Genomic DNA, 71,780 nt, shown 5'->3' with positions numbered 1-71,780 from the left:
GCACCTGTGTCTCTAGCAGACTCCTGTCTCTCCCTGGCTGACAGAATCTCTGCCAATTTTCACAGCCAGATGTTATGTGGGTATCTCTTCCCAACCCTGGTGCTCTGGGAAGGGGAGCTTGGTATAGAGTTGAAACCCCTCATTTTTCAGGAGGATGTTTTGCAGCTGAGATATCTCTCTGGAATATCAGCCACCACCCCTGGGAGCAGAGGCAGCCTTTTTTGTGTCCACTTTTCCTACAGTTCTCAATGTGGCTTCTTCTGTAAATCCTTGGTCATAAGACTTCTCTTCAGTTAGTCTTCAGTTGGTTACTCAGCTTGATTGTTCTATATTTTAGTTGTAATTCCAGTTTGGTCCTAGGAGGAGTCGAGTGTAACATTCACCTACTCTGCTACCATTTTCTTAGTATCCACCCACATAGCCTTTTAAATAAATCATTCACTATAGAGCTTGGTATTCAGAATCAGCAGGTGAACATTTGTTAAGGTCAGAAGCCTCATTGTCTTCTCCTAGGCTCTGGAGACTAGCTCTCTTTGTGGATTAAGTGGACCAGAACACTAAACATTATAATAGAGAAATAAAAATAAAACTAATATATCATGGCCAGGTAACTTAGCTGATTAGAACATCATCTCAATACAGCAAGGTTGTGGGTTTAACCCTGGTCAAGGCACATGTAAGAATCAACCAATGAATGCATGAATAAGTGAAACAAGAAATTGATGTTTCTGTCTCTGTCACTCTCTCTAAAAAAAAAGTAAAAAATAAAAATTTAAGAAGTAGTTGCATATTGTTTAAAAAATAATAAGTGAGCCCTGGCTGGTGTGGCTTAGTGGACTGAGTGCCAACCTGTGGACTCGGGAGTCACTAGTTCAATTCCCAGTCAGGGAATGTGCCTGAGTTGTAGGCTAGGTCCCCAGTTGGGGACGTGCAAGAGGCAACTTGTTGATGTTTCTCATGCATATCGATGTTTCTTTCTCTCCTTTCCCTCTCTCTAAAAATAAAGAAAGAAAGAAACCAACAAAGTCAAGAGGGAACGGGAGGGCAGGCAAAAGGAAAGGAAAGGTCAAGTCAAGAGACATGTATAAAGGACACATGGACAAAGTCAAAGTGGGGAAGGATTGAGGGAGGGAAGTGAGAGAGGAGGGCAGGGGAAAGTGGTGGCAGGAAGGTGGAGACAAATGTGTTTGAACAAAAAATTAAAATTAAAAATAAATAAATTAATTAAATAAATATATTTTAAAATTTTAATAAATTAATAAATAAAAATAAAGCTAATATTAATGAGATTTGTAGTTGTCTTCAGAATCAGAAGTTTTCTATCTATACCTTCCTGTCCATACTTACTTTGGTCAAATTCAGAATGGGCGTTGGAAATAGGAAAAGATTAAATTTATCATGTTAGAATATTTATGTATTTCTTAGAATTAAGTTTTTTAAATTAATCAAGTTTACACTCATTAGAAAGAGAAAATTAAACATGACAGCATATGAAATAAAGTATTGACAAAGAATGTTGTGCAACTAGTGAACTTTATTTTTCAATTTAATCTTTATTTTATTTTTTCCATTACCATTTAGTTCCCTTATAACCCCCATCCACAGCAGTCACCACACTGTTGTCCATGTCCAGAAGCCTTTTTCCCTTTTTGCTCAATCCCTCCACCCCCTAAAGTCCCCACCATCTCAGCAGTCGTCCTGTTGATCTATGAGTCTGTCCCATTTTTTTCAACAAATGAACTTGAAATAACATGACAGTAGATGGCAGCATTGGCCAACTTTTTCTTTAAAAATAAAGTGCTTTTTAAGGTGCTAATTAAATTTTGTTGAGCAAGTTGGATATGTTTTTTAAATTTCTAAATAAGACTTGAATATGTTTTATTATGCTCTAAATTATAAAAAGAAGAAAAACCCAAGTGATAATGTAAACAAATAATTGAATGTAAATGAATGCTAAGGGATTTGTATGGACCTCTCAAAATTCATCTGTTGAAGCCCGTACCCACACTCTGACTGCATTGGTAGATAGGGCCTTTAGGGAGATAATTAAGATAAATAAGGTTGTAAAGGTGGGGCTGTAGTCCACTAGAAATGGTGTTCCTATAAGAGGAGAAAAAGACTTCAGAGAGCTCTCTCTGTCTCTGTGGGCACAAAGAGGAAAGGCCATGTGAGGACACAGCAAGAAGGTGAGAGTATACAAGCCCAGAGGAGAGTTTTCACCAGAAACCAATCATGATGGAACCTTGATCTTTGACTTCTAGCCTTCAGAAATGTGAGAAAATAAATTCCTGTTATTTAAGCCACCCAATCTGTGGTATTTTGTATGGCAGCTTGAGGCCACTGACACCCTGAGGTAGAAATTATTATACCTGTTCTACCAAGAGCACTTAAGATCAAAGGAATAAACTGCTTAACAGCATTCAGATTTTATGTAGTGAATTTGTCTAAAACTATAAGGCTCCATGATTACAATGTCCCTGCTGGTTCTACCAGACAATGACCTCTATGGGGCTACAGCCAAAGGTCTACTTCCTGTATTCATTGTGCTCAACCTATCAGTACCATTGGACACAGGTTTTTCACTCCCCCTTCTGGAAACCTGGCTTCCAGAGTCCATGCCCAATGGTTTTCTTTCTACCCCTTTGGCAGTTCCTCTCAGGGGGCTTTATTGGTATCCCTGCATCTCCTTGACTCTAAACCCCAGGGCTCAGTGTTGGGCCTCTTTCCCTGTTTATTGGCAAGCCCTCCCTGGTGATCTCAACCAGTCCCATGGTAATTGCTACAGCCTCCAAACTGGTTTTCCTTCCTCCATACTTGCGCCCCTACAATGACAGAGCAGCCAAGGCATCCCTGCCAAAATATGAGTCACTTCATGCCATTCTTTGGCTCAAACCCCTCCAAAGGCTCTCCTCTACTTCAAGGAAAAAGCTAATAGTTCACGAGGACCTGCTCTATGAACACCTCCAGCCCCCACACCCTATTATTTCTCTCTGGCCTGTTGTGCAACTTATTTTTTGCTCACTCACACCAACTTCCTAAGCCAGTCATGTTTTTGCCTCAGGGTGTTTGCACTTGCTGATTTCTCTGCCAGGAATATTTCCCTGGTGATGCAGAAGTTATCCTGTTCTTGAGGACAACCCTATATAAATTGCAAATCACATACTCCCAGTACCTCTTAACTCCTTTTCTTCATTTATATTTACCTTTTCCTCATGTCATAGTTATCTAACATTCTAAATATTTTACTTGTTTATCTCATTTATTGCCTGTTTCCTCCCCTCTAAAATATAAACTCCACAGGGGCAGTGACGGTTGTGTTTTATTTTCATGTTCTAGCCCCCAAATCTAGAACAGTGCATGGCACATGTAATATACTCAATAATTGAAAGACCTATACCATACTGCCCACCTAGAGAAAAGGACTAAGAATAGGGAAGGTTATTGTGGAAACTTCTGATGCTGGAAGAGACCATGGCGGCCAAGTAGGCAGAAGCCGAGACCACTTGCCCTTGCCCCCAACTTGGACACTCCTGATCTTCTGACAAATAAATTGAACATTCAATGAAACCTCAGCTGATATGAAGTTTAGAAGCCAAGGAATACAGCAGATGTTTCACAACGGCCAATAAGGAGACTTTATAGGGTGAGGGAGAAATACCCTGTGCATGGCACCTGCAGCTGAGAAGAGCCTAGTCAGAAACCACAGCGTTGTGGCTCCCTCCCTTCCAAGGCAGAGAATCCTCAGACCCAGGCTGGGAGTGACTTGAATACACAGAGTCAAAGAGATCCAGGCTACATACACACACACACACACACACACGCACACAGTGAGCAGCGCGCCCATAGCTGTGGTAGGAAATGCCAACCAGAGCAGCGCCAGAGAGAGAGAGGGATTCTATCTGCACCTGGGTCCGGTGGAGGCAGGCCGCAGCCAACTGCGACTGTGAGAGACTTTTGGCTTTTTGGAGAGGCGGTGTGTGTGGAAAACCAGACAGTGACTCAGTACTGCAATGGGTGTGCCCTGAAAGACTTATTATTTATTTTTATTTATTTTAATTTTTTTATATATATATTTGCATTCTTTAAAAGCTGTTACCAGAGAGTCTGGCGTCCAATCAGCTTGAGTGTAGGTGCTGACTGAGATCTTCCCCTTTAGGATACTAACTTGTCTTCTCTATTGAAAGCTATTAAAAATAATATAGGTTATTTGGACAATCACAAAAGTTTGAGGGAAAACCAAGAGCTAAGGCAGAGGAAAAACGAGATGATGTTCATCTTCTATATAAAGCCACTCCTACAAAACCGAGCAAGGTGTCTTTATCTAACATATACAAACCAACACAGGAAAGTCAAGCAAAATGAAGAAACAAAGGAATTTGTTCTATATGGAAAAAAAAATTAAACCTCAAGGAAAAAAAACTTTAATAAAATGTAGATAAGCAAAAAAATTACAGAAATAAAAACAATGTAACAGAAATGAAGAATATCTTTATGGGCTTATTTGTAGACTGGAACAGTTGAAGAAAAAGGTCTCTGAACTTAAGTAAATATCAATAAAAACTCTTCTTTTAATTAAATGTACACAAAAGGATATTTTTTTACTTTTTTTTATTGTTCAAATATATTTGTCTCCATTTTCCCGCCACCACTTTCCCCTGCCCCACCCACCCCCACCTCCCACCCTCAATCCTTCCCCACTTTGGCTTTGTCCATGGGTCCAGAAAGACTTCTTAAAAGGGGAGCTGATGTGTGCTGAACAGGGACCCCGTGCATAGTGCCCTACCAGCCAAGGGTAAAGATTGAAAGCACGGTTTGCTCCCACTGAATACAACTGCGCAGAGAGATCAGAAAGGTGCCCAGCAAAGGGATTTCTGGGGCCCAGCACAGCTAGCAGGCTAGAGGCTGTACGGAGTCGAGAGTTTGGGACTGTGTCTGCTGCGAGGGCAGTGGGCCGGGAACTGGACAGGTGAGAACTGAGCACCTAAGATTATTTAGAACCGGGCAGAACCCACTTCCCCCTACAGAGATCAAACCTCCAGGAAGGGAAGGGAGCACCCTACCCTAACCTCCTGGAGGATTGCAAGCACCACAGAATCACAGGGAAGCTCTGCAAAACAAGCAGGACAGGCTCAAGAACCCCCTGCAGGGTGCATAACTGCAAGAGAAAGAAACAGAAACACCTAAAGGACATATTTTGAATTTCTCCGGGGGAGACAAAATACACTGGTTCTTAGGGCCCTATTTCCCTGAAGCCAATAAAGCAAGGTAATCAGAAATGGTGCAGAAAGGGGGAATCAGAGCCCCTGCCCAGTCTTGGCTCACACACAGTGCTGCCATCAGCACCAAACAGAAGAAAGCTGACCTGGCCCCTCACTTGAAATGGACAGCTGGTTCATCAGAAACTACACATTATTGGAAATAAGGTGGGACAGACCAAGACAGGTGGAGCAGGGGCAGGGGGAAACACACCCAGATTTCCTAGGAGACTGAACAGTGCCTCTCAAGGGAGAGCCAGGGGTCCCACCCTCCTAATCACAATAGAAGACCCTTCTACAGGCAAGTGGTGCTGCCAGAAGTTGGATGACCCACCACTGGACCTTGAGCTGATAAAAAGCCAGAGGCAGATCCAGAAAAAGAAGACCAGAAGGCAAACACCAAAATCTGCTAAGATGAATTCTATCTTGTTCTTCTTCAGAATTTGTGTTATTTTTTTCTTTCACATAGCCTTTGAATATTTCTTATTTTGCTTCAATTATATTCCAATTAATTCACTATTCTTTTATTTTTAATTATTTTTATTTAGATTTTTATATTATTTTATTTTTATTTCAAATCTCACATTGTAGTCTTTCCTTGCCTTACTCCATTTTACCTTCTTCCTGCCCTTTCTTATTTTCTTGTAAATTTTATTTTCCCCCATGCTACCACTTGTTCTTGTTCCTTACTACTAGTATTTCTCTTCCCTCTATCCTCTCAAAATCATCCTTCATTTCTTTAGTCACTTCACATTCTTTTTCCCCTTCTTATAATATTCTTATTTTCTTTCCACCTTTATAAATTGTGGCTTTTTTGGTGTGGATATTATTGTTATTGCTGTTCTTCTTCAATTATATTCCTATTTGTTCACTATTTTTTTTTATTTCAAATTTCATAAGTTACTCTCTACATTTACTCCATTTTGCTTTCCTCCTGCCATTGCTTATTTGAGTTTGGGATTTTACTTTTTCCCTTTCTTAGCCTGGATTCTAGTCCTTACTCTTATTATTTCTCCTCCCTCTATCCTGTCAAAATCATTTTTTCTTTACTGTAGACATCTCATATTCCCTCTTCTCTTTTGTGTAATATTCTTATTCTCTTTCAACCTTTATTATTCTTTGCTCAGCTGTCATTGTCATATGCCCTGCTGTGGTTTTTCTACAATTTTGTTCCCTTTGGTTCAGTATTTTTAAAATTTTATTTCAAACCTCATATTTTGTACTTCCCTTTTCTTACTCCATTTTGCGATCACCCTTCTCAGTTTTACTTACATTTTAAATTTCCTTTTCTCCCTTTCTTTGTCATGTTTCTATTCCCTACTCTTATGATTTCTTCTTTCTCTTACCTCTCAAAACCATTTTTCTGTCCTTCATTCATCTCATATTCCCTATTTCCTACCTTATCATATTCTAAATCTCTTTCTACTTTTATTAATATTTGCTCAATTGCTGTTGATATTCTTGAGTTAGTAGGGGGGTATTTTTGCTAGCATGGGTTTGGTTTTCTGGGTCGCATTGCTTTGGTAACAATGCTATACAACAGCATGTATTGCAGGGGTTGTGACTCCATCGGTCAGTCAGAGGGGAGAAGGCATCAATGAATGAGCCATCAATAATCAAAGCCAAGCCCTTTCAGTACCCCCTCCCAAGAGAAACAGCCCATCTGCACTACCCTTAGGAAGCCCCCTTCCCAAATTGGAAGTTCAAGGTACTCCCATTTATTGCATTGTAATCCTCATGTCAAGAAAGGTTGTTTTACAGGGTGAGTACCAAGCAAGCCTCCAGCAGCCAGGCAGTGGCATTGTCCCCTCTCTGACCCCTCCCCACATGCAAAGCTACAAAGTAGTGGAGCAGGTTGTCCCACCCTGGAGTACCTAAGGTTCCTCCCATTACAACTTAACAGGTGCACTAAGACAGAAAGTCAAAGCAGCTTTACCTACCACACAGAAACAAACACAAGGAGGCTGCCAAATCAAGGAGACAAATAAACATGGCTCAAATGAAAGAATAGAACAAAACTCCAGGAAAAAACTAAGCAAAATGAAGATAGCCAACCTATCAGATGCAGAGTTCAAAACACTGGTGATAAGGATGCTTAAGAACTCATTGAGTATGGCAAAAGCATAAGAGAAGAAATGGAGGCTACACTAAATGATATAAAGAAAAATCCACAGGAAACTAACAGAGAAGGGAAAGAAGCTGGGGTTCAAATCATTGATTTGGAACATAAGGAAGAAATAAATAATCAACTAGAACAGAATGAAGAAACAAGAATTTTAAAAAAAGAGGAGAGAATAAGAAGATTCTGGGACATCTCCAAAAGTGCCACATTTGAATCATAGGGGTGTTAGAGGGAGAAGAGGAAGAACGAGATATTAAAAACTTATTTGAAAAAATAATGAAATAAAACTTCCCCAATGTTGTGAAGGAAATAAACATACAGGTCCAGGAAGCTCAGAGAATCCCAGAAAAGTTGGATGCAAAGAGGGCCACACCAAGATACATTATAATTAAACTACCAAAGTTTAAAGAAAAGAGAGAATCTTAAAAGCAGCAAGAGAAAAGCAGACAGTAACCTACAAAAGAGTTCCCATAAGACTGTCAGTGGGTTTCTCAAAAGAAACTTTGCAGACAAGAAGGGGCTAGCAAGAAGTATTCAAAGTGATGGAAAGCAAGGACTGACAACCAAAACTATATCCAGCAAAGCTATCGTTAAAATTGAAATGCAGATAAAGTACTTCCCAGATAAGGTAAAACTAAAGGAGTTCATCATCACTAAGCTATTACATGAAATGTTAAAGGGACTTATTTAAGAAAAAGAAGACCAAACTATGAACAGTAAAATGACAACACTCACAACTATCAACAACTGAGTCTAAGAAAACAAAAACAAACCAAACATACAGCTAGAACAGAAACGGAATCATAGATAAGGAGATAACTTGGAGGTTAATCAGCAGGAATAGGGAAGGAGGAGAAGGGGAAAAAGGTACAGGGATTAAGAAGCATAATTGGTAGGTACAAAATAGACAGGGGGATGTTAAGATAGTATAGGAAATGAAGAAGCCAAAGAACTTACATGCATGACCCATGGACATGAACTAAGAGGAGGATTGTTGGAGGGAAGGAGGGTACTGGGTGGAGGGACAAAAAGGGGAAAAAATGGGACAACTGTAATAGCATAATCAATAAAATATACTTAAAAATAATCAAAATCCAAGTACAATGAGAGCCCACATAAACTGAATAAAGGGCTACCTTAGAGCATCCAGAAAAGGAGATCAAAGTGATGGCACCACTGAGTCCCACAAAAGTCCATCCCATGAAGACAAGCAGGCCAAGGAGAGCAACTTGAGATGCAGAAACAAACAAAAAGAGTCACCTAAATTGGAGAGATAAAGAAATAACCCCCAATCAAAAAAAAAAGGAAGAATCCATAGAAAAAGAGCTAAATGAAATTGAGGTGAGCAATCTAGCATAGAATTCAAAATAATGGTTAAAAGTATATTCAAGGAACTCAGTGAGAACTACAAGGAAATTTATGGGAGCTACAAGGAACTTAGTAGAAACTACAGCAGCATGAAAATAGGTAGGCACTATGAATAAGAACCAGGAAAAAAATGAAGAAACAATATCTAAAATGAAAAATACAGTAGAAGAAATTAAAAGGAGGCTAGATTAAGCAGAGGATCAAATGAGTGAGCTGGAGGACAAGGTAGAAAGAAATGCACAGTCAGAATAACAAAACAAAAAGAAGACTCAATAAGAAGGGAACTAGTTTAAGGGAGCTTTAGGAGAACACGAAATGTAACATTTGCATCATAAGAACATCAGAAGGAGAAGAAAAAGAGCAAGAAATAGAAAATCTGTTTGAAACAATAATAACAGAAAACTTACTTAACTTGGTGAGGAAAAAAGTCTTACAAATTCAGGAAGCACAGACCGTTCCAATCAAAATGAACAGAAAGACACCTCCTCTAAGACTAATCATAATTAAAATGACAAATTTAAAGATAAAGAGAGAATCTTACAGGCAGCAAAGGGGGAAAAGCTAGTAACATACAAGGGAGCTCTGATAAGGCTACCAGCTGATTTCTCAGCAGAAACACTACAAGCTGGAAGGGATTGGCATGAATATTCCAGGTAATGAAAAAGCAAGTACCTACAACCAAGACTATTCTATCCACCAGGTCTCTCATTTAAAATGGAAAGCTAAATAAAGAGCTTCCCAGACAAAAGAAGGCTAAAAGTGTACTTCTCCACCAAGACAGCATGCAAGAGATGCTAAAGAGATGGCTATAAAAAGGAGAGGAAATAGAGAAAGGCAGAGGGAGGAGAGGAGAATGCAGGTATGGAAAAAATGGCAGTGAATAACTACCTATCGGTAATAATCAAAATACATAGGGTAACTGAATGGATAAGAAACTATGACTTGCATATATGCTGTCTACAAGACACCCACCTCAGAATAAAACATCTACACAGGCTGAAAGTGAAGAGATGGAAAAAATATTCCAAGCAAATGGACATAAAAAGAAAGCTGGGGTAGCAATACTTATATCAGAAAAAACAGACTTAAAAACAAAGGTCATAAAAAGGTACAAAGAAGGTCACTACATAATACTTAAAGGAGTACTCCAACAGGAGGATATGACCCTTGTAAACATATATGCACTCATATAGGAGACCTAAATATATAAAAAAACATGGTGGAAGACTTCAAGAAAGATATTAACAGCAACACAGTCATCATAGAGGATTATAACACCCCCCGGCAACAATGGATAGATTTTCCAAACACAGCATCAAGGATGTTGTGGCAATAAATGACACTTTAGATCAAATAGACTTAATCGATATATACAGAACCTTTCACTCCAAAAAAGCAAAATATACATTCTTTTCAAATGCACAAGGAACATTTTCAAAAATAGACCACATGGTAGGACACAAAACAAGCTTCAACAAATTCAAGAAAATTGAAATCATATCATTTCTTGGATCACTAGATTGAACTAGAAACCATCCTCAGGGAAAAAAACTCAGAAACATGCAAGTACGTGAAGACTGAATAACATGTTATTAAATAATTAATGGGTTAACAATGAGATCAAGGAAGAAATAAGAAAGTATCAGGAAACAAATGAAAATAAACACACAACAACCCAAAACCTATGGGACACAGCAGAGAAAGATGTCCATAGCAATATAAGCCCATCTAAAGAAGATAGAAAAATCTCAAATAAACAACCTAACCCTACATCTGCAAGTACTAGAGGAACAACAACAAACAAAGCCCAGAGTGAGTAGAAGGAAGGAAATAATCAAGATCAGAGCAGAACTAAATGACATAGAGACTAAAAGAACAACTCAAAGGATTAATGTATCCAGGAGCTGCTTCTTTGAAAAGATAACAAAATTAACAAACCTTTAACCAGACTCGTCCAAAAAAAAGAGAGTGGACCCAAAAAATAGAAACAAAGGAGAAGTAACAACTGATGTCACAGAAATACAATAGATTTTAAGAAATTACTATGAACAACTTCTATACCAAGAAATTGGGCAACTTGGATGAAATGGACAAGTTTCTAGAAACAATCTTCCAAAACTGAATCAAGAAGATGCAGAAAGACTGAATAGACCCATAACAACTAGTGAAATTGAAGCACTACTACTGGCAAACAAAAATCAAAAAACTCATGGCAAACAAAAGCCTTGGACTGGATGGCCTCATAGCGGGGTTTTACTAAGCATTTAAGGAAGATCTAATTCCAATCCTTCTCAAACTATTCCAAAATTTTCAAGAAGAAGGAAGACTCCCAACTCTTTTTATGAGACCAGTATCATCCTAATTCCAAAACCAAGGAAAGAAAGAAAAAAGAAGGAAGGAAGGAAGGAAGGAAGGAAGGAAGGAAGGAAGGAAGGAAGGAAGGAAGGAAGGAAGGAAGGAAGGAAGGAAAGGAAGGAAGGAAGGAAGGAAGAAGGAAAGGGAGAGGGAAAGGGGGAGGGAAAGGAAGAAAGGAAGAAAGGAAGGAAGAAAGAAAGAAAGAAAGAAAGAAAGAAAGAAAGAAAGAAAGAAAGAAAGAAAAAGAAAAGTATAAGCCAGTATCTCTGATGAACATAGATGCTTAAATCCTCAAAAAATATTGGTAATTCAGATTCAGCAATACATTAAAATACATTTAATACATTAAAAAATACACCATGATCAAGTGTGATTCATCCCAGGGATGCAAACAAAGGTGGTTCGATATTCACAAACCAATAAATGTAATATACCACATAAACAAAATGAAGGACAAAAATCACATGATCATATCAACAGATACTGAAAAAGCATTTGATAAGATACAGCACCCATTTATGATAAAGACACTCAGGAAAGAGGGAACAGAGAGTGCATTCCTCAACATAATAAAAGCCATATATGAGAAATCTACCACCAACATTATACTCATCAGGCAAAAACTGAAAGCTTTCTCCTGAATATCAGGAAAAAAATAAGGGCATCCCCTTTCACCTCTCTTATTCAACACAGTACTGGAAGTTCTAGCTACAGTGATCAGACAAGAAGAAGAAGCAAAAGGCATCCAAATTGGAAAGGAGGAAGTAAAACTGTAGTTACAGGTAATATGATAATGTACATAGAAAACCCTATAGTCTCCACTAAGAAGCTACTAGACCTAATAAGTGAATTTGGTAAAATAGCATGATACAAAGGCAATATTTAGAAAGTGACAGCATTTTTGTGCAACAATGGAAAATCAGAAAGAGAAACTAGGGAAAAAATCACATTTACTATAGCAACAAGAAAAATAAAATATGTAGGAATGACTCTAACCAAGGAGATAAAAAACCTGTACTCAGTAAACTATAGAACACTGAAGAAAGAAATTAAGGAAGACACAAAATAAATGGAAGTATATACTGCATTCATGGGTTAGAAGAATTAACATCATTAAAATGTCCATAATACTCAAAGTGATCTGTAGATTCAACACAATTCCTATTAAAATATCAAAGGTATATTTCACAGATCTAGAACAAATATTTTAAAAATGTATATGGACCCAAAAAGGCCCTGAATAGCCTCAGCAATCTTGAGAAGGAAGAACAAAGTATGAAGGATCACAATACCTGATATCGAACTATATTACAAGGCCACTGTAATCAAAACAGTGTGGGACTGGCATAAGAACAGACATATAGATCAATGGAACAGAATAGAAAACCCAGAAATAAACCCAAGTCTCTATAGTCAGTTAATATTTGACAAAGGGGGCATGAGCATACAATGGAGTAAAAATAGCCTCTTCAATAAATGGTATTGGGAGAACTGGACTGGTACATGCAAAAATATGAAACTAGACCACCAACTTACAACATACACCAGAATAAACTCAAAATGGATAAAAGACTTAAATATGTCATGACACCATAAAAGTCCTAGAAGAAAACATAGATATTTCAGATATTCCATGTAGCAATATTTTTGCCCATGTATCTCCTATGAAAAGGGAAATAAAGAAAAAAAATAAATAAATGAGACTACATCAAATTAAAAAGCTTCTGCACTGCTACAGAAACCATCATCAAAATGAAAAGGGAACTGACATTATGAGGGAATATATTTACCAATGATATATGGGACAAGGGATTGATCTCCAAAATACATAAAGAGCTCATATGACTCAACACCAGGAAGACAAGCTGATTGAAAAATAGGCAAAGGACCTGAATAGGCACTTCTCCGAGGAGGACATACAGAGGGTCCACAGACATATGAAAAGATACTCAACATCATTAGCCATCAGATGCAAATTAAAACTACAATGAGATATCACCTTACACTTGTCAGAATGGCCATCATTAATAAATCAACAAACAAGTACGAGCAAGGATGTGGAGAAAAAGGCACCCTAGTGCACTGTTAGTGGAAATGCAGACTGGTGCAGCCACTGTGGACAACAGTATGGAATTTCCTGAGAAAAATAAAAGTGGAACTGCCTTTTGACCCAGCTATTCCACTGCTGGGAATATACCCTAAGAATCTCAAATCACCAATTCAAAGAACTTATGCATTCCTATGTTCATAACAGTGTTTTTTACAATAGCCAAGTGCTGGAAGCAACCTAAGTGCCCATCAGCAAATGAGTGGACCAAAAAACTGTGGTATATTTACACAATGGAATACTACGCAGCAGAAAGAAAGAAGGAACTCCTACATTTTGCAACAGCATGGATGGGACTAAAGAATATTATGCTAAGTGAAATAAGCCAGGCGGTGAAAGAAAAATACCATATGATCTCACCTATAAGTGAATCTAATGAACAAAATAAACTAAAGAACAAAATAGAACCACAGGCATGGAAACATGGAGCACATTGACAGTGACCAGAAGGGAGGCAGGAGGGGAATCATGGTGGAAAGAAGGGGAAGGGACTAGAAGAAGAACATGTATGAATGGACCCATGGACATGGACAAGAGTGTGGGAACTGACTGTGGATGGGGTGCATGGGATGGGCAGAGCAAGGCAAAGGGGGAAAAAATGGGGCAACTATAATAGAATAACAATAAAAATAATTTAAAAAATTAAAAAAAATTAAAACAAGGTTATTGAGCAAAGAATTCCCAACAGCTCTCCACATCTCACACAGAGAAAACAAGAAAAATTAGATATAAACCACTACGTGAAAGATTAGGTTTAATAAAAAAAATTGTCAGATGTTAAGAATTCTTAAGTCTTGCAATAAGGTATAAAGAAAAATTATCAAATCTCTAGAGACATTGCAAAATAGGACAGTTTCTAAATTTGTTGGTGCTACTTTCCATCACTGTGTGTAAAGGCAAAAAGAAGGATTGGCTGGATTAGGTGGTCTTTCAGGCCCAGGTATCTACAGCTAAAATAAATGTATTCTTTATCTGACTTTTGTACATTTAAATATCCAAATGCAGTGTTGTTTTACATGCTAAGAGGATTTTGTAGACAACGAAGACTATTGTAAGACTGATCCTGTTTTTTTTTTTTAAATGCAACAGTCAACTTGCCTATAAAGGTTATTGTATATAATCCATTCATAGACTTGGATGAATCACTTTCCTTAAGGAAATATCATAATTTTTATGATATCCATGAATAGTATTGGCATGTGTTTATATAGCTCTTTTCAATAAAGCCAATAATGTGATTTACTGGCATATTATTTCCACATCAGGCAGAATTTATCTGGATTTTATAAGTTAGGGTATAGAGTGAAAATGCTTTGCCTAAAAACAATATATCTATAAGTAGGATTGAATCTCATATACACCAAATTTTTTACTTAAGTGCAACTGAAGTAAATTGTCTTCTAGTCTTATGACTTGTGGTTTTTTAGTTACATGTTTCATTTCTAGAATCATTGTTCTGAAAGCAATGTTGTTTTTGAATTCAGCAGATAGTTATATGAATCTGACTCAAGAGGCTTTCAGGGCTGGAAGGGGCCTCAGAGACCGGTAGGACCGACACTCCAGCTTTACAAGTCAGGAAGTGTGATCTGGGGACATGAAGCAACTTGCCCAATGACATACAGGTAGTTTGTGGCAAGGCTGACACTAGAATCCTATTTTCCAGTTCCAGCCTGGATCTCTTTCCTTTATCCCATGCTACTCATAAAGACCTATGAACCTTCAAAATACTGCAAATTGAGCATTGTCTTACCCATGATAGCAGCAGTTTTTAGAAACATATGCATTGTATTTAAGCAGATCATACGGTTTTAGGAAAGAATGGGCACAGCATGGGAGTGGGGACTGGCATTTGGGAGTCATTGTAGCACAAATGAAACTCTCGTGATAAAGAGTAGACTGCCATTCTTCTCGGCACTTCGCTCCTCCGCCAAACTGAACGGTGGCTCTGTCACTCTGCACCTGGCCCTAAGGACACATATCACATCTGTCGCTCTCACCGGATAGTTTTAACTGTAGATGGTAATAATGCTTATAAATTTCATTGGTTTCTTATACAAAGAAAAATGTCAAATAAAAGTGTCCTTTTTTAGATAAGGACACAAATATTTTCTATACCATAAGTCTGTTTTCTATTCAGTTATACAGTTATACAGCTGGTAGTGGAGAAAACGGTTTGAAAACCCACCTAAATTAATCTGAAATGTTGCATTTCCTGCCTTTGGGGTTCTAAATTTTTAAGTTTTATATTGTAATATAGATGGTGATCGGGTTAAAAGTAGTACTTCTCTTATACCTACGCATATGTTTCAGGGTACACATGCATACAATTCAAATAATAATACATGTGTTTTACTAACTTATAGGTATGCATAGAAAATAGAAAAATACCAGACTAGAATCCAGTTTCTCCAAGCAACAAATAGTATATTCACTTATTGCATTGTTTTGTCAAGCACAGTATCTAGCTTATGAAAATTCTAACACTAAGATATGATATTCAAAATAAGGTTCCTAAATCAGAGTATGACTTAGAATCCTGTGCATTAGGTGCCTAACTACTGAGTTAACGTTCCATGGGTGCCAAAAGTAACACACAAAAGAAAAGAGTTAAAAGGCTTCACAGTACATCAAGTGCTGATGCATACATTAATGATGAAAATGGTAACAAAAGCTAAAAGTAAAGAGGAATGTCTCAAAAACACCTCTTTAAAAGAATAATATATTTTGAGTGCAGGAGTTGTCAAACATTTCAGTCACTGAAGCTAAACAACAATTAAGATGTAAAGAAACAACCAGAAACGTTGTATAATGGTAAATTTTAATGGTTTACATACTCAAGGAAAGTGATAATAAAGTTTATGTCACTAGCCCTGGCTGGCGTAGCTTAGCGTATTGAACGTGGGCCTGTGAACCAAACGGTCGCCAGTTCAATTCCCAGTCAGGACACATGCCTGGGTTGCAGGTCACATCCCCAGTAGGGGGTGCACGAGAGGCAACCACATATGTTTTCTGCCTCTCTCTCTCCTTCCCTTCCCCTCTCTCTAAACATAAATAAATAAAATCTAAAAATAAGTTTATGTCACTAATAATTACACAAAAGATGATGGTAGTAAAAAACAGTAGTTGTACATATTATGACAGTTTAGGGATTAAGTTTGTATGAATTGTAAGGTTTCCTTTTTAGGTTAAACTTATTCAGGTCAAATAAGAAATTTTCTCTTGTAGGTTATCTCTGCTCCAGTCTTTGTTTTCTATTTGCAAATAAATGAGCTCCTTTATTTTAAAAACAGAAATGAAAGGAATAACATTATGAAATTATATCTTCATGCATTTTACTATGTAAACATGTACACATCCATACAAAATTTTACTTATAATACATCTCTATAGAATATTAGCAAAATCCTGTGGGATTCTAAGCATTCGATGGACACATTTTGAGGAACGCAATTTAAAACGTGCTTTTTTAGAATTGTAGGGTACCAGTTAGGATGATTTTGATTCCAGCTAAGTTAAATTATTCTTTTATTCACATTATTTATTATCCTGAGATAGAACAGCTACAGGGTCAGTTAATTCAGCAACTTAACAAGACCATCAAAGACATAGAATTCTTCTTTCTACTCTGCTGTACTTTGTGTGTGGGGGCTTCTTTCACCGTCACAGTGTGACTGCAGCAGTTCCAAACGTCACATCCCTCACATCTCCACTGGGTAACAACCAAAACCTAGAAGAGAAAATGAGGACACAGCCTTATCTTCTGTGGTTTCCTAAGAGTGAGGAAGACAATCCCAGATACCCCAACCCCAGTCAGATGCCCCTTATAAGGCCAAACACTGCATGATGTCCTCATTCCTAAACCACTCACCAGCGAGGGGAGTAGAATGATCATTGTTGGCTTAGGTAAGTGATGCTGAACCCAGGCTGCATGCTAACAACAGCTGGAAAATTTTTAAAAATCATCAAGCTGTAGACCAATTAACCACAATCTCCAGAGGTGGGCCTGGGCATCAGTATTTTTATAGCACTCCCAGAAGTTTCTGATAAACAGTGAAGGGTGATCACATATGTTAGAATGGCTGTTATCAAAAAGGCACGATAACAGGTGTTGGTGAGGATCTGTAGAAAAGGGAGCTTCCATGAACTGTTGGTGGGATTGTAAATTGATGCAGCCATGATGGAAAACTCTATGGAAGTTCCTCAAAAAATTAAAAGTAGAACTACTTTATGATCCAGCAATTCCACTTCTGGGTATTTGTTCAAAGAAAAAAAACTAACTTAAATAGGTATATGTACCCCTTGTTTATTATAGCATTATTTACAATAGCCAAGATATGGAAACAACTTAAATGTCCATCAAATCATGAATGTATAAAGTATGATATATAAATATATCCTCATATATACATATGTAAACACATACACACAATGGAATATTATTCAGCCTTAAAATAGAAGGAGCCCTGGCTCATGTGGCTCAGTGGATTGAGCACTGGTCTGTAAATCAAAAAGTTTCCAGTTCGATTCCTGGTCTGGGCATATGCCTGTGTTGCTGGCCAGGTCCCTCGTTGGGGGAGGGCAAGTGGCAACTGATGGATGTTTCCCTTTGTACATCGATGTCTCTCTCTCTTACTTTCTCCCTCCCCTTCCCATTCTCTGAAAATAAATAAATAAATTAAATCCTTTTTAAAAAATTAAAAATAAAAAATAAATGAAAAAGAAGGAAATTTTGCCACTTATGACAAATGGATGAACACTGAGGTCATTATGCTAGACATACCATATGATTCCACCTATATGTGGAACCTTAAAAAACAAAAACCAAGCTTATAGAACCCTGGCTGGGTGGCTCACTTGGTTGGGGACATTGCCCCATACACCAAAATGTTACAGGTTTGATCCCTGACCAGGGCACATACCTAGGTTGAGGGTTCATTCCCCATTGGGGCAAGTATGTGAGGCAACTGATAAATGTTTCTTTTTCTTTTTTTAATTTTTTAAAATGTTTTCAAATACATTTGTCTCTGCCTTCCCCCCACCACCTTCCCCTGCCCCCTCCCCGCTCCCTCCCTCAATCCTTCCCCTTTGGTTTTGTCCATGAGTCCTTGCTACACATTCCCCAACCCTCCCATTCCCTTCTTTTTCCCCGTCCCCCCCTCCCTCCATCCCTCTCCTCTCTGTTCGTTTCTTTTCCTTTCAGTGTTGCTGGGCTTATTTTCCTTGCATCTTTGTATTGTTGGTTAGGTTCTGCTTATAGGTGAGATCATATGGTATTTGTCTTTCACCCCCTGGCTTATTTTGCTTAGCATAATGCTCTCTAGTTCCATCCATGCTGTTGCGAAGTTTAGTAGTTCTTTTTTTCTTTCTGCTGAGTAGCATTCCATTGTGTAAAGGTACCATAGTTTTTTGATCCAGTCATCTACTGATGGGCATTTAGGTTGTTTCCAACACTTGGCTATTGTAAATTGTGCTGCTATGAACATTGGGGTGCATAGGTTGTTTTGAATTGGCGTTTTGGTGTTCTCAGGGTATAGTCCCAGCAGGGGAATCACTGGATCAAAAGGCAGTTCCATTTTCAGCTTTTTGAGGAAATTCCACACTGCTTTCCACAGTGGCTGCACCAGTCTGCATTCCCACCAACAGTGGACTGGAGTTCCCTTTTCTCCACAGCCTCGCCAGCACCTGTTGTTTGTTGATCTGTTTATGATGGCCATTCTGAATGGTGTGAGGTGGTACCTCATGGTGGTTTTGATCTGCATTTCTCTGATGGCTAGTGATGCTGAGCATCCTTTCAAATGTCTCTGGGCCCTCTGTATCTCCTCCTTGGAAAAGTGTCTGCAGATGTTTCTTTCTTACATCAATGCAGATTGGTGTTTGCCAGAAGCAGGGAATAGGGGAGTGAACGAAATGGGTGAAGGGAGGTCAAAAGATACAAAACTACAGTTATAAAATAAGTTGTGGGGATGCAATGAACAGCATGGCAACTAAAGTTAATAATACTGTATTGCATATTTGAAAGTTGCCAAGACAGTGGATCTTAAAAGTTCTCATCATAAGAAAAAATCTTTGTAACTATGTATGATGTTGAATGTTAACTACACTTATTGTGGTGATCATTTTGCATTATACAGAGTGGAGGAAAAGTAGGTTTCCAGTTGTGAGTACTTGAGACAGTTTATTTTAATATTATTTATTAGTTATTATATTGTTTTCCATGTAACTGTAAACCTACTTTTGCCCCACCTGCATACAAAAATTATTATGTTGTACACTTGAAACTAATATGTCAGTTATACCTCAATAATTTAAAAAACAATAATAACAATAAAACAAAAACTTTTGAATTAAAAAAAAAGTGAGGGTTGAGAACCACTCTAATTCTTGGATGAACTGAGCTTGATCCCCTTGGGTAAGAGAGAGACCCAGGTTTTCTTGAAACATGCGGTTGCCTGATAACTGAGCAAAAATGGGGTTCCATTATCAAGGAAATAAGGAGAGAATGATTTTGTTAGGTTCACCTTGACATTACAGAGAAAATTTAAGAACTAGTCAACTGTGAAAGTACCTATTATAGATATACACTAGACACTGAAGATGATTTTCATTTTTGAAGTCACAAGCAGTTTACTGTATAATTATTGGTTATTAAAGAAAATGAATTCCTGCCCTGGTCAGTGTGGCTCAATTGGTTGGAGCATCATCCTGTAACTGAAAGGTTGTGGGTTCGATTCCTGGTCATGGTGTGGGTGACTCCAAGTCTGGATGCCCCCCAGTCTGGATGCCCACGATTCCAGGTCCTGACTCCAGTACTGGTCCTGGTGGGTATGGGAGGCAACTAATCAACGCCTCTCTTTCACATCGATGTTTCTCTCTTTCCCTTCCTCTCTTTCTAAAAGTAATGGGAAAAAAATCTCCTTGGGTAAGGATTAAAGAAAGACAGAAAGAAAGAAAATGAATTCCTTCTTTCCACTTAGGCTCAGAGCTACTCCGGCATTGAGAGCAGGTTTGTTGAGATGACAGAGGACCGAGGCAACAGATTTCAATGATGAAACAGGAAATTCATTCATGAGCTTTTGGCATACCTCCAAATTTACTTAGCCAGAAATAGGACAACTAGATTTTCCTACTTATGCTTTATTATCCTCAATGAGGATGACCAAATATTAGACTAGATGGAACCATATATCAGATGGGACCTTAAAGACAATCTGGTTCCCACACTCTTCCCACCCCACCAACCGGCCACCCATTTTAATGTTTTAAGAGACTGAGGCACAGAGAAGTTATGTAATTTACTGGAGATTACATCAAGAATCTGTAGCAAAAGTAGGCCTTTTCTCCACCTTTCTTCCACCCTGTCCATGGAGCTTTTTTAATAATTAAAATGTTTCTCTGATTGCTATTCTGTGTATCTCAACTGTGAATGTTGTATAAGAGATGCTGAATAAACGATTTAGCTTTAACACTCAGTTTTCTAAAGGGACACATGGGGGCAGCAAAAGTTTAAGAAAAAAATTCCAGTGCTAGCTTGTGCAGGCTGTACACAGGGGTGGGCAAACGTAGGTTTACACTTGTGAGTACACCAGACTAAAAGTTTATTCTTGTATTATTATTTATTAATTATTGTAAACCTACGTTTGCCCACCCCTGTATATACATTTGGAAATGTTTGGAAAATGGATATTGGGGGAGGGGAGTGGTTTGTTTATTTGATGGTGCTGAGATGGTTTATGACCCATTAGTGTCAACAGGGTATTGGAGATTTCAGAGAAAGTTGTAACCACCATTACTAAATTTTGCTTTCAAATGTATCACTCCCAAGTGATTATGAAAAGCACTCCTTATAAATAAGAAGTATGTCTTCAGAATATTTGTGAATACTGAGCCATACCTTCCTTGTAGAAGTTAATGAGATTGTGTGTTACATGGACTGGAATAAGTAAAGGCAAACTTATTGGTGAAAATTTCCTTTAGCTGTTATTATTACCCATTTTCATTGCTATGATTAGTGATGAATAAAACATTCTCCTGTAGTAGTTTTATCAATTTTTTAATTTCCTCACTCTTGAATGTTTTCTTTCTTACCATCAGTTATTTTGTAATCTTCCCTGATAACTCCAAATAGTGATTTCTGAGGGATTATTCCTGGGTTCTTTCTATCAAATTGTTACTTTAAGTGGAATTCTTGCACTGGAATTCTGTGCTATAAAAATATTAGGCATGTGTCCAACCAGTGTACAAGACACATTAAAGAGACAGGTAACTTCAGGCAAATTCAGACTAGAATTTCCTGGTTTTCTCGCAGCTTTCAGTGGAAGGTAGGGAAACAGTCATCAATGAAACATCAACATCAAACCCAAGAGCCATTTCTCTAGCGTCATCCAGAATCCAGGCTTTGAATGTTATGTCTTATCAACACTACACATTTCCTATCTGCAATTAACAAGGGATACATGGGTCATTTTAATTCCAACCCCTTTAAGGCAGAGTGGATGATTTAGGTTTACAAACATTTAGTCAAAAAGTATTTTAATTGGGCCTTAATCCAAGAGCACAACCTGGGACATAGGATCTATAGTGTGGACAAACTGTACGGAACCAGCGTCCCAAGGGGTAGGCCACCACTCTGGACACATAGTCTTAACCTCTTTGACCGCCAAAAAGCTGAGTGGTGCTAGGCTCAGAATAAACACCTGTGGGGAGGGGCATTGCAATGAGAGTGCTAAGGCTCTACAACTCTGTGATTCTAGTAGTTTCTTCTTCAGGATAAAATTGTGGAAAACATACTGAATTCCCTCTCGTGGGAGGTTTGAGCCAGGCTGTGTTGAACATAACAAGTCAGGTGTTTCCTATCTAGTATTGGCACTGGAACATAGGAGAACTGCCAAGGCCAAGGAAATTCTGTTATTTGAAAAAGTTTTACTTGTCAGCTTTTCCTTCTAGCAGTAAAATTAAAAGTAAAAAAGATGTTTAAAAATATTTTCAGTATTTGGGGGGTTGTATTAATATTTGAATATAATAAAAATCTGTAAAATTGGATGTATTTTTCACATTTTACTTAACCTGAATTTTATATAATGGTTGCTGAAGGGCTCAAAAAAAAAGTAAGGACAAAATATGTATTCAAACAGTTTTTAGGTATTTTTCCTTTATTCAGTACACTTCAGAAGTTCACTCAAGCTGTAGTTTTAAAACTAAAAAAATTTAAGATAAGTGGAAATGGATAGCAGTCGAATGCAATTGCCTGAGTGTTTATTCCACTTCTCTGAAAGCTACCAAAAAAAAAAAAAAAACCCCCCAGAAAATTCTAGTTTGAATTTGCCTGCAGTTACCTGTCTCTTTAATGTGTCTTGAACACTGCCTGTGTCATAGCTGACTTTGTCTTTAAAAGATCCTGAGACAAATGAAAACAAATCTTTCAAAATTAGAAATAAAATACTTAAACTGAAGACCACAATTCACTTAGTATCCTGTAACTTTGGTGTTTTGAATAGTAATTCTCAACAAGGAGAGTTAAGTCAGAGAGGGAACTGTGTGTATTAATTGTGTTGTGTTTTTTTTTTAATCACTTCCCAAGGAAAAACTTCCCTTTCATTCTGTTCACCACCACACTTCAAAGGAAAATTATGTAATTTTTATGTCCACAGCATTAGGGCTAAAATTATCTAATTAGAAAGGATGTACAATTTACCTTGTAAGATTCAGAAAAAAAATACATTTTGAATTTGGAAACAGATGAAGCGACATGTGTCATGTCATTTTTTAAAAAACCTCATGTATTTGATCTGGCCTTGTTAAATTGTCAACTCAAATTTTGAATTCATCTTGTTATGTTGAAATAAATACAGAGAAACACAATGCCACTTCAACAATACCTCCCCAAGGTTCCAGGCCCATGGCAAGTATTGTTTTATTTGGTGGAAAAGAAAAAAGTTAATGGCTTGAGAAAAAAACAAACAAACTCTTTAGACTCGAGAAGATACACGCATCTTTGCCTTTTGAATATGTAATTGGATATCCAGAGGTAGGTGGCTTGTCAGTTTTGAGATTTTTGATAAAGTAATCCTGTACAGCCTCACAATAACGCACCGCAGAGCCCCTTCACTGTAGAGCTAGCCTTTCAGCATCACACGCAAACGCACTAAGGCTCCAATATTGAGAAATTACAGGATATTAAAACCTGTAAGTCTCACGGGTTTTAATGGCAACCGAGGTATGTTCTCTTTTAAGGTCTTCTGTCGCGTGGAAAAGCCATGGAATCTGGTGTCGGCGGGTCCGCTGAGCACATCATCAGGAGCTTCTTTGAGGAAGGCAGAAAAGGCAAAGCGAGAGATCTCCACGTTTTAAAATAAGGCCTTCTTATTACTAAATCAAAGCGACAGATCCTCGAAAAAATCTCACAGCACGCTTTAGAGCCTGTTCCAACACTAGTCAACCGAGACAAACTGAAAGTAAACGGAGCCTGGTCGGGGTCGATCCACGACCCCGGACCCCTCTGGACAACGGAAAATGGGGCGAATATTTAAGAGCCTGAATGAAGGGAACCAGGACGGAGCCGTCGTGACAGCAGGGGATTTGCAAAGCACAAAGTTGTGAGGCTTCCTTTCCAGACTTTCAGGAGACTTGCATCAATTTAGGAGACTCTCTGTCTCCACCACCCTCTAAATTCTGAATGTGAATGAGCCCAATTGGCTCCCCGCCCCCCGGCCCGCCTGGGTCTGGCGCCAGAGCTCCCTCCCAACCGAGGCCGGTGCGCAGCGGAGACTGTCAGCCCAGCCAGGGCGCCCTGCGCTTCGTGGGCAGCCCCCTCCTCCCGCCGACAACCGAGGCACCGGCCTTGCCACCCCGAACGAATCGAGTCGGGAGCGCAAAGTAGTGGCGCGACGCCGGGAGCTCCCGCCGGCCCCTCGCGATCCGTCCGTTCTTCCTGGGAGCGACGCCCACCGGTTGTACAGATAACGCCTTTTCCAAGGAAAGACACTTACAGCCGGAAAGGTGACTAGGCCCTTTTCGCAGGCACACACCCTCTTCGAGATCATCCGGCCCGAGGGCCAGCTGAGTGTGCAGCCCGAGGGCCAGGCGCGCTCGCCTGCGGTTCGAGCCTGAAGCCGGGACTGCCGTCCCCACCTCCCCAGCTCCATCTCCGGGAAAAGGCACTCGAGCTGCTCCATCCAGCCAACCCAGCGCCCATTCCAGACAGATGTGGCAGATTTGCCCTAGAGCGGGAGTAGGAAAGTGATAGAAGGCGCTGCGACTAGGAGCGCACCTCACTGGGACGCTTAACCCGACCAGTTTGGGGGTAGGATTCAGCAGAGGGCGGGGATTTCACTCTTCCGAGATAGGAAAAAGTCGGCGAGTGGATGATTCTCTGTTTTCGGACTTCAGATTCGGAGGACTAATTCCAAGGGCGTGGCCTGAGTGAGACTGACGCGCCAAGTAGGGTTCAGGGTTCAATGAGTTGGGAAAGGAGGGAGAAGTAAGATTCAGGAAGAAAAAGAAGCCGGGAGTTTAGAGGTTGAGTACATGTTACATCCGGCCCCAGGTACCGAAGTAAAACCCAGGTGTGGTTCTAAACCTGTATCCTTCAAAAACCCCAAAGACCACCTAAGAGAGAAGGGGAAAGATTGGGTTTGTAGGCTCTTGCTTAGCAGTAATGTTGAACTTGTTCTTAAGTTGACTGAGTCCAATGCAGGGCAATTTGCTTGAGAGACGCCTCGCCATACCTAGGACTGAGAAACGCCCTGTTTTCCCAAAGGATGGACAAATAAAGCTGAAATCTCAAGTTTTTCACGAGGCTAAAAGTGAAGAATAGCTGCAGATTAGAAAGCCTATCCCCAGATAGGGGCACGCATTTCCCGAGGCCAGTGGTGTTCAAATTTGAGCCCCGCACTCAAAGTTTTTAGTAGAGCTAAAGTGGTGCCTGAGAATTTGCATTTCTGATAAATTCCCAGGTGATGTTGATCTTCCTGCAATTGCCTGTGATAAAAATTTTGTAACGGGTCCACTTAGGCTCTGGCATTTTAAACCTCTAGGTGATTCTGATATACAGCAAAGTTCAAATGCCACTGTCCTCGGTCATGCTTGCCCCAAGACAAATTGGTGGGACGAGAGGGGACCAGGACGTTTTCCTATCCTGCTTTTGATGATTCTGCCAGCTTTGGATGTAGCTCCCCAATCTTTGAAAAGGTAAAAACCCTCATTTTACAGATGTTTTGCACAGTGCCCCAGACATAACAGTAACTCTCTACTTTCATCATCTATACAGGAATTATAAAGGATGAAACAATTCCCAAGGCCTTAAAAAGTGCAAATGATAATTTAACATTGGTAATTCTGCCTCCCATGTATGGAAGCTTCTTCAACCATCCCAGCTCAGTATATCCCATTAGAAGCCAAAGGGATCTCTCAGGGTTACTGACTGCAGACTTTCCGTACTTGAGTTATGGAGACCAAGAGTCCTAAATCCAGGCTGAATGGCAGGCAATTGCATCCAAACTAGCCAAATACATTAGTGTGGACTTCAGGGGAATCATGCCCTTGGCTAAAAGAATGGGGGAGGGGAAACTGTACTGGATGTCCAGGGTGGCTCTTGCACAAACTCAAACTCTGGTTATATTAAATGGTGAATTGCTGATACCAAGACTGGAAAATTCTTCACAGCAGACATCTGAAGAGAGATGGTGGAGGATGGAAAGGATGAGGGTTGGAAAGCTCTTTCTCTTCATTCTTTCCCTGGACAACAGGAGAGACAGAGGCACCTGCACCCCAGAGGGTTGCCTGAAGGATTTAGACCCCCATTCTAGATGAGACAGGACAGGGACTGAGATAACCCAAAGGGACTCGGGCTCCACAAGGATTTCTTACACTTTCTGCGGACTTCTACCTTTCCCTTATCTCTTGGCATTTTGGCAGGCACTACCAAATGCCTGCCCCCCTCCTCCAAAAACAAGTGTGTGGGGATCACATGGGAATTAAGGGAGAAAAACCCTCGCTGACTGGTTAGGAACCCCTGAAGACTGTCTTTCGGGCCTTGCAATGCTCTTGCAAGTTCAAAAGGAACCTCTCATTTCCAAGAACTCACTCCTCCCTCACCATGCACATCTATTGGGGGATGGGAGGCGGCGGTAGGAGCATATGTGAAGACACTAGAAAAGTAGACATTGGAGTGGCGACCTGCAGGTGGGTGGATCTCGTAGAGCCAAAAGAGCAGTTCGGGGCTCTGCCCCTCGCAGTCTCAGGCTATGCTCTCCAGTTGCACCCGAGCCAGTGCTCGTGCTACACTGTGTCTTTCCCCGGCCTGGAGGGACACTGCGTGTCCAAGCGATTCACTCCAGAAAGGAGCTGGGAGAGTTCCCCTTTCCTCCGCACCAGCCACCGCTGCCCCCCCCACCACCACCCTCGCCCCAACTCCTCACGGTCCTTCGCTAGGGTTTCCCTCCAGGGCAGATTACTTTATGACAGGGTGTGATAAGTGGTGATTTTGTTCCTCTTTTGATGGCAGGATTGCTTTGTAAACAGAAGCGCAAACTCGTTCCGATAGTGGTTCCGCACCAGTGCACGGCGGCCGCCCTGGCACAGCGGGCGGCGGAGGCTGTGGCTGCACCTGTCGCCTGGGGCCCGGAGGAACCCGGGCCGCGCCTGGAGGGGGCGAACAGAGAGGGGTCCCGGTTCTTCGACCTCCAGGGCATCTCTAGGTTTCCGGCCCTTGGGCCTCCCTGCCTCCTTGGGCCTTCTGTCCTTGTTGCTCTGGAACTCCCAGTTTGAAAGGGCATTCCTGGGAGGCACCGGTGGGCACACGTCAGAGTCGGGGGCTCCTTTCTATGCTCTCCCTGGGCACCTTTGGTAAGATGTTTGGCTTCTTTCTTTTGTGGTTTCTGTAACCCTATTCCTTCTCCCTAATCGAACTGCAGAGTCATTGGTTTTTGTGCACTGGAGGAATCACTCCGGGTGAGGGTTTCTGGTCCTGGTGTGGCAAGTTGTCTCTCAACTCCCCTCTCCTTTTCCCCTAACTGGCCCCAATTTCTATCTCCCCTGCTCCCAGCTTGGGGGCCAGTTTACTTCTTTGAAGGGCCTAAGAAAGACCCCAAGTTGACTTAGGCTCTTCTCAAGGGCAGGGAAGATGAGCCTCTCCAGAGGAAGAGGCTGAGGTGCCATGCGTGGTCACTCAACCTGTCCCAGTCACCCCTAACTCCTTCGAAGGGAAAGTGAAGCCCAAGTCACCACAGTAGTGAACTTCTAAATTAACCCATTATTCAGACTCATGTCCAAGTACCTTAGGAGACATGAAGGGTTCGTTGGGCAGTTTGGCATTTGATGATGAAATAAAAGTTAGGGGAAGCATCCTGGGGGTTCTGAGATGGGATGAATATCGTTCAGGCACAGATTTACCCTAAAGGAAAGACTGTTTGCACTGCAACCTGGTGACTGATGAAGCTGAAAGGGAGGTGGGGGAAGAGTGCTGTAATAGGAGTAGATTTCATCAGGCTTTCCCTGGACACCAGGATCCTCAGAGAGACTGAGCTCAGTATTACCTGAAGCTGGGAGGCCTACGTAATCTGACGTGAAGTCTTCCAGCTCCTTCTTGCAGCTCAGGTCATCTGTACTGAGTGTGTGTGGAAAAATTTGCTACTGGTTCAATGGTTTCAGGACCTGTTAGCTGCATAACCTACTTTGGGGGAGAGGGGAGAGGGGTACTCTTGCTGCTCTCCCTCTTCTAATTTGTTGGGGGGTTTTGTTTGTTTGTTTGTTTGTTTTTTACTGCAGTTTTCTCTGATTAGCAAGAGGCCAGATGCCACAGTTCTGAAGACTGCTTGGTGCTGAGGCAAGTCACCCAGTGACCTTGGACCTGCCTGCATACTGGGCTCAGCTGGTTCACTAGGGTAGCTGACTAGCACCTGGGCCCCAGATTAAGCTGGGAGGCCACTCACTTCCCCTCATCCCCTTCCCATGGCTACCCTGTGGAGGCATCAGGGTCAGACTGGTGGGGCTAGGGAGGAAGTGAAGGTGAGGAAAGACCCCTAGGGGTGAAGAGGATGTGGGGGAGTAAGGGGGAGGGCACACATCTGGGAAGAAAAGGGTTCTCAGGGGGAAATATCCAGAGGGGCTGTTGACCAAATGTCCGGCTTGGCACCCAAGAAAGGAGCAATGATGTTGACCTCGTGGAATTGAAACGGTCTTTGGTGAAGGTCAGGGTGGGCAGAGCAGACGTCCTTGATTCAAACTCAGCAGCCTTTCTTGAGAGCACAAGGTGAGCCAGGTGCTGTGCTAAGCACTTTGTGCACATTCTCCTACTGAATTCTCACAAGAAATTACCCATTTTACAAATGAGTAAATGGAGGTTCAGAGATAAGTTCAGTAACCAGCCCTAGATTACACCGCTCATAGATAAAAATGACAGCTGAGTCAGAACCCCAGTGAGCCTATTCCAAAGCTCAATTGTAGCTTCCCGCTGCCCTGAGATCCCTGCTTTCTTCTCTCCCTACCCCACCAGCCCCTGCACCTAACATCTGAAGATGCACACCAGGATCCCTCATGCCAAGGCCCTGGCTGCTTCCTTACAAATCTTCCTGTTCCCCTCGATCCAACCCTGAGAGGCGGCTGGTTCCGCGATTAACCACACTAGCAATTTTGCCTGTTTTCCTGCACACTACCCCCTACCTGTCCCATCCCCCTAAAGTACCAAAGTTGGAGGTGGCACCCTTAGCGCTCCACCCGGCCCTAGAACATGCCCGCGCGTCTTTCCCAGGCTTGGTCTGGCCCAACCAGAGGGGTCCCAGGTCCCTCCAGCTGTTTTTCCACAGGTGCGCAGGAAAAGTGAGGCTGCCTCGGCTTGAAATCCTGCTCGTTTTTAAGAGGCCACAGCGCCCCCATGCAGGAATATCGAAGAACTACAGCTGCATCCTCAGGAAGTCTTGGACTTGGAAGCGTTGGGATTTCACCAACCTATTTGGAGAGTCTGGAAAAAGGCAGGGAAGTGAAGTGTAGACGTTTCTGAGTTAAAACGCTGCAATTTTAATTATTTAAAGTTCATTGCAAACCCCCCAGAAACAAAAGCCAAACTTACTGAGCACGGTTCTAAGGCAAGTCGAAGATAGTTTCAGATCAACAACAGAATAGGCACCTACATGAAAGTCCCTCCGCCCAGGGACAATTAAAATGCCTACGTGACACAGTGACTCCCCACAGAGACACCACCACACTATCGCTGGGAACGCCGGGAGGAAGCAAGGCCATCTGGGCAGGCTACCAGGGATGAAGGATCGAACTCTGGGTTAAAAGGGGGAAGTATTGGTATGGGGATAACTCTCCACTTCTCACCGCGGAGCTGACCTTTTACACACATTTGTCTGACGTGCCAGAGAAGACGATTCAAAACCGGTTCTTTGTTCATCTTCCAATCCCCGCGACGGCCGCCCGGGAGAGTAACTGGGCCTGTCCCAGGAGTCCCAGGCCCAAGTCCTGGACAATTGGATCTCTTGGCAGTCGGGATGTAGCTGGCACGGTTCTGCGGTGAGCGCAGCTTGAGGCTAAGCTCCTCACCCCCTTCTCCCTCCGAGCCAGGTGTGGTTCCTGCCGGGGAGGTGAGCTCTACCGGAGCCCCAAATCCTGTGGCTTCTTTTAAAGCTCCCTTCTAATTAGAAGCAGCGGTGAAATCACTTGAGCGATTTTATCTGTCATGGGAAAGCAAACCCCAGCCCAAACCTCAGTTGCCCATCCCAGAACCACCAACGCCCCCATTTTCCCTTTAAAAAGTTCTTAGTGGAAAAGATAAAGAGCTGGGGAGCCACAGAGGAGTGGGGGAGGGGCAGAGAATTGTGAAAGTAAGAAGAGAGGGTGGACCTTAAATAGACGTATACGTGTATGAGTGTGCAATTGTCTGTGTGTGTGTGTGTGTGTGTGCATGTGTTTGGTTCTCTGTTGTGGGAGAAGACTACACCTAGAAGTCAGAAATAAGGGAGAATTGCAAACCTCTTCACCTACTGAAAAACACTTTGATGTGGGATCCGACGCTGAAACAGCCTTAGGGGTTGCAGACGCGGATCCGCGAGGCCTGGGACTGTCTTGAACCTCGCGCAGTCCGGTGGGGAGGGCCGGACCGCATCCAGGTGCACAGGACCAATCCTGACTGACCCTATCTTCGCGCTTTACACTCCCTTGAGCCCATTTCGGGGTGGAGACTCTCCAAGACCCAAAGTTTCGAGAGCGAAGAGAGTTTAGATGTCCCCATTGCTTGAGTGCGAAAACAGCCTCTCACACTCGCAGCGCGCCCAGCACATCCCAGCAGGAAGTCTGCCTCAGTTCCTAGGTCTGGGACTGACCGGGAAAGCGGGTTGGGGCTGTTGCGGAAAGCTAGAGCTGATGGCGAGATTGCCGTGGCTATAAATCCATCACTTCCCAGGTCAGCTCCGCGAGGCGCAGGGACTGGGGCTGGCGGAGTGAATTCCTGGGCTAGCGCGCATGCGTCGGCAGGTAGCAACCCAGCTCTTTATGACCAGGTGAGATGTTGGTGAGCAGGTAAAAAAAGGAGGATTTGCCTAAGCGATTCCAGGGAGCGGGCCCAGTCGAGCCCTACAGCCCATGCCCGGCGGGGACCCGTCGCCAGGAGCGCCGAGCCGCGATGTCTATACTTGCCAAAATGGGGGACTGGCAGGTACGGGGGTTTGTCAGGGCTGTGGCCAAGGTGGGCGGGGGTGGAACGGGGGAGGGGGCCGGGAGGGGAAGGCGGAGAGGAAGAGCCTTGGCCCAGGGCAGGAGAGTTGTAGGCGAGGCGCGCCTGGCAGCGCCCAGGAGAGTTCCCAGGAGGGAAAGAGGACAGGAAAAACGCGCGAGGGCGGCGGCCGCGGCTCTGGGGGCAACACGCGTTGCTCGCTGGCTGGGCGCTGGGGAAACTCCGGCGTACGCTCCACAGGTGGCCCCGGGGGGTGACTTATGGTTTGCGCTACAGCTGTCCCCCACCCCCACCCCAAGTAGAAACAGGGGTGGATGACTAATTCAGGAGGGGGGTGGGCGCAGGGCGTGGGCTGCGGTGCGCCTTGAAGAGGGTTCCCTGCTGGTTACGCCTTCGATTTTTCCCCAGACCCAAGGGCTGCGCGTGAGGTGGGGTTCTAGTGCACCTGTCTCTCTTTGTGTCTCCAAGTTTGGGGGACAGAGGGGTTGTGGAGAATGGGAAGGAGTTCAAATGGAAGGTCGCGCTGCGAGCATGCTCATTTTGGGAAATACTTAACGTTGAGTTTGCAAAGTTTAGCTTCTCAGTCCGCTTTTTGAAGCCAGTTTTCGCCGCTTGGGCTACTGAGTGGTGACTGGATGTGTGGGGGCGGGGGGGGGGAGGAGAATGAAGCAGCAGGTCTAAAATTTCCTGAAATCAACGCCAGCCAGACTTGGCCCTGCTAGGCCGCGGGCACCACAAGGCTAACTAAGCTCCGGATTCTGTCCTTTCTGAGTCATGGACCCCAACCCCGACAACGGGAGCATTAGTCCAGCGCTGTCCTTCTAACAGACATTTACCTTATGGGAACCTGGATGGCTCTGGTCAGATTGGTGAGGGTAGCAGCCTCTCTCCTGTTGCCGATTTCATAATGGGAACCCCAGGGCCCTTTTTTCCGCCCGGCAATGCAAGGTCTGGTTAGGGCGAGGTTCCATGTACCTAGAAGTCTGCTGGGCGATTCGAACCAAAAGCCTGGATCTTCCCAAAGAAAAGTTGAGGCCCTGCTCCTTCTAGGGCGAATTCTTTCTTTCGCTTTTTTTTTCTTTTCAGATTTGGGCCATTAAAAGTAAAGTTCAGAGAAGTCCCGTCTTCACTACATTCCCTGGAGTTGGGGAAAGGAAGTCATCTTGCAATACTCATTTCTTTCCTTGTACTTATATATTTTTAAAATCAACTGTGTGTTCTTTTATACCGCCCCACCCCCAGGTAAATCTCACTAAATAAAATTTCATCCTCAAAGTTACACTAACTTTGTGGTTTAGGGGTACAAATCTGACACCAAATACAAATCCTGGGAATGCGCACCTTTCTTTCCCTTGCCCTGGTGGGCCTCAGAGCCCTTTTTCATTCTCTTCCTTGGAGGGTGAAGGTTAGGCAGAGGTTTTTGAGTTTCCTCCTCAAGCGGAAAGAACTTTGTTGCAGAATTCCTCGGTGGTAAGAAGGTGCTGGGAGCGCAGGCTGGGCCTGGACCTGGGCCTTCAGTGGGCCCAACTAAGGCTCTGAAGCAGTGAGGTTGCAGCCTGAAGGGGAAAGGAGTAAACCCTGGGCCTGGCTCCTGAGGGCTTATGGTTTGGCAAGTGACCGAAATCCTGAATCTCAATTAGGACGCTGAGGATTTGGGGCCGGGAGGGACGGGATGCTCTGGGGTTGGCTTGTGGGGCTCCTGGGTCCCTACTGTGTGGTGACAACCAGAGAAAATAGAGTCTTTCTGGCCTCTCACTGTCTCTTTGTTTCTCTCAATATCTCTTTCTTCACAAAGACACTTGCTCTTAGCCCAGCGCCCTTTCCACGCCCCCAAATTTGGCCTGGACCCCCACTTCCACCCCTAACCCCAGGCCTGGCGCTGCTGTCCTGGGGTTCCGGCAAGGCCTAAGCATTGACATGCAATCAAGCGACTTGTCGTGGTAATGACGCTCACACTAACGCAGCTCGGCTGGCTCCAGGGTCGACCCAGGTGTTTGCCTGAGCCTTTCTTCAGTGCCCAAAACACAGGCGGCCGCGCAGAGCCCGCAGGCCCCAATCTGCACCTCAAAGGCGCCCTCGGCAGGAATACAACAACAGTTTAGCAGCCCGGGCGGGTGAGAAGCTAGAGATCTGCGGGGTGCGGGGCAGCAAGGGGGAGAGGGAGTGGAGAAGATGAAGAGCCAATGCCTCCCCCAGCTCGCAAACTGAAAGAAAGAAAGCGAAACTTGAAAGAGTTCCCTTAAGCACGCTGTGGCGACGTCTGAGGGTGGAAAATCCATGCTCCCAGGCCTGGGGTTTGGCCTGCAGATCACGCTCTGCTTCTGCGGTCGCCTCTGGAAAGGTGTCAGTCCTCCCAGCGGCCCCTATCCCTACTTCAAGCAGGCTGGGCGGTGGGCTCCCGGGGCATCCCCACAGAGTGAGTAGTGCTAGCACTAGAGGTGATCCTTTCCTGGGTGGAGTGCGGTGCGAAGCCTCAAGCTGCAATCAACCAAAGGACTATGGTAGTTTTCTGGCGGGGAGGGGGGGTGCGGGTTGATAAACGAGTGAAAAGAAGAGCCCAGGGTGTGGCGGGCGGGGGGGGGGGGGGGGAGTTGGGAGTGGAGTCCCTCTGGCTCTAAATCCTTCTTTTAGTTCTAGTCTTCTTTCTAACTTTTTGTGGGTCCTCTTGGCCTACTATCCCTGGCAAGGGAAATTTGCTGCGATCCTCTGAAGGCAGAATTGCCCTTCCACAGGCTTGTGGGGAGAAGTCCTCTCTCCTCTTGCCTTCTTTCCACCTGTTAAGAACGCTCCGATTTTCAATAACCCATGCCCCACCTCAGGGACACTGGAAATCTGGGAGGCTTGGAGATTTTCAAGAAACAGGCCTAGAGGGAATCAAAAGTCTTTAGTCGAGCACTGTGAAGCGAGACTTACTGTTGTTGGGGAGTTTTCAGTATTCAAATAGATGAAAGAAACTTTTTCTGTGGAGGACAAATAAGGAAGCTCAGCCAGAGAAATTAACTCCTCTGTATTTTGAATATTACGTCTTTGTTTTCTCTTTCTTCCTTAAAAATTTTGCTAAAACAGAAGAAAGAATATAAAGCGAGCAGGCCCCTGTGTAGAGTGGGAGATGTTATACTAGGAAACCTGAACGAGGTCTGTCTCTGTCTCTGCCCTGTGTCTGGGTTCCGCGTCAGCCCGGCACTGCGTCGCGAGTACGCCCGCGTTAGTAACATCACCAAATCATGAAGGAACTCTCCCTGCTTTAATTAAAAAGGGGGATCTTGGGAAAACTGGAGCAGATTAGCACAGCGAAGAGTTGGTTCCCAGCGATTTATTTTGATGCATGCATGACACAGTGCACACATGTCAGTATTTCGGCTCAACTCCGGAAGCGAGTGTCTCTATAGGAATTCTATATCCTTGTCCGCATTCCACCTAGGAAACCCTTAGCCCAAACGCCACGTTGAGTTATCACTCGGTTCTAGCTTCATACAAACGAGAGGAAAATCATTTAACTCCTCGAGCTGTCAAGCAACCTCTTCAGGGTACAATTTTTATTTTACACGCAGCAATTAAAGGATCGCAACCCCCAGCCGAGCGACTGGGGCCGTTTAGCAAAATCTGCAACCTGGGGGTAAAGAGCAAAGCCAATAAAACTCCCAAAGCTCTGAGGCCCGAGGTGGTGGCTGCCCAGAGAAGAAGCTTATCTCTTGTTGGGCAAAAATCCTGGAGCGACTTAGCCAGTCTTGGTTTGGTGGTTACATTTAATTGCGAAAGGGATAATAATTTCTAATAAAATTGGACGGGGCCCGAAAGGACAGCGCCGTTTTTGGCAGCAGGGGTGGAGAAAGGTGCTGAGGATCTGGCCTAGGGCTCGGCCTCTCGGCTTCTGCGCGGTACCAGGCCTTTGCGCGGGACACCTCACTCAAGGAGGGGAAGGAGAGGAAGAGCAGTGGGGAGGAATGGGGTGGGGGGTGCTGGGCCGTGTGGAAGGGCTCAAGGGAGATTTCACTAGCTCACTGGCAGGCGTGCGCTCTAGGAGCAACTACGCGGCTCCGAGAGGCCTTTATACCTGGGTCTGAGCGGCCGGCGGCAGATTGTAGTGCTGGCGAGCAATTGGACTATTGTTGATATGCTAATGAGGCGATTAGGCCGTTGGTAAAGAGCTGGAAAAGGGAAAAGTTTCTACCATTAGAGGGAGATCTCCGAGCGCACACGGGAGCTCTTTCCCTTCTCTCCTCCTCCTCCTCACCCTCCTCCTCCTCCTCCTTTCTGCCCTCCTCCTCCTCCTCCTCTCCCTCCTCCTCCTCTCCCTCCTCCTCCTCTCCCTCCTCCTCCGATCACCGTCGAAGCCGGCACTTTTCGCTTACCCAGAGAGTAGCTGCACTTGGGTGCCGAGGCAGAGAGGGGGCATATCCGTTCACGCCGATCCATGAAAATGCTTTGGAAACTGACGGATAATATCAAGTACGAGGACTGCGAGGTAAGCGCGGCGCTGGCTCAGTTATCCTTGCGGCCTCAGGCTCCGAGCTCTACCCTCCCGCACCTCCTCTTCTGGCAGCCAGCTGAGAAATGCCGGTGGGACAAACTTTACCCCGCGCAGCGCCCGCCTCTCCGATTTGCCCGAAGAACGCAGGGGAGAGCTGGAGAGGGAGGATGTGGACGCTCCCCTTTTCATTTCCCCTCTTCGAAGCCTGTGTCCCACTTTCCCACTTTTTCTGACCAGTATTGTCTTTGCTTAACAGCAGACACAAGATAAGAGCATGGGTTTTTGAAGCAATTGCTGGCAACTGGGCACGTGCCTGTGCACTCTGCGTGTCTCTCCTGAGAAATTCTGGGGGCCCAAGTCACCAGGAAAAGAAATGACAGAGAAAAAGCCCTTTCCTTCTTTAACTTCCTTTCGGATCCTTAATGTTCCTTACTTAATTCTTCCCTCAACCTTTAAAAAAAAAAAAAAGGATCATTTTTATTTGGAGAAGGGGCCCCGTATACTACGCTCTAAGCTGGGTTGCATCTCCCTTTTAGCGGGTTCAATTTTGTGCGCACTCATCTCCCAAACTGCTGCTGGGCCCGCTCCAGGTACACTCTGTGTCCTGTGTTAGTCAAGAAGTTCTAAGCCGCTTCATTCTCTGAACTACTTGGCTGGCGAATCCCTGGCGTGGGTATGAGGGGCTGCGCGGAAAGGAGCATGCTGGCCCCGGGCTCCTCACGCTTCTGCCCCTGCAGCTGCCCGACACCCGGTTGCGTGACCGTGGGAACCCTGTCGGGGCTGCCGGAGACCTCCGGTGCAGGGAGCCCGCGGAGCCGATAGAGCGCGCCGCATTGGAGCCCATTAAAAAACCCATGGTCCCGGGAGCTTGGTTTCATGGGACAGCCGGGGAAGCCCCAGCACCACCGGTTCGCCCGCGGGAGGCGCTGAGGCCGGGCCTGGCGGCCGCTGCTCCTACCACCCTTACATCTCCTGCAGAAATGAGTCGATGAGTCACGGGGCGGGAGGAGGGGGGAGCGGTGCGGGGGAGCGCTGCCGGAGATTACCTAAATAAATAGGTAGCAGTTCAGCTTTTGCCATTTTTCTTCCTTTTTGGCTTTTGGAGCTGGGAATGTCAGCCGTGGAAGTCTGTGAGGGCACAACGGCAGGAGTCTTGTCTTGACTTGAAATCGGAACCTGGGTTTATGAGAACGTTGTGTCACCCGTCCCGCTTTCCCCTACTATCTGTAGATTATTTTAAATCTTTCTTCTTTCCCGGGCCCTCTTTTCACTCCCCCCACCTCCATAAGGAACGGGGTGACATCCCACGGGGACCGGCGCTTCTCTGAGGGCTCACGTCGTGCGCGGTGAGAGGCGCAGACACCCTACGTCAGACCAGCTGCTTTGTTTTCAGGACGGGGGTGTCCTTTGGGAGCTAGTCGGGGCGAAACTCAGCCTTTAGGTCTCGTAGGGAGAATGCCCAAGGCTCAGGCATTCACTTTTTGGCGGAGTGAATCCGGCTCCGGGCGGGCGCTGAGCTCTCGGCCGGCGGAGTCCCAACCTCCGCGCGGCACTAGGCGCCTATCGGACCTAGGTGGGAGGCAATGCGCTTGCACCCCCAGTGAGGGACCCTGTAGGGGTGCGAGTGAATGTGTGAGTGAATGAGGCAAAAAGAGAAAAAAGAGAAAGAATAAAAATGAGAAACAAGACGGGGAAGAAAATAGAGTGAGGGTTGTTTCGACAACTTTGACTGCTGTGTGAGAGCGCCGGAGCAGGGATTTCGGGTTTCCGAGCCGGCTTCGTGCAGTCTCATTATGTCGGGGCTCTGCAGGGACACGCAGAAGGCGAGGTGCCGCTTGTTCTGACAACCCGGCAGGCAGACTGGCAGCGGCGGCAGCCTTGCCGCGCTGGGAGAGAACGAGCCGTGTCATCCGGAGGGGCGTGGGCGGGAGCGGCCCAGCCAGTCGGACGGGTTTGAGCCCAGAGTCCGTGCCAGAGGCGCCCGGGCTGGGCCGCCTCGCGTCTCTGCGCGCCCGGGACCCGGCTCCCCTCCCCGAGCCCCTGCCTTGGCGAGCCAAGGGCGGGGCAGCAGCTGCGGCCGAACGCGCAGCCCCGGGTGTCCAAGGGAAGCTCGCGCGCGGTCCGAGACGAGGGCCGGTCCCGGGCGGGGCGCCGGACCATGGAGGAGCAGCGAGGCAGCGGGCAGCCGAATCCCGAGTCCCAGGCCCGGCTGCGGAGCGGAGGAGCTCGCGGCCGGCGAGGGCAGGGAAGCACCTCCGGTGCCGAGAGCCGGATGAACGCCCGGACGCGGTCCCCGGTAGCTCCTGCCGGTGACTCGCGGCCCCCACGGTATCCCGAGGTCTGCCCCAGCCTTTTAGGTCCGATTGTCCTCACTCGCTACCTCTCCCCCTTCCCCCTCCCCCGCGGCCTCCCCCTCCGCGCGCTCGGACTCAGCCCCCTCCCCCTCCTCCCTCCCTCCCTCCCTCCCTCCCTCCCTTCCTCCCTCTTCATGGGCTCTCCCTCCTTTCCTCCCTCCTCTGTTCCCACTCCGGGCTCCTCTCCCTCGCCCACACTTTCTTTCTCACACACGCACGCAGACACATTCTCCCTCTCTGCACTCTCTCCCTCTGTCTCCCTCTCTCTCTTTCTCTTTCACTTTTGCCTGCCCTGCAACCTTTTAAAATGTTGCCCCTTCCCTGTGATTCGCCAGACGCTGCGCCGCGGCCCCCCGCGCGCTCGCCCGCTCCCTCTCTCGCCCGCTTTTTGTCTCTGGCGCTCCCGCTCCCCACCTCCGATTTGCTACACTGAGGCTCCCGTCAATGGACTGCATTGAGAGCCGGCTCCAGCGCGAGTTGCCTCTCCGCTTCACGCTCGATTTCCAGGCATTCTTCCCTTATTAAGTATTCGTGTAATATTAATAGTCATGAATATCTGCTATTAGGAGGCTCCAGGAACGCTGCCCAGCGCGGTTATTAGAAGCTCAAGCGAAGCCGCCGCTAAGAAAAGAGGGGAGACACGGATTAAGGAACACGCGCGCGCACACATACAGACACACACACACTTTTTCTTTTTGGGGGCTTTTCATTTTCTAAGGAACTTTTGACTCATAACCGAGCACGGCAGGATAGAGATCGTGGGTTCGACCAGCTGAAGGCGCCGCTCGAATCGGTGGTTCAAGTTCGGATGGACCAGAGCGGGGCTACAGCGCTCGGGGGAGCGTCGGCGCGGTGACTGGAGTCCAGGGTGGCTCGGGGCTCCCGGCGCCTTTTGTGTGGGGCGTACTCGGGCGGCGGGGCAGCCGGTCTCTCCAGGCTTGCTTGGTTTTTTTTTTTTTTTTTTTCCACCCTGACTCGTTACCCCAGACTCTTCGCAGATGTTAGTTCACAGTTTTTCAGCTATGGTGAGTCCCATCCCCACCCCCCATTCCTGTTTCCTTAGGAATTCTAAGAGACCTCGGGTTTCACGCCCAGGTTTCCATCAGGGCACCCCTATTTGCATTTTCCTCTTTCCTCTTTTCCATTCTCAAATGCCTTCGTTCCCTGCTCGACATCTCCCAGCGCGCAGACCTACCTCGCCGCTACTTCCCGAGGCGTGTTTCTCGCCACGTTCATCTTTATTTCCTTGCGTCTTCACTTGTTCCCGAGATGTGCTCAACATCTGATGCTAAATCCGTTTGCTGAAAAGAGCGCAGCCCAATGTGCCCCCTACCCTAGAGGACGGGGCTGAACCTCCGAAGGTTCGAATTCCCTGGAATCAACTCTGTTAGCTTGTTTTGCAAGCGAATTTCAATAGAGGAACAGAAAGTCTGGCGTTTCTTCTGCCCTTTGGGGCTGGGGTGAAAGGGGCGGGGGTCTCCGCCCTGGGTGCCCCTCTCTCTTTTAAACCCAATTAGGCGGAATCTTTCTATTTTAAACCTTGACTTGACGTCCCCTTCTCCCCATCCATATCATAAATCGACCCCGTGGCGAAAAGGGCTCCTAACTGAGGGAGCAGAAAATACAGGACCTCCCCCCCCACCCCGCACCCACTGCAGTTAAAACCTTCTTTAAACTGGTAATTTAAACGTGTGCTTTCGTTGTAGTCCTACGAAATGTTTCTATTTAAATAGTCATGAAAAGGCAGTAATCTTTGAACGTGTGTGATTTCCCCTTCCAAATAAATGGAACAGAGTAAACAATAACGCAGTGGCAGGCAGGTTCAAATACGGGAGGAAAAGAAAAGGCCGCTTCTACTGTTTAATATTTAGTAGGAATTTTAATTTTGCTTAAGGGAGATTTCACACTGCAGCTTAACGGGCTCTATTCTGGGAGGTCCTTTTCCTCCCCCACTTTTGAAAGAACCGGCTAAGGAAAGTCTCTGATACCCACGCATTTGCACACTAATTCCTTGCGTTTTTGAAGGGCTCGGTTTACTTCTGGGGTATTTTCCGAAACCAACAACTTGGAGCTCATTTCTCTCTGCGGCCTGCCGACGGGAAGGGGCGGTTTCCCACGCAGCCTCGCGGAGTGGATTTAGTGTGGACAGCTGTAACTCGACGCCTGATTCCTTGTTCGTTCCCCTTCCTCTCGCTCTTTTCCAGGACCGTCACGACGGCACCAGCAACGGGACGGCACGGTTGCCCCAGCTGGGCACTGTAGGTCAATCTCCCTACACGAGCGCCCCGCCGCTGTCCCACACCCCCAATGCCGACTTCCAGCCCCCCTACTTCCCCCCTCCCTACCAGCCTATCTACCCCCAGTCGCAAGATCCTTACTCCCACGTCAACGACCCCTACAGCCTGAACCCCCTGCACGCCCAGCCGCAGCCGCAGCACCCGGGCTGGCCCGGCCAGAGGCAGAGCCAGGAGTCTGGGCTCCTGCACACGCACCGGGGGCTGCCCCACCAGCTGCCGGGCCTGGATCCTCGCAGGGACTACCGCCGGCACGAGGACCTTCTGCACGGCCCACACGGGCTTGGCTCGGGACTCGGAGACCTTCCGATCCACTCCTTACCTCACGCCATCGAGGACGTCCCGGTAAGAGGCCGCGCGGATGGCGCGAGAGGCAGTGCGGCGCCTACTCACCCACTCCCAGAGAAGATGCCGGGGACGCGCAGCCGGTGGGCCCGGGTTTTCCTCAGTGGTGGTTACTTTTTCGAAATTTCATTGGGAGGGGAGGCCGGTGTTTTAAGGACCCACATAGAGAACCGAATTAAAAAATAAATAAAAAGAAGTTGAGAGTTCTGCCCCTAGAACAATGGTTCCTGGAACTACTTCAAACAATGCCCGCATTACCATTTCCACCAACTCAAATAAATCAGGCAAATGTCACAATATCTTCCCCTCTCCGAGACTGTAAACTGTTTCGACTGGGAGAGGATCTAATTCCATCGCTGAGTCTGGCATGGGGATTTCTCCCTGTTCAGGAAAAGATGTTAAATTCAACCGAAAGGGCTTATTAAATGCCCTGGCAATTTAAAAGAGTGTAAAAGACATACTAAAAAATTATTTTTACCAGATTTAGTTAGGGGTATCCCCTACCCTGATTAAAGAATAAATAGCAAATCTGAGCAGAGGGACATTAAAATGCAGCCTTCTTCCTAGGGGTGCTAAGTGCTGACCTCATAAATCATTAGCTAAGTTCCCAACGCCTATCAGAACCTGCTACACCCCATATTACATGGAATGTTTAGAGACTATTGGGCAACATTACTTGAGTTTGAATTCAGTTATCAATAAATGTGGTTTAAAATGATCTCTTAATAAGCATGGTATTAGCACATTTACTATTTACAATGTAAACCAGCTATTGATAATTTGAAAATACTTTCTGAAATTAAATTCAAACCACCATCTCTGCTTCAATTCTGCATATTTATGGTTTCCTCACAACCTTCCTGAAATGGAATTAGAACAAGCCAATAATTTTATTAAAGCTGTAAAGGCTCTGTTAATGCTGCTTTTCTTTGGAGAGGAAATGTATCTGGATGTGATTTTTGCTAAAATGCTATTTCAAATTACTGCATCAAATATTGCAGCAATATGTCCGTTGACAGTTTAATGATTACTGCATTAGATTGCAAAGAAAATGGTCAGATGAACTTACCTGCTTGCTTGGTGAATTTAAAACTTTATTTAAGTCACATAGGAAAATAGAAAATTTATTACATCTCTCATTTAGCTCAGTTAATCACTGAAATTTGTTGGTTATGTCTAGCAGCCTTGCATGGAAAATAGGAACTTGACCCAATGTGGGGTTTAGTAAGCAGTGTGGGTGTGTGTGTGGGGGGGGGGGTGTTCAAACATGTTTTTAGAAACTAATACTAAACAGTGCATTTCTTGGGAAGGAAAATAAGAGGAGCAATAGTTGGGGAAAGAGCAATTAAAAAACAAACCTAGAAGTTGTGATCATTTTAGTTCTTCCCAAAGATTCTCTGAATCCTTTTCCTAGCCATGTCTTTGGGAATATTGAATTGCAAGATAACGTTGCAAGCTTTTGGGATTACTGTGAATTAGAATTCTCTACTTTGCAAAAATTCCGAAGTGGCTCTTATGAATTCTTAACACCTGTCTAGTCACTCTTTATGGTGAAATTGGCCAGTGGAAGAAATTAACCAAAAGATTAAATAAAAACAAGGAAACCCAGTTGCTGCTCTCCCTCTCCCTCCCCCACCTTTAAAAAAAATTCTTTCAAAGGAATTTGGGTCAGGAAAAGGGTTGTTTTCAATTTTCCCATTGCTACAACAGTTAACCTTTAATAAGAATGACTACTAAATATTTAAGAAAATCAAATTGGTGGTGAAAATTATTTAATCATTAATATCTCAGTGGGGTTTTAAACTTAACAGTCTTCCCTGTATGGACAAGGTCTAGAAATAACACAAATAAAAGTATTATGCCACACTACATTTACTTTATGAGTTTAGGGTGCATGCATAAAAGGATCATATTTCCCCATATAGTTAAAACACAAGAACTGCAGCAGTACTCATTTCTGAACATTTCTCAATTTAATTATACTTAAATCCAGAAGCACTTTAGGCAAGTTACAAATGAGAGCATTGAGTATAATAAAACCTGTAATAAAGCAACTTAGTACCATCCACCCGGAATCATTGCGATCAGGCACAATTAACAGGAGCATAAATCCAAGACAGAATGGAAAATGTTTGAATCAGTATTATTGTTGGACAAAGACTAGAGAAGGAAGTAATAGTTTTTTAAATGGTAATGCCTGTGTTTGGTAACGATTGCGAAATCTTCTATCTCAGCAGCCCTGGTGCTAATTTGTAAACACAGCCAGACATTATATTGCCTGTCAGTTTCTGCATTAGAAAAAACATGATTTCATTTTACTTTCTAATCACGTTTTGACTCTGGCACACACATATACTGATCCATCTGAAAAAAAAAAAAAGAAAGAAAAAAGAGAAAAAACCCCACCCCAACAAATCTGCTGGACAACAGAAAAACAATCTCGAAGGGGTTTTCTTGGTTGTTTTTTTTTTTTATTCATGTTCCTATCTGATATCCAATTTAGGCACTAGTCTTTTTTTTTAAACAAATTATTTTAATTTTTCCATAAGTGAAGGTGTGTGTATGCCTTTGCTGTTCATCACACTACCTAAAGCTTGTCCAACACTTCCCTGTTACTCCCACCTCTGTCATTTCTATTGTGTTTTTCTGGCTGTTGCTGCCTGAGCACTGGAATCACTAAAAGTCCAAAGCTGCTGAGGCGCCAAAGTAATGCTAGGTGCATTTTAAAAGGTTGAACTGATTGTGAAAAAGATAAGGTGCTCCAAAACTTGATTTTAATTTCCAAAGAAAGTTTTATCCTCCACCCCCACCTCTTTCAAACGTGAATTATTTGCTGGGGGAGGAGAAATTGGCCTTGGGTGTGCAGTGAAACCTCTTGAGTTGCAAAGCCCCAAATTCCAATAAGCCAAGATGAGATGTTTATATATGTCACTAGAAGGGGGGAATTTCGATTCTACACCTTCCCCTCCCCCCCCATCTTGCACAGAATATTCATTTCCTTTTGTTTTGATTATACACTTACATCCATGTGTATCCTTTTGTTGCAGCATGTAGAAGACCCGGGTATTAACATCCCAGATCAAACTGTAATTAAGAAAGGTAAGCCATTTCCTTTTGCATTCCAAGCATGTCCGTACAGGCACAGTGCTATTTAAAAGAACTTGCAGAACTGTATTTTTTCAGATACCATTTTCCTAAATACTCAGAATTAGCAAATAGATAGGCATAGAATAGCAATGCCTAAATGATTGGCTTTCAGTAAGTGAGCAATGGCAACAGGCTAGCTTTGTTCTGATTCATGATTTGACCATTTAATTTAATGCTATCTGGACAAACACATACATGTGTAATAGTTGAACTGATTTGGAAGTGGCATTTCAATTTTGAAACATGTTAATAGTTTAGTTAATCCGTTGTGTGAGTGGCCATGACTGTTAAGTGCAACATGCTAAAAGAGTACAAATAATTTAACATTAATATAAGGGCAAGTGATAAAAAGACGTAGCACTCCTCAGCAAAGGGGAAAAAACCTTCTATATTTTTCAATTTCATTTCTCATTAGCTCCTTAAGGGTTTTTTAAGTTTGTGAATTAGGTTAACAAAATGTTGGCTTTCGGTTAAAATTAACGTCTTAAAGATGTCAGGATTGTTAGCATAATTGCTCATAGCAAAAGTTGTTTAAAAGTGTCCAGTGATGTTAATGGATTTATAACTTGTATTTAGTGTGTAGAAATAAAGTTTACTGGATTAAATGATATTCACAGCAGCTTTTTTGTTGTTATGGTGGCGATGTTACATTTCAGGATTCTAGGCACCACCAGAGGATGATGCTATATAAAACTGTTCTCATTTCTAACCCCAATCAGTATATTGTTAGCTAGTTTAAAGTTTCATTTTTACATTTGTGAAGTCTTTGTCACATCAAATTAGATGTACAAGGGATAAATCTTAAGAGATGCGCTTTCCAAGTCGACATGATAATTGGCTCTTTTATTAGTAATCTCTCAAGAGTTCGTTTAACTCCTATTGTCTCTATTAGCCTCCCTAGAGCTATTAATGTCACAAGTGATCTATCCAAAACCTAGAGCTCCCACCTCCCCATACATCTAGAATATCCCCATTAAAGAGGGAGGAGTATGGTGATAAGAAGGTATACTTAATATGTATGTCTCAACGTAGAATTAAAAAATACAAATGCATACTTTACTTAATGGCTGTGAATTCATCTGAATTATAGTGGTGTTGAGAAATGTAACATTAGTACACTTTCTACTGGAGTTGAAATTTTTCTGACTACTAATATATCCTCCCCCCTTCCCATTGAAGACGCTTAAGCTGAGGACTATTAACTATTTGCTCAACAAAAAGACATATTACTAGTAATCTATGATAGGCCTTTTTATCCTTCTTTCTCCCAGTACAAAACGGGGCCTGGAATGGTTATCCGAAACTTGAGTCTTTCTCAAAACTAAACATAGGAAAGGGCCTATTTGTCAAAAGGATGGGGCACGTGCGTTGTGTGGCAACAGAATCCACCACTTCCCAGCTGATGCCTTAACTGAAAATGCTCATTTACAGGCTGATTTGCCATCTAAATCTGCGCTGATTTTAATTATAGGTCTATAAAGCAATTTCTTCCCAACACTAAACCCCTCACTCCACAAACTGCAAAGGAGACATAGCTTGCTCTTGGTTTGCAAACGTAACCCCCTCCCCTGCACCCTAAACCCATGCTCAAGCACCTTATCTGGGGCCCACTCTGTTCGGATGCTGAGAGCTCAAAAGGCACAATTTCACCACCATCTCTCGACGGTAGCCTTGAGGCTAAAAGGAAAGAGTCCAGGCAGAAGCACAGGCCTGGCTGTCGGGTTTGGGTGGGCACAACTCCAGGCCGAGAGGTGAGGCGCGCCGAGGAGCAGTCTTGACGGAATAGGGTAGGAGATGGGGAAAGAGCCATGGAATTTTCAGGGATGGAAAAGTGGGGGTTGCAGCGCAAGCCTGGGCGCCTGCCCTGGCCAGGGAAGAGAGTCGTGTCCAGTAGGACTTGGGAGGGATCCTCGACGCCCACACACGGCCTCCCGGTCTGTCTCCGCAGGCCCCGTGTCCCTATCCAAGTCCAACAGCAACGCCGTCTCCGCCATACCCATTAATAAGGACAACCTCTTCGGTGGCGTCGTGAACCCCAACGAAGTCTTCTGTTCAGTTCCGGGTCGCCTCTCGCTCCTCAGCTCCACCTCGAAGTACAAGGTCACGGTGGCGGAAGTACAGAGGCGCCTCTCACCGCCCGAGTGTCTCAACGCTTCGCTGCTGGGAGGAGTGCTGCGGAGGTGAGGCCCAGCGCGGCCCTACCCTCCCCACCCCGCGGCTGGGGGAAACACTGCGCCTGCGCTGGAGCGGCGACGCGTAGGGGCTTCGCGCCACGGCCCTCCTTTCGCGGGAAAAGAAAGGGGCGGGGGGGGAGGGCGTGGAACTTGGAGGACGGGAGCTAGAGGTGGGGCGAGGCGGCACGCGCCTGCGCTCTCCGCCGGCTTCCCGCTCATGGGGGTGGGGTTCTGGCGCGCGCTCGGGTAGGTAGCGGCAGCGCGCTCACTGAACCACCCGGTCCCTCCCTCCCTGTCCTGCGCGCACGCGCAGCTTGTATCGCCGTGCTCTCAGTCCCGGCAGCTGCAGCAGCGGGGCGCCGTGCAGCTGCCTTTTACTTCCTTGCGCACACCTTGCCGGCCCTGCAAAACTTCCTTTTGGGTTCTTCACTTTTCCTTACCTCATTGTAGGGTCTCTGACGGTTACCCGCAGTTTCTTGAATAGGGTTTTAAGTAGAAGACAGTGGCTTTCTCTTGAGTCTGCATGCTGCGCCCGCCAGTCGTTGCCACCTCGGCCAGACGGGGACTCCCCGTGCCCAAGGCAGTCACATAAATGACTGCGATGTAAGGGGGCCCCGATGTGTGCCAGACAACAGGCAAGGCACTTTTAAGTGCATTACGCGTAGTATATCGACGAATGCGTGTTGCATGTGTGGCCAGGGATTCTGATATCACCTCCACGAGGTCAGAATGATTTATTTCGTAGATAAGATTTTATAAGGATCAGCGAGGTGAATCATCTTCCCTCAGGGCAGGTTTCCCCCTCCTGTTTGTGGGCTTCTTCCTCCCAGGATTCCACACAGTGTTATGAGTGGTGGGTCTTGTGTTGAACTTTCCCAGATATTTTCTTTCTTCTTCTTTTAAAAAAAATTTAAGTAGACCAAAACTTTATTCTTTTGTTATTTACTTATTTACCTATATATGAGACTTTTTGTTGTGCTCTAATGGGTATATCGCATAAAAAGCCTATAAAAACTTTTTGGCAGGTTTTAACATCAGCTTTTTCAATCTCCTTCCTTCACAGTCACTTTGCTGTCCCTCTGTACTCTTTCACTGTCGCAGATCTGAATCCACCCTCTGCCTTTTCCTTCCCTTCCCCCACCCCCAATATTGGAGACTGTTTACCTAGGGGAGTATAATCTAATCCACACAATTAAAGAGCACTTGAGTAGGGAATAAAATCTGAAATTAATTAATTTGCTGTTTTATTTAAACAATTTATCTTAACCACTTTCTGATTACGGGAGTCTATTTAGACATCTATTTAGAACTGCCTCTATTGTCTCTGAAATCAGTGAAATTTTTAAAGGCTGATATGAGCTTTTGACATTTCCAGTTAGGCTGGTGACATGGGATGTAAACAGTTGGTGAAATGAATTTCCCATTGGGGCTATAGCCAGAGCAAGAAACGTGAGAGTGATGATAACTTTGGTTACTCTGAACAACCTAACACCAGATCTTACAAAGACAATTTAAAGGACCCATTGGGATTTATGTGATTGTAACAAGAGGGAAAATATACAGTAATCAGTTGAACTAAAAAAATACTTCAAACCCTAGAGGAGAGAGCTCTTTTTGTTTGTGGTTCTTCAGAGAGTTGGGAATCAAAACTTTCCAACCTGCCACAATAGTTGCAATAATAACTGAACACAGAGGTGCTTTACAGTTTAATAAGCACTTACCTCTTATGATCTTTCTGTACCATTCCTTCCGCGATTTCACTCCCTTAAATGTCTCTGGACCATGATTCTTAATTTTTAAAAGCACATTTAGGAACTTGTCAGAATGTACTGTGATGCAGAGCAACCCAATGTTTTCTAAATCCCTTTCTCGCCTATATTTGTGAAACAGGGCGAAGTCTAAAAATGGAGGAAGATCTTTAAGAGAAAAACTGGACAAAATAGGATTAAATCTGCCAGCAGGGAGACGTAAAGCTGCCAATGTCACCCTGCTCACATCACTAGTGGAGGGTAAGCGAGTCTACTTGCTAACAAGAAGTGAACTTTTTTTCTGGGAAAATGGATAATACTTAGTAACCAGATGTTTGGTTGTACTTTGTGTCAATTGGGCAGTTTCATGTTTTTCCAGAGAATAAAGCAGGAAGTGAGCGGAATTCTTGCATGTCAAAAAAGTACTTGCATTTATTCCTATCCTCCTTTCCTCTTCCCCTCTGCCACAAAATTAGACCTCCTTAGCCCAATTCTGACCTAAACAATGTGAAAATTTAAGAACTGCATATTCTCCAAGTTCCTGTCTCCTTTATAGAGCTCAGCAGTAAATCACTTAAGGTATTCTGACATCTGCATTTGAGAAATGCGTGACCATTACTTCCTGAATTAATTTCGGAATCTTTGACCTGCATCCTGATTTAAGACCGTCCTTAAAGCTCAGGGTTATATGCCCTTTGAGTTTTTGTTTTCCAAACATATGCTTCCTTATCTGTCCTTTAATTGTGCTTCTTTACTGGAAGGGAAGAAAAGTGAGTGATTTTAGACTTTGAATTTTTTGGAAAAGAAAAGAGAAATATAAGCATTGCAAAAAGTTTTTCCTGGCAGTTTTAAACATACATGCACAAACACACACATGCATGCACACACACAATGCACACATACATGCTTCCAAACCTCTCAGAACAAAAGTCAACCCTGTCCTTACTCCCTGTTCTAGATGTACTGTCACCAGAATCTTCTCACACTCCTGCTTCCTCTAGATGTCTGTTAAGTTTTCCTGATACTAAATTGGCTTAAGTTTGAATGTGTTTAAATAAATGTATAGCTGTCTTGCATCTCCCTTTGTGTTCTCTTGGAAATACCTTATGGATATAGGAAAAAAAGGCATTTAAATGATCAGTGTTCAAAACTACCATCATGCTTAAAAAAGGCATTTTGTCTTTTTTATATGAGGAGATAAAATACAGTTAAATTCAACTTCTGCCTTTGTAAATAACTAAAAATGTTTAAAACCATAAATTTGAGGACTCCTACGAACCATTTGTTAATGGTGTCAAAGATGACAATAATATAACTGTTAAATAATAAGCAATTGTTCAGTGCCTACTGTCTACAGTAGCATTATATTCATTATATTAAAAATAATACCAGTACATAGAGAACCCTCTGTCCATACTCCAAAGGAACCATACCCAAAGAAAATGGTAGTATTGGCTTCAGGTGTAGTGTGAGTGTGTATGGATTTGGGGATTGAGTCCTGTAGTAGGGAGGCAGTTTCTGGAGAACTGTTATTGTTTGTGATCCGCTCCATTTTATGGAAACAAGCTCTGCGGAGACGGCTTTGATGCTCTAATTGGCGCATGCGTTCTTCCGGAGCTGGAGCTAATGGCAGGAAGCCCTGCAGTAAAAACCAACTGGTTCAGGAAATTAAAACCAAAGATTTGAAAATCAACAACACAGACAGACTCAGTGGAGTGACCCTCAAATCCTCTTGGTTAATCGGTTTGGATGAACAGATAATTATATGCGATCAAGTTAAAATGTAAACTCTAAGTTGTTACCTTACAGAAAAGCTCAAAGAGTAATTATGAATATCATTTATGAATGTGTTGATAGGTGTGAAGTTGGAATGCAAGAAACATTTTTAAAACAGAAGTTGGGAAAATGTTACCAGGGTGGGGGATGAGACTGGAGGGTAGTGGATGGGATTTACATTTTCAAATCACTCAGCCTTCTAGGGTAAGTGGCCATTTTTTCTGGTAACTACATCCACTAGATCCTACAAAGAAGGAAATAAAATGCCTGAAATGAGAAAACAAGTATTTTTGTGTTTCCTTCAACATCCGGTTTAGAAAAGAAAAGGAGTTGGGAGGAAGTTTTGATCCCAACTCTGCATTCTCTTGCATTCGCCTCCCTCCTCTCACCTCTTGCCAGGAGAAGCCGTCCACCTAGCCAGGGACTTTGGGTACGTGTGTGAAACCGAATTTCCTGCCAAAGCAGTAGCTGAATTTCTCAACCGACAACATTCCGATCCCAATGAGCAAGTGACAAGAAAAAACATGCTTCTGGCTACAAAGTAAGGCGTTTACCTCTTTGGGGTCTCTATTGTCTCATTGTTAAGAGAAACAAAAATCAAAATGGTTTTTTGCTCTCACTTTTCTTTTTGTGTTAATCAGTTTGTTGTAAATATTGAAATTGCAACACAATCTGATAAACCATGTCTGTTTTAGAGGGGAGCTACAAGTAGGAGTGTTCATATATTTCTAGTTTTTTCCTCTCTCCTGCCTCACCTTCCCATTTAAAAAAAAAAAAAATTAATGCGTGGGGGTAGAGGATAGTAGGGGTTTGATAGAAGCTCAGTGTGGATTTGTGACTACATTGTTTCAGAAACACCAGAATCAAGTCCTTAAAGGAGTAACAAGCTTGCCTATCAGTTTTTGTCTTCTATCAATGTTCTCCCAGGGCAAGGATTAAGTAGTGGCCTACAAAATATGCAAGCCAGAAGCTGTCCTAGTTTCAACCCTAATCCCTTATCCCATTTCTTGCCTTCCTTTCTCCTCCCTCCTGGAAAGTGCCACACACAAACATACAGACACACACGCATACATTCCCCACAAGTTTTAGCCCACAGGTGAGATGTCAAATAGGTTTCAAAAATGCCCTAAGTTATATTCCCATGGGTGCCTGTGCTGAATAGTCTCCAGGTGGTGTGTGAAAAGAAAATGACTGTCCTGATATGTTTTCTGGAAATTAAAAGGCTTGTTTGGAAGCCCTTAATTATCAAAGTCCATGTCACAGGAGGGCATAGAACCAGAGGGCAGAGGCTGAGGCCTCAGGCGGGATAGTTTCTCGCCTGGGGACATCTGCTGGCTTTGGTGAAGGCAGTCTGCCAGTGTTCCCCATTCTCCCTTCTCCTTACACCCATGCTCCCCTCTCTCCCCCTGCCCCCCAATCCACAAGGCCCCAGCTAGTCCTTATTTTCCAGATTCAGACGCAAAGCTCCCAGTGTGCCAGCCTCATATGACTATTTCAACTTTTTTTCTTCCCTTAGCTTTGTAAGCACGACCATATTCACAATTTCCCTAGAGAGTTTTATTTTATTTTATTTTGATGTGTAAGACAAGATGTGGAATGGGAAATTGAAATGTTTGTGTCTTTTTCCCAAAACCATTCTGAATTATGCCCAAGAAACAGGTTTTTCATGCCTTTTTTAAAAAGGCAATATAATCCCAAGAAAAGTTTTGCCCTTCTGTTCACATGCAACTGATTTGAAGGTGAGTGAGTGGAGTCTTCACCCCACAGACTGCTGCTGAGGTCCCTCTAGAAGATCAGGGAAGAAGGGCTAAGCAGTTGCTGGCTGCTTGCTGTTGGCTGTTGAAAAGGGGCTTGTGTTTGACTTCTTGTCCCTCTTACTCTCCTTTGTTGCTCTTCTCATGTCTGAAATATTTTCTGGTGTCTATAATGTTTGGTGTGAGCCAGTAGAGGAGGGGGTTAGATGTATGGTGTAGCTGATAGGAGGAGGAGGGAGAGAAACACTAATTTGAAATATTTAAGGAAGGAGAAGTGTTTTAGCTGACACTGCTGGACTTTCCAGCCTGTGGCCACTGCAAGGCTGTCTCTGGGGCTGGGGCCTTGGGTGTTGCCAGGTCAGTGTCTGCTGGATCCCGGCAGAAGTAACTGCAGGGAGAAAGGTTCTCTTTGCTGCTGGTGGGGGTGCCGCTGGGGAGTCTCAAGTCTCCCTCTTTCTCTCTCCTTTACTTGTGCTGCAGACAGATATGCAAAGAGTTCACCGACCTACTGGCTCAGGACCGATCTCCCCTGGGGAACTCCCGGCCCAATCCCATCCTGGAGCCCGGCATCCAGAGCTGCTTGACCCATTTCAACCTCATCTCCCACGGCTTCGGCAGCCCGGCTGTGTGCGCAGCGGTCACGGCCCTGCAGAACTATCTCACCGAGGCCCTCAAGGCCATGGACAAAATGTACCTCAGCAACAACCCTAACAGCCACACGGACAACAGCGCCAAAAGCAGTGACAAAGAGGAGAAACACAGAAAGTGAGGCGCTCCGCCCGCCCTGCCCCCTCCCTTGCCTCACCAGTCCTCTTATCCCCCAAGCGCTCACCCACTCAGCCTTCCCCCGACCAACCACCACGGGCAGGTGACAGCTCCGGGATCAGCAACCCTCCATTGCTGCTGCTGCCGCCGCCGCCGCCGCCGCTGCCGCCTTCAGTCCTCCAGTCTGGGAGTCTGGGGACTGCTCTCCACTGTCAGTGGGGCAGCCTCTGCTGACTGAGACCCCTGCCTCAACTTCCCCCATCAGAACCAACTCCCCTTTGCCCTCCTGTGGAGCCCAAGAGAACAGAACAGGCTGGCCGTAAAGCCAGCAAAGAAAAGTTCTGTCTGGATTTGTGAACCTTTTTTTAAAATAAAAAATTTAAAAAAAAAACAAAAAAAAAAAACAACCCACAAATCAACGGCAACAAAAAAAAATTAAAACTTTTTTTCTAAAAAAAGAAAGTAAAAATTAAAAAAAAAATTATGAGCTTCATGGGACTGAATCACCACCTTCCCTTACATACTTCAGTTCAGATTGTAGCCATACTTAAAAAAAAGGCAAAAGGATAATGACACTTTTATCAGTATTGTGAATAAACTTGAACACAAATACGAAGTTCCATGTCATGTCTCAGTTGTAGAAGTTTTTCCTCTTCAAGGTAAAGCAACCAACTTGAACTTTCTCTGGCAACACGATTCAGTTATATAAGGGAATCAGTGTTCATGTCTCTGTATATATTTATTTATGTGTAATTTAATGGGAAGTGTAAATATGGTGAGTCTGTTTTAAGCCTTTTTTTTTTTTTTATTTATCTGGTGATCTTGTTTACCTCTTGTTTAGTGGGTTTTGAATCTTCCCCATTAGTTCTTCATGTGGTTCATGGTACTTATTTAGAAATTCAAGGTTTGGGGGATTCTTTTTTTCCTCTGGGATTCATGAATTTAGCATGTTAAAGATGACAATGAAACAGCTGAACAAATAAAAAATAAGCAAAATAAAATTTTATATACAATTAGAATTACATTTAGCTTTTCATTGAACTGAAGGAAAAATTGATATTGGACCCTGGAAAGATTTTTAAACTTGAGTGGTTTCATAACCCTTTAATGTATTGTGAGGAGGGGGAAAAGTTAATTTTATTCCACTCTCCTCCCTTAAAAGCATTATTTGAGCAATAAATGAGTATTGTCTTTAAACCAAGGGTTAGGGATTTTTTCCTCTTTCTCTTTTTGTTCAAAGAACTTCAAACATTTGGGACCACCTGGTATTCTGTATTTTCACTGGCCATTTTGGAAGCAGTTCTGGTTGTATTGTATTGAGTTGTGCTGGCAGTAGTTTCCATGCCTGTCAATGTATCATAGTCCTTTGTTGCCCAGATAAATAAATATTTGATACGCTTTATGTCGATTTTTTTTTTTTTATTCAGTGGCTGTCTTTACCCAGGCGTATTTTTGTTCTTGGCAGTATTTTTTATTCAGTATGGTTACAGTAATTGAGTTTAACTCTCCCTTGGCAATTGCTCCTTGCAATAAGCAGCTGAACCCATTGTTTCCCTCAAGTATAATAAAAACTTACTTTCAACTTGGAGTTCAGAGCAGGGTATCATTTAGATATTCCACTGAGTCTGTATTCAGACAAATGACACAATAAAACCCAATGTATTCTTTTGGATAAAAGATTGTTTGTACTGCTAAAGGAATGACACACTATCTTTTCCTTACTAGAAACATTAATTTTATTATAAAAAATAAAGTTTTATTTTATTTATGTTGATCCTTAGGTTTTCATTTGTGTTTTGGAAACCAAAATATAAACCTTCAGAACTAAACATTAAGCATGACAAGAAAGATGGAGAACAGAAGATTCTCCCCACCCCCAACTACTTTGTAATCTGTCTCAGAAGATAACTGAAATTTAAATTGTTAGTTCATTAACACAAGGGAAATATCCACTTCACCCTTCACTTGCTAGCTCAGACTTCTCAGTGGCTGAGACATGTAAATGAGCTAAAAACTAGCTCTAGTTTTCTGAGAGGAAAAGGAATAGTGGCAGAAATGTATGTGGGGCAGAGAAAAAGAAGGCAAACTGTCTCCCATTTATTTTAATATTTTATTTGGAGATAAATTCACTCCTGTGCTGTTCTCAGTAGCTATTGTGGTAGCAGAGGGGAGTAGGAAATTATGTTGATTCCCAGAATTGTTTCTGCCTGCTCCTAAATGCCGACCCACCCCTTTCTATCACCGCAGGACTCCTCCTAGAACCTTTTAGAAATATAAAATGTTCTCTGAGGTTGAGGTACGGTGGAGAGGCTGGGGGAGGGCCTCTGCAGACCTCTCCTATCTGTCTTACACAATAACAGGACTATGTGCTTAGCTGGTACAGAGGAGGACTTCCTGGACATAAAAATGGCGAATTCAGAGCTTTTTAAACTGATTTGAAAAGTCTCCTTTGGAAGTGAGGAGGATTTCTAGTGATTTTTCAGAAGAAAATGGAGGTGGTTAAATGGAAGGCTTATAGGAAAAGTCATAGAAAAACTACCTAAGTATAGGTATAATCTACCTACTGGAGGAGATTTAACATTTGTTCATCCGGTTTGACATTCCGAAGGACTAAGGAAGCAAAGCATTAGGCAGTGTCCATTTTGCAGTCTTTTGCTTTCTAATCTCTTTATGGAAGGCAGTGTAAAATCAATCCAGACAGATGAACGAGAGCTGGTGGAGTCTAAATTCTATTTTCCAAAGCCAGAGAATTCATAACAATGGTGGGTTTTTTTTTTTTAATTCAAATGGCGAATGTATCCTCAGAACGCAAGGCGGCAATTGTTTTTTAAAGCGGTTATTTATTATTTCCTAGAGAGACTGTTTAACTGTAACGTAGATGTAACAAAATAATGAGGCGAATGAACCCTAACTGTACATACTCTTGACAGAAATGAAATGCACACAGCATCGTAGCAGGTGAAGTGAAGCATTGTCTATCAGGGCTGTTTTTCTTGGCTGCATCTCAGATTGTGTGGGGGGATCCTAACCTCAGGCACAATAGCATTCATAAACAGCCATACATTGCTGCTCTTTCTCCAACGACACATAAATACTCATTTTAAAACGAAAACAATCTTATTAAATACCATTCATTCATATCTGGATTTACAGATGCTTGTTATGTTGGAAAACCTGAACCCAATATAATCCTTGCATCCTGAGAAAGACAGAAAGGAAATAGTGGGTTAGAACATTACAAGGTCATTATAAACAATGGTTTCCAAAGGCACAGAATTAATTATTTTTATTCTGTAGTTGGACATTTTGAGGACTATGATATTGCCACTTCTTCTTCTGTAACAAAAATTTAGAAGAAGTTATGTGTATTTTAAGAGGTGGGAGGATTAGAGGGGTTATTATTAGAAATAATTTTTATGGGTCTAACCAAAGGCTATATGGATTTTGGCTTTCTCTGTCGTATCCAATGTGTATTTACTAAGACACATGGTAATTATTGGACAGGTCACGTGTTTATATACTAACAGTTGTGATTATCTTTGAATTAAGTCAAATTAGGATACATAGTTGAATTTTAAGAACACTTGCTAGGCTATGCTAATTACCACGCCCAATTTTTATGGGAACACAATGCTTCTTCATTACCCCTTCTATTCTCCTACACCCTTTGAAAATCATGATCCAACCCATTCCTCCCCAAAATCGAATATTAATATAATTTGAGTTCTTGATGGAACTACCATCAGGACTGCAATGCCCCGCAGCTGAAATAATATTTAAAATAGAAGGGATTTGACATTTGAGAAGTCAGTGGCTTGAAATACCCAGTTGTACTTAGCTAATTCAGTCCTTAACCTCTGGTTTCAAATAAATCAATTACAGTCGATTCCACTTCAGTTCAGAAGTGCACAGGGTTTTAGTTAATTGAATACATTTTATTCACTTGCTAGGAATATTCATTTATCAAAATTCCAAATTTAATGTACATTTCTTTACAACTGAGGTTATGTTAGACTGTACAATCAGATCAAATTTGCTTTGGTTTCCCTCAAATCCTGCTTAAAATCTAAATTTCACCACTCTTTATGAAGCAATGTCTCCCATTCCTTTCTCAATCAAAAGTAAATTTATAATAATTCCATGCCAGGTAAGAGAGCTGGTTTCCTCCACAAAGAAAAAAAATCTTGTGGTCATCAGCCTTGCATTAAGTCTAAATAGGTTAGGAACAGAGCCGGATTAATTAAGTTTTTAAAAAGTATTGACCTGAAATTAAAAAAAAATTACGCATGGTTTCCATTAGAGCTTAACTTTGCTGCAGCTGACAGGTATGACAGCTTTTTGTGGTCTTAAAGCCACAGGCCCCTTTTCTTAACCCTCTCTCTTCCTCTGCCTCCCCCCTCTGGCTTTTGGAGAAGTGCTTGAATAAATAGTGAATTGTTAACTGAGAGCAGGATGGTTACATGTGCCCAAATGAAGTTGTGCTTTAAACAGATATTGATGTATGCAGTGTTTTATATTTATTGTTTGTAGCATCCTGCTGGCAGCAGTTTACTATTTGGAAAGGAAAGGGGTTAATTAGCGTCATTATCAATCACTAATGCTTGCCTAACGTGTCCAAAGAATAATCAAGTTAGAGGACGGCATGAAGCCAACAGCTGCTTCATCCCAGTTACAGATCTCCTCCTAAGCCACCCAGTTATGGGGTGGGGGGTAGGATGTGGGGGGGGGGAATGAAGTGAGGGGAAGAGTCCCCATTGCTTGGGTAAAAGGGCTATAAAAATCAGGTCAACTCACTAGAGATCCAAGAGGCGGAAAGTACAACATAAATAACTAGCATTTTCATTCTCTGAGTTACAGGTGCAGAGATGGCAGCGGTCCTGAGGCAAGAGTACAAACATTTGTCCTTTAATTAGCCTGATTATCCAAGTTGGGCATTTGAAGAAACAACCATATTTACCCTATCGCTTGGTGCTATATGGTAAAAAGATACCTAAATCGCAAGAAGAGAAGAAGGAGGAGGAGGTAGGGGGAGAGGACCGAGAGAAAGGGGAGGAGGGGAAAGAAGAGGAGGAGGAGAAGGAGAAGAGAACCCACAGACACCACAGACAACCCAAGTTAACTACAAACGTTACCCAACCACCCATCTCAGAAGGATGAAACCACGAACAATGCAGGTAATAGCAGTTCTCACACCTCTGCATCACCTCTTAGGATGCTTAGGGATATTTTTCCTTGTGACTTTCATTGAACAATTCCTTTTTATATTAAACTTAGTTGCTGCACATGTATGCCATCTCAGCTTCCTACTGTTGTTACTACTATACTTGTGATACACCATGGAAGAGAAACTGAAAAAGTTTGACTTATTATGGGTGCCTCTTAAGAAGCTTGTCTTTAAAAATGTTATTTGTAAGTGAACCATGAGTTGGAACTAAATACCCCATTAATGACCAGAGTTTACTCAATTGTTTTTCCGAAGGCAGGGAATAATTAGTCTGAGGTAGAGTATTTATAAACAGAGAACAGTTTTATGATTGGACAAGACATGGATTTCTTACTACAAAAGCAATAGACAAAACTCACTTTTGTCCACATGGATATAGATGAAAAACTTTCTCAATCAAATCATGAACGTAGTTAGGTCTCCAGACAAAAAAGTAACTGGCATTTCCCATGGAGTGTAGCAGGGCAGCCATCAGAGTGGGAAGAGAAGAATGTAGGGATGGAAAACGGTGTAATATGTATTAATGGGGAGTTTCTGTGTTTAAAAATTATATTCTGTTCTCTAGGATCATGACTGAAAAAGAGGAAAGAAAGGAATACAGGAGGTTTTAGGCCGAACCTGGAACCTTATAACTAAACTTTAAGTATTATATTTGTGTAAAACTATTTCTTTTTCATCTTTCATGCCTGAAAAAGTGCATTACTAACTTTGATTCCACAGAAAGATTTATTTCTCAATGAAAGAGCAACACCATATTGCTGGAGAAATATGTTAAAGAAAAAGGAAGCTCAGGGAAATGACCTTTCTATAGTGGACACCTGAGAATACTTACAAGAGGAATTTCTCTTTTCTTTTCCTTCCTTCCCTTCTTCCCTCCCCCTTTCCTTCCTCTCCTCCCTCATTCCTTCTTCTCCTCTCTGTCTCTTTTTTAAACACAGGAATGAATCTGACATCTTAGGGCAAACTTCCTATGATTAGTTTGACTTTTCATACTAACATGCATTAAGAGGTGGGGATATTTTCAACAGCAAGGCAGGGTTTGTTTTTTTTTTTTTTTTAAGTGGCCCAATTTCATACTATGCGTTTGGTGCACATGATTTTACTGTGGAAATAAATATTATATCTGCTAAATTCTGATAACAACCCTAAACACAGCCCTCAAACTGAAGGCGAAGTCTCATAGTCCAGCCTCTTTCTGTGAGATCTTGGCATGCTGTTTGGTTGTCCATCACAACTCCCAACTTTTACAAGTGAAAAAGCAGGGTGTGTGCCCTGTCTCATCTGGGCTTACATCTCTCCAAGCTCTCTCTTGCGTTGTGCCCTCTCATCACCCTTTAAAATGCAGCCTATCCTAGGGAAGTTTGCACACATATATGTATAGATTTATATTTATATTTGAAGCATTTGGTCAAACTAAATTTAGCTAATACAGCTTAAAAGATTTTTTTCACCCTGAGGCACTGAGTTCATGCTAGGATCAAATTTCCGTTTGCTTTGTCAGCTACCAAATCCTATTTCAGGATCCCCCCTCCCCTGTCTTTTTTGGAGTCCCCAAGTCTGGTCTGAGCCTTTGTCCACAGCATGGAGTCAGTCCCAGCGCCTGATCTCAGCTCCGGGAACCAGGAGCCTCGCCCAGGAGGAGGCAGCGGGGTCCGCACCCGTCATTGCGTCCAGTTTGGCCCACCCAGACCCCGCCCGGCCGCCCAGGTGCGGGTGTAGCGAAATTCCTCCCCAAAAATCTCCCACGCATCCCTTTGGGTTAGAAGCAATTCGCAACTTGATTTTGATGGCTTAACATTGGAGGTGGGAGGCGGGGGCGGTGAAGGTGGAAGGAGGGACAGGAGGTTTGAGCTTGAGGTTGGACGGAGGTGGGGTGGGGGTGCAGGGGCCTGGAGGGCAGCCTGGAAAGGTGTGGGCGGCCTGGGAGGCGGTCACCCGCGCTCCAGTCAGGGTTTGACCCAATTAAGCCGCAGTAATTCCTGAGAAAGAGGCTTGGGACTTGCTTGCGCCTCCTGCCTCCCTTCGCGAGCTTGCTGGGCCAGTGAGCGGGAGCCGGGAGGCTCCAGGTCAGAGTTTTAAGGGCCTTTTTCCACGGGAACAGCGCTTTAATTAATGACTGGAGAAAGGATCGGGGAAACTTTCTGGCTCCAAGCCTCCCAAGGCTGCAAGGAATTTCAGCATCCCTGGCCCGGGTGTCTAAGCAGATAGAGCCGCGTGCGGCTTTACTTTGCGCACCCGAAGTCTTTCTCTCCCACCAGGCCTTCCCCGAGCTTTTCACTCCTCACTCATTTTACCAAACGTTAACTGCGGGACACCCCTCCCGAGGCGAGGCCTTCCCTTCACCTAGACCCACGGCGCGTCAGGGCACCCGCGCCGCTGCCCAGCTCTGCCAGCCCACCGCAACCTTGACCGTTAGCCACTTGAGTCTTTGAAAAGTCATTAACACCTTGTTTTATTGCAACAATTTGGTTGACCTTCCAATACTCGTCAGAGGAAACATCCAGGGCCGAAACTACCTTAGCAGGGTGAAATTTTATGGGGAGAGCATTTATGTGACCCAAGCACAGACACCCCATTAGGATGACCTGAGAAGAAAGCCTTGGGTGGCGCTCCCAGCCAATCCCAGGCCCATTTGCACCTCTGGGCTTCCCTTCCTCTCTCCTCCAGGCTCCCACTTCCCAGCCTCCTCCTCTCCCCCCTCCCCCCTTCCCTTTCTCCCTTCCCCTTCCTCCCTTTGTAAAAACGCTCTCTGATTTCGGGGCGGGGATGGGGAGACTGGCAGGGCTGGGCTGGGCTGGGCTGGGCTGGGGAGGGGGGCTTCACAGATAGTTGATATTCCGGGTCCAGCCGCTCTCCGCGCTCCCATTCTCTAAGCTCAGCCGGGGGGAAGTGTCGCCCCGGGCCAAACATATGCTTCTTTCCAGTGCGCTAATCCACCTTCAGCGTGGAGGCATAATTGCTCGAGTGTCCATGGATTCACGGCGCTTTGTCCCTTGCTGGCTCCCATCAGCCCTGGCACACGCCATTTCAATCAAATCTTTTCAGAAAACTGTCTCCTTTTATCAAGTCCCAGCCCTTGCGAACGACGGGAGCATTTAACAAAACGCCCTTCTTCTTCACAGCCTGCCTCCCTCAGCCCAGGCAGAGCAGGGAGCTGTGATTATTGCAACAACTTTTCATTGAGTTCAGCGTCTGAGAGGGGGTGTGGGTAGTTTGGGGGGGGGGGGGGAGAGGGAGAGAGAGGAACATCAGCATCTCAGACCCCAAACGTGTCTCTTTTTCTAAAGCCTTTGGTGTCAGGTGGTCAGGTGTATGGAAAGAAAAGGTCAAATGTCACCCTTAAAGAGAAAACATATTTCATTTCGGTTATTTTTTCTTTGAAATTACAGAATTGATTGCCTCGGTGGAGTGTTTGGGCAGTCCAGTGGGATAAAAAGACAGGCAGAAACAAGCTCAGCGAAATGGGCAGAAACCGGGAAAGATTCTGCAGAAAGGATATTATTGGTAGTCTAGCAAACAGCTCTGACAAAAAAAAAAAAAAAAAAAAAAAAAATCTCCAGCACTGATTCCCATGTACATATGCAAACTCTCTTTTGTAGCCTGTGATTGGCATAAGTAAAAGTTGAATCTGAAGATCTCTGCCTTATGATAATACCCCCTTGGTGAATATGAAAGTCTTACACACTCCCGATTTAATATTTTGACTGGGTACATAGCTTCAGGAGAAAAAACTTTTATTGATTAGGAGAAGAAGAGGGGGGATGTCAGAGTGAGAGACAAACTCTGGAAAAGCCCTTAGAAGCTGATATTAAAAAAAATATTTTTGATGCTGTAGAAAAGAGTAATGAATCCAAATGCAAAAGATGAAGCATGAGGTTTGATTTTGTGTAGCAATTATTATGTAAATACACACAAACAGAAGAGATTGTAGTTCTATTATAGAAACACAGCCTAACACAGCTTTGCTGCTTGTTTATAAAATGAGAACGTCAGAATTATGAACAGTTTTCTTTAAATCCCAAATCACCATATACTGAGACCTATCTTAGGGACTTAAGTAGTTTTCCTTCTGCAACCATTTATTTCATGATGATCAAGGAGAAGAAAGTCAACATAAACAGCACTTGTTACAAGCCTCAGAATACAGGAGGCCTTTATAGCATAAAACTCCATGGAGCTTTTTGGTGTTTCCCCTTATTCCTCACACGTCCAGGCTAAGGAAGATTACGAAGTGGTTGGAAGTGATAAGTTCCTCCTACTTACATGGGCCTTTCAATGCAAATTCTACTATTGGCATTGGTCCATTTCCAGAATCAGATGAAGTCCTTGAGGTCTCCTGGATTAACCAAGTAGATGGGCCAAGTTTGCTGTAATGTCAAGGTCCAGGTATTTATTTTACCTCAGATCCTCTGTGACCACAATTTTAATAGGTGATTGGATGTGGGCTGCTTTAGTTGTTCTAAAATGTTCAGGCTGCGGGATTGGAGGAGATAGGAATTTGGGGAGAAGGCTGTCCTGACTCATCCTGGAAACTGGAAAATGAGACTCATATGCACTTCATAGCTTGAGAACAAGACATTACTTTGTTATGGTTATGAAACAGTAAAGAATGGATGAAATCTGTCAAAACCTAAACCTCATCAGGGGATTTTCAGGGGAAAGGGAGAGAGAGTGATTTTGAAATTTTTATTCATTTACTTATATTATGGTCTTTTGGTAATTATAGAACAGAAGAAAGACACAGTAACACTAATGTTACCTCCAGTCCTGTTTTCATCCCTGTAGTAAGATGTGGGTAGAGATTCAGTAAGAAGCAGTAATCTTAGGAAGAAGAAAAATGTTAATATTAAACACCAGGATGGCAAAGACTGCGAGACCACTCTAGTGGGGGAGACCACGCTCGATAAATATAGTCTTGCATATTCTCTTTATTTCTCACTCACACCCTCCATTCCCAGTTGAACGGAAGGATCTGAGATGATGGGTTCCAAGTAGGGAAATTGTTTTCTGGAATATCAGGGAGTGTAGGAGTGACGACTCTTAACCTTGAGGACATTTCTCCAAGCCAAAATGGTCTTGAAGATACTCATGAAGTTTGAAGGTTGGGAACTGAGTATGTTTCTCTGCTTCTTGAGTTGCCTGACACAACAAGGTGGGGGCAGAGAGACCCATTATGAGGAGCTGATGAATTCCAGGGGACTTCTAACCACCCCTGGCACTGCATTTATAAAAGCTCCAGGAACAACAGAACAGAGGAAAGTACTGAAGAAGGAAACCTAAAATTAAACTAGCTCAATAATAATGAGACCATTCTTAGAGGTATTTTTGTTTTGTTTTTAACACTCGGAGAGATATTGATCCATCCAAACTCCATGTAGACTGCTGATATCTAACTCTGTTATGAGGCTGGGAAGCTTGGACCAGCACTGCTCCTTCAAGCCCTAGGAAAGCCTTGTGTTCCTTAGTGACATGGCTTAGAAAGGGGAGGATGGACCTGCGTGTTTCTGAAGGGCACCTCTGCCACTAACTCACTCACTCAGGGAGTCTGAGGGGAAGGCTGGAGCTGGGAGTTGCTTTAGAGAATCTTGGCATGGAAAATTCCTTGTTATACCCTCTAGTATAACTTCCAGTCCTTAGAAGTTAGTGCCACATCGAAAGAATCAAGTCACCGGTCTGTGACTTTGTGAAGCTAGAGCTGCTAAGGAAAACTGTCTCAATGAGTGTAAGTTTGGAGAAAGCTTTTCTAAGGGAAGGAAACAAGAGTCCAGAGAGTTCTCTTGTATTTCCCTTCCAACCCATCTTATTCCCCTCCGTCCCCATTGAGTATTTGGCTGAACTTAGTGTTTCTTTGTATTTCCCTCCTTTGCTGAGAAAATCTTAAGAACCTTCCTGAAGATTTAACCACAATCCTTACTGAATCTGGCTTATGAAAACCAGACTTCTCTGAGAGACGGGTCTTCTGGCAGCAATTAGTCTGACTTTTCTTTAACAAAATTCTTTGTAATGCCATTCAGAAAATGGTTGGTAGGAGTTTGTGGCAGGGAGTGTGTATGTGTGTGGGTGGGTATGGGAGGGGGTAGTTGAGATGGGGGATGGTGTCGCAGAAGGCCAATTTGCTTGGTTTGGTGGGAAAAAAATCCCAATGTTAGCACATTAACTTTGAGAGCTGTGAAATATTTAATTAGTGCACTGTTTGGAATCCTATTAAAACTGGCTCTATTTCTGAAGACTGCCCTGAAAATCAGCTTGTTCCTTTTCTATGTGCAGAGTATAAACCAACATTGCCATCTCTCCTTGACACCGAATTATTTCAAACAGTTTACCAAAGGAATTTATCTTTAAAAGCAGACTGCCTGGAACAAACAAATTAGTGAATATTTGAAGGTAGAGGCTGTGGGTGGATATGAGAAAAGAGTGAGAGGACCCAGAGGAGTGAAGCAACAATAGTCTGTCACCATCCCAGCAGTGACTTTTCTATTTCTGACTCCTGGGGTAGCAACACAGTCCTGGAGCGCCTTCCTATTGCTCTCCTTCCCTACATGTATTTAAAAATCCAACCCCACAACACACATACAACAAACAAGAGACCTATTCATTGAATCTGCAAAGCCACCTTCTTCTCCTGGTTATGCAAATACTAAATTGAATCAACTGGCTATAGCGTTCCATTGCTGAAATATGATAGAAAAAGAAGTTGAATATTCCAAGGAAATTGGTTCCAACAGTTCATTTTCAGTCGATGTGGATGTCTGTGTGTCTGAAGGGGGAGACACAAATGCACCTTGTTAACGTTATGGCTGCCATTGTGAGAAGTAGCCCATGGCTTTAGACCTCCCTCCTTTCCTGGGGAGATAAGAATTTGAGCCATTTAAGGTGCAACGCAGAAAATTCTGGGCAGCCGGTCCCTGGCACATAGGACTCTCCTCTGAACTCCCTCTCATCTAGGTTTCCCCAGTATTGACAAGACCCGAGGTCCGACGGGCGAATTTAAGTGGGAGTCCATCCCAGGCCGGAAGTCAGTCAGCTCCTACCTCCAACCTGGCCCAGGGGGAAGGAAGGATTAAGGAGACTGCCCGGAGCAAACGCACACGCTCCTCTTCTTCGGACCTTGGGGGCAAGGATTTTCTGTAGACTGTCAAGAGAACTCAGAACTCAGTCTCTTTCCTGAACGCCCGGGGACACTCTGGGCGTTCCTTTTCCTCTCAAGGCCTCGGGAGTCGTTTTGACTTCGCGAACTTACAGGCAGCCTTACTTGCGCATCAGTTTCCCTACTGCGTCGACTAAGGCGGGAAGTTACTGAGGAGACCTGGGACACTTGTTCTTCGGGAACTCAAAGTCGGGGGGGGGGCGGGGGGCGGGAGAACGGGGATCAGCCTTTCTTCGTGGTCCAAGGCGGTGTTCCCTGACGCTGGACCCTGGGCAGAGCCCCAATAACCCAACTCCTGCCCAGAACAAAAAGGGCAAGACACAGCGCTTGTTCTTCGCCACCATCTCCATCCCAAGCATCGTTTTTTAAAAAAAGAAATTCAATCTTTTTGCATACCCAATACATCATTTCAATAAGAATGACTTTACTTTAATAAAGATTTAATACGTTAAATCTGTCTTTGTCGCTGATTGATGCTTCTTTGTCTTGAAAACGATTTGGGTTTTACTGATCAAGAATTCTGGGGGAAATGCTGTAATTCAGAGTCGGGGTTGTTATATTGTTTGATAACACTTGCCGAGGAGGAAACACCCCGCGTGCGCACTGGCACACACACGCGCTCGCACACTCGGAGGCCCGCTAGCTTTCTCTCCTTGGGCGCTCCAGCAAGGAAACCTAGAAAGCTTCCCTGAGCTGCCCGGGACGTGGGGGAAGGGGAGCGCCGTGGTGGGAGGGGGCGCGGGCTGGGAGGGGAGGGGAGGGGAGGGGACGCGGAGCGAAGCGTCTGTCGGAGAATCATTTGCCCTGAATCGCAAATTTTCACGGCTTAAAAAGAAAAGGTAAAGCTAATGTCTGGCTCAATTAATAAACATGGTAATTTCACACCCGGAGAAGGACATAATTTCATCCGAGCGCTATCGGCGCCATCACAAAGGGTCAGGGCGCAGCTGCGGCGAACCCGGGTCATTACGGAGTCGCAGAGCGGCTCCCGCGCCCCGGCCCCGCGCGCGCCTCCGGGCGTTGGATGGCTGCGGGCGAGGCCAGGGCTTTCCCCGATAAAGGACTTACCCACGGTGCGGGAAATGGAGCGGGGTGCAGGCGAGGAGTAATCAGCTCGCAGACGTAGCTCCCGCCACGGTCCCCCGCCCCCCGCCACTGACTTTTTAAAAATAAAAGAAAAGCAAACACACACCCTCTGACCGTCCTCTCAGTCTTTTCCTCTTTCCTTCTCTTGTTCTTTTATAATAAAACCACGACCAAAACAATATTGATACACACATACACATTTTTATTTTTGAGAGGTTCTCTTTGATTCGTCTTCAATAGAAACCTATTGTATCTGTAAATTTCAGGTCAGTTGTAGTTGATAAATTTCTGGTGTCAAGATTTGCGGCCAGGAGCTGGGAGACAAGATATTAGCTTCAATCTCATAATCTCTTAATCACATTACACTTTAAGTGAGCATGTGTAATTTCACCCATCAATGATTTATTTAAGCATTTGGAGAACAATTACTTGTCTCATACACAAATACTGACTGGAGCATTGTTTGCTAGAAAGAAACCCTGAGATTTAGGAAAAAGAACACATCTTTTCCGTTCCACTAAGTGTCCCACCTCGGAATCAAAATTCATCTGTATTCGAGACCCGCAGGCCCATCTCCTCAACGGAAGGCCTTTCCCCCGCCCCCCGCCCCGGCCCCCAGGCAAATCCATCCGAACCACGGGAGCGGCGCCCCTCCCCCTTTTCGGGGTTTGGATTTTTGAACAGATCTTCAAAGCTAAAATAAATGCCCATTAAATAGCCGCATGCAAATAGGTTGGAGCCGGGCAGCTAAACACACAAAGCCCATCTCACATAAAACAAAAGCATGATTGATGGCAACCCGGATGCGCGTGTGTTTGGAAAAAAAATTATACTTGTCCGGTCTCCCAGGTGCCTAAATTATTGAAGAGCGATGTGCATATTTCAACGGGAGTAGGTGGCCGAGGTTAGGGACCGGCGGTCGGCGCCGCGAATGCCACAGGGTGGTTTGGGTCTGGGGAGACTCCCGTGCGAAGAATCTTAACACATTCTTCTCTAGGCGGCCAAGGAGGCAGCGCTAAACTGACAGCTCTCGGGCAAGTGGTTAGAAAAAATGGATCGCTTTCCTAGGCTAGGGACCCCACTTCCCCGCCTTGGGCAGCCGGTCCCTCTGCAAGGCTGACCGCTCTGCTTGTCTTGCAGGCCGCAGAGGGCGGCAGGCAGGGCCCGGGCGAGCTGCAGCCGGGAGGGTTCCGCGGTGCCCATACCAACCGTGAACTTCTCCCTGCGATGGTGCTGGGGGTCTTCGCGGCGGAGCTCAGCCCACGGGTCAGACTCTGCGGGCGGGGCCCGGGGAGGTCAGCCACGAGCCGAAGTGCTCCCGGCGTCAGGTCTTTGTTCTGACCTTTTCAGGGCTCCCAGTGAGGCATCCCCGGGGAGGCGCGACGGGGCGCTCCGTCGGTGGGGGAATCCGACTGACTGTGCGGCCCGGCTCTGAGCGGGAGGCAAGATTGGAGGAGCTAGTGCCGGGACGAGGCGGCTACTGGGACGGGGTGGGGGGATTTGTTAGGGCAGGGCGTGGTAAAACAAGTGGGAAATGGAGGGAACTTTCCAGTATCTCATTTTAAATATAAGAAGGAAACATTGGAAAATAAACAAGGTTCTCTCTCTCTCTCGCTCGCTGTCTCCCCCCCTCCCTCCCTCCTTCCCACCTCCTGTTTTTCGCTTGACCTCAGCTCTCCAACCAGTCTCTTTGGTTTTCTCTCACCCTCTTTATAAATGTGCTAAAGGGAAAAACGAGCTTCAGCAATAGCTGGGAGTGAATGTGCCGTATGGGAACCAGGCTTAACAACCTCGGGTCAGCGAGGGAACCGCAGACCCTCTTTCTGAATGGGCCGGGAGCGGGGAGGAGGAGGGGAGAAACGTGGGCCTCTTGTCCTCAGCGTGGGGGAGAAAACAGTATTTCCCACGCATCGATTCCTAACCCCAAACTTGAATTCTTCTTGCTGCTCCAGTCAGGCTCGGCGGATTCATAATAGCAACGACAAAGAGTAATTACATATTAGAAAACAAAACAATAATTACACCGCCAAGTCGACACACCAGTCAGCAAGGCACAGTCGCCTGGGTTGGAAACTGCAAAACCCGCGGCCCCCGGGGCTGACTCAGCAAATCGGAAGAGCCCCTGGACCGCGTCCACACCCGCCCAGGCGAACGACCTCTCCCGAGGCTGGACTGCAGACGCGCTCCTGCTTCCGCCGGGGTCACCTGCTCACAGGTCTTAAGAGTTCTCCTTTCATAAGATTTGATTTGGGAGTTGTCTGGCAGATAAACACATCACAAGGACCAAATACCCGGTTTGTTGGAGAGCCAAGTTTAATTTTTCAATCAAGGTTCTCACAGATTCTTGGGTTTGAACGACTGTTTTACAGTTTTACATTCAGAATAGAGAAAATTGGTTCTTATCTATTACTTTTCCCCAGCACCTGCCACCTGGTTTCTTATTTACTTTACAGCTCCCTCAGGCCGCGGCGTCTTCGGGTTTGGCTTTACTTTACTCCCCCGTGTGTCAACTTCCCCGAGCCCTTTTTATTTCTTCCCTGGAACCTGGAGGCGGGATACTGGGCCCTGCTTGGGACCAAGTGCATCTCTAACCAAGGCCCATGGCAGTAGGTGCCACATCCCCCAGTTCCCTTGGACTAGCCTTGGGGGAGGCTGCTCGTCCCGCATTTGCTCCCCCCTTGCCCTTTTCAGTGGCTCCAGCGTGTCCTCCGGTTCGTCCCAGGGCCCAGGCCAGGAGGGTGGGTGCAGGATTTGAGGGGAGGCTGAGGAGAAGAGGCGCCGCCCTCGTTGGGACTGAGATTCGCCCGACGTCCAGCTGGCATTCATTGCCCGCCAGGGCTGTGACGGCAGTCCCGGGGTGAAGACAAACCCAATCGGCTTGGGCCAGGAGACCGTGGCTGGAAGATGCAACTCAGCTTGCAACACGGGGAAGGGCTTCGAAAAGACTAAGCTGGGGCCCTGTGTTCGCATCTCTCCTCCCACTTCCCCAGGCTTTTCTTCCCAGGGTTGGAGCATGCCTGCCTCAAAGGCGAGGGGCTTGGTGAAGGGGGGAATGGCGGGAGGCGGGGGAGGCGGGGCGGGGGGAGCCAGTGCGCTTTTGCCACGGGGACATCGAAGGGAGAGCGCCAATCCAGGACCGTCCTCACCAGATGCGAGGACGTAGAGTACCCTCGCGTAGGAGAAAGCCTGGAGCATCTCCTTAGGCCCCAGGTGTGAGCTGCATCCGGCCTGGGGACCAGCCGCGCGCTCCTCTTAGCCAGGAGACACCGTCCACAGGCCATAAAAAAGTCAGACTTGGCCAAGGAGGGAAGAGGCCATAGCAACTCGGAGTGGGTACCTGGCACTTGGGGAGCCTGAAAATTCGATGGGCAAAGCGAGCCAGAAGCCCGCGCTGGGTCTAGCGCCGTCTATAGGGCTCACGAGCCTCTCCAAGTGGGGACCGCTCTTCTTTCATCCCCCCGGGCTCAGAGAAAGACAAAGGACCTATAAAAAAATGCAACAAAAAAAAATATCAGCTTGACCCCCAAAAGAACACTGTTTAATGAGGTGGAAAATTCTTCCACACAAATTGCTTTTTCTACTACTTTATGAGAGTTCATAAATGTTAATGAAATCCAGTTACCAAAAAGTAACATACATCATTGCAGCTGAAGGGAGGCAGAGGAAGGAAGGTGGTGGTTAAGGTACAATCATAATTAAAATAACAGCAGCGGCAGCAACAATGCGGCCTATGGCTAATGTGGTTGGAGGCCCAGTCCAGCGCCGCACCATTGTATCTGATACGGGTTGGCCACTGCTTGTTTCATTGGACAGGGACAACTGCAGCTGAGCCGCAGCAGCAACAACACAACCAAATACGTAGAGGTGTAAAACCTGGTGTATTAGAGTGAAAATAAAAACGAAAAGCTCCTCTGTTTCTTTTCTTTTACAACAGAATGCTTGTTATCAACTTAAACATCTTTAGAATTCATGCAGAAAAAGGAGCCCAATGGAAATGCCCAAGAGAAGAGGGAGATAGCAAGTTCATTGTCTTTTACAACTTGCAACACGTGATTTCTTTTTCCTTCCTCTCCCTGAACCAGACTGTAAACTCTTAGAGCAAGAGATCTTATTCTATTACAAGTATCATGTCTATGCGTAGCACCCAGCCCAGTGTTTGGCACATAGTAGGTGCTTAGCAGGTGTGTGTTGATTAAGTAAATGATTGAATGGGCCAATAACAGAGACTTAAATAATCCAATGGACAATCTTCTTGATAACATCTGAAGGTAGACTGAGATGCTCAAGCTCTCAATATTTTCAATATCTGACATATTTTTGGTAACTTACTGTGTGCAGGAACTATTCTTGCAATGGGAATACAGCAAGCAAACAAAACAGACAAAAATTCCTCCCCTCATGAAGCTTATATTTTGATTTGGGCTTTTTCATAGAGGTACTGTTTTATGTGGCTGGGCAAATGGGTTCCTATCAAACTCTGGAAAAATGCTTTAATTTTCTACTTTCCTGATTGTTCTTTACAAAATTGAGTTTAGGAGAAGAAAAGTGAGATTTACTAGTGAAAGTAGTTGTGTAAAGAATATACATTTTTTTTTATCCTCCAGCTTTATTGGTATATAATTGACAAATAAGAATTGTATATATTTCAGGTGTACAACTTGATGTTTTGAGATATATGTATGTATAGAGTGCAATGATTAGCACATTCAAGCTAATTAACATATCCATCACCTACCATAGTTACCTTAATTTTTGTTTTGTTTTGTTTTGTCTTTTTGTGGCAATAGGTAAGATCTACCCTCTTAGCAAATTTCAAGTATACAACACAGTATTGTTAACTGTAGTCACTATGCTGTGTATTGGATTTCAAGACCCTATTCATAACTGAAACTTTGTAGCATTTGACCAACATTTGTTCATTTCCCCTTCCTCCCAGCCCCTGGTAACCTACCATTCTACTTTTTGCTTCTATGAATTCAACTATATTACATTGCACAAATAAGTGAGCTCAGACAGTTTTGTCTCTCTGTATCTGGTTTATTTTGCTGAGCATAATGTCTTGCATTTCATCCATGTTGTTGCAAATGACAAGATTTCCTTTTTCTTTTCTTTTAAAGGCTGACTAATATTCCACTGGAATCTTTTGAAGGAAGATATTTTATATTTCTTTAATGGGATCATTTTGTGTTATGACTTTATCTCTGAAGGAGAATAATGTCCTGTTCCCTTGAGAGCTGCTAAAATAAAATCATTTTGGCTTTACAACACATTGCTTAAAACTTCGTGTATACATATGGGTCCTGATACTAATAATTATCATTTTTTTAGCCCTTATCTTTTATCAGTTACTGTGTTCAGTGCCTTATGGACTTTACTCTGTTTAAACTCTCAACAACCCTTTGAGATAGGTGTCTTTTTTTTCTTTAATTAGGGAACCAAGGCTGAGGGTGGGTAGGTAATATATTTTAGGTCACTGGTGAGTAACTGGCAATGCCTGATCTGGAACTCAGGACACTAGAATGGAGAATGCACTACCATAGGGCTTTCAGTCATTTGTGATCAAGGGAAAGCCACTGCCCTCAGCTTTCTTATCTATGAAATGCAGCAAATACCTGCTTAGTCTATACTGTTCACAGTGTGGTAAACATGAAATCTGATCCCTTTATAAAAACATGTTGTGAATGTTAAAATGCTGCATGAATACAGCAATTTTTTTGTTATTATATGCACTTTCTTATCCATACTTGCTAGTACCTCCAATAACCTACCCACCAGTAGGAAGTCCCTAAAACTGGTTGAACTTTAGCCGAGTGATTGTGTTGGGATGTGGGTAGTGATGAATCTGGTCAACATGAGGCAGAGAGGCTGTGCTGGCTGAATGGAGCAAACACCGTTGGAGATGACTGGGTTCTTCCTGATGAGTCTCCCTGGGTCCTGTGGGATCTCAGGTTCTGCCAGGAGTGGGTGACTGAGGCCACTGCCTCCCGGCCCGACCCCCTGCCCCTGCAGCGGTAATTGCACGGTGCTCTGCTCTGCCTTGTCTGGGCCACTAGCCCTGCCGTGGGCCATCATTCTTAGGAACCAGCCCCAGCACAACAGTGAGAACAGTTAAGTGTTAATTTTTGCAAGTAAATTCGTAATGCTGCTTTGAGACAACATAATTACTACTTCCAATACCTTATTGTGTCTGGCAGAGAAGTGGTCACGAAGACATCAAATGCGCATCAAGTCTCTGTCACCACCTACTGGACCTGTCATCCTCCAAAAAGTAGGCAAAAACATGTGTGTTTGAAAATTCTGAATACTTTTTCACACTTGTCATTTGCCTAGGGCAGCACCTGGAGGTGTCTTTAATGTTTACAATTAGGGTCAGTCAGTCAAAGAATAAAGAGGTAGAGCTATTAAGGACACTGATGTCTTCTTAATTGTTATAGTAATAAGTCTTTATATTTCATTCGTTTATTCAGGTGTTCATTCATTTATTCAACTGTTTTGAGTTATTTTCTGGGAATTCAAAAATTTCACTGAGAAGATTCCAAGCTGGTGGGGAGGAAGATGAGTAATGAGATGTAATTATAGAACAAGGGTATAAGTTCTAATAGAGGTTTATACATATAGTG

At 44.3% G+C, this 71,780-nt stretch overlaps 1 protein-coding gene across 2 annotated transcripts; it reads left to right on the top strand.

Moving 5' to 3' along the window:
* The first annotated feature begins 35,215 nt into the window (after positions 1 to 35,215).
* TFAP2A (transcription factor AP-2 alpha) lies at positions 35,216 to 52,086 on the top strand. Of its 2 annotated transcripts, none has more exons than XM_054591943.1 (7): positions 35,216 to 35,340; positions 39,905 to 40,339; positions 43,387 to 43,438; positions 45,435 to 45,666; positions 47,551 to 47,669; positions 49,584 to 49,725; positions 51,419 to 52,086. In XM_054591943.1, exons 1-7 carry the CDS (start codon positions 35,290 to 35,292, stop codon positions 51,705 to 51,707), a joined length of 1,320 nt encoding a protein of 439 aa, XP_054447918.1. In that variant the 5' UTR covers positions 35,216 to 35,289; the 3' UTR covers positions 51,708 to 52,086. The 2 variants fall into 2 exon arrangements, with proteins under 2 accessions (XP_054447918.1, XP_054447919.1); XM_054591944.1 differs by lacking the exon at positions 35,216 to 35,340 and adding an exon at positions 38,641 to 38,725.
* The last annotated feature ends 19,694 nt before the right edge of the window (positions 52,087 to 71,780 follow it).

This window comes from Pteronotus mesoamericanus, unplaced genomic scaffold (genome assembly GCF_021234165.1).
Source record: "Pteronotus mesoamericanus isolate MK-2021 breed Mesoamerican mustached bat unplaced genomic scaffold, CSHL_Meso_final scaffold_31, whole genome shotgun sequence".
In the NCBI taxonomy this organism is placed as follows: Eukaryota; Metazoa; Chordata; class Mammalia; order Chiroptera; family Mormoopidae; genus Pteronotus; species Pteronotus mesoamericanus.
The sequence above is the reverse complement of the archived record's forward strand: the minus strand, read 5'-3'. Positions and strand labels throughout refer to the sequence as shown.

Excerpts from the sequence above, each read along its gene's own strand:
- TFAP2A (XM_054591943.1), top strand. The coding sequence starts at position 35,290 with ATGAAAATGCTTTGGAAACTGACGGATAATATCAAGTACGAGGACTGC. Across the intron at positions 45,667-47,550 it reads CTGGGAGGAGTGCTGCGGAG|GGCGAAGTCTAAAAATGGAG; the intron begins GTGAGGCCCAGC and ends TTTGTGAAACAG. Across the intron at positions 49,726-51,418 it reads AACATGCTTCTGGCTACAAA|ACAGATATGCAAAGAGTTCA; the intron begins GTAAGGCGTTTA and ends CTTGTGCTGCAG.